The sequence below is a fragment of the Dipteris shenzhenensis genome, chromosome 19 (genome assembly GCF_047967505.1).
Source record: "Dipteris shenzhenensis isolate YYH24624 ecotype China chromosome 19, Dip_SZ_1.0, whole genome shotgun sequence".
In the NCBI taxonomy this organism is placed as follows: domain Eukaryota; kingdom Viridiplantae; phylum Streptophyta; class Polypodiopsida; order Gleicheniales; family Dipteridaceae; genus Dipteris; species Dipteris shenzhenensis.
Window position 1 is genome coordinate 50,111,695 of NC_141614.1, and position 72,089 is coordinate 50,183,783.

Below are 72,089 nucleotides of genomic sequence, written 5' to 3' on the forward strand. Positions count from 1 at the left end.
TAATAAACTCTCCCCTTATTATCTAGCTATCCACATGCAATAAGTCAATTTTTGGTGTTGCACTTTTTGTCTCATAGATCGGCAAGGTCTTCTAGAGACATTAATAGATCTTTATTTCTCTCTCCACCAGCACCACTACTTGTCTCCACAATTGAGGAGATGATCACCAAGTCAGCTCAATCAAGTAGGGGATGATTGCTCATGCCAGCAATAAAGCAAATACAGGTGACCTTTATATGGAAGTAAAAGAGCATGAAACTATAGCAAACAATAGAATGATGCTACGCATTGGGGGTTTGCAAGTGGCTGCTTGGATGACGAGAAATATATGGAAGACAAAATCACATGCCTCGAGAAAGAAATACCACAGGTTGAAAGGGGACGAGATTGACATATGCAATATCACTAAAAAGTGAACACAAGCATAGGTCCACTTCAGAGAGAGGGCAGTGAGCGTTAAGATCCTCAAACAAACATACAAATTGAACTACAAACAACAATTTCAAGAATTGATTATAACTTGACTTGAGCTTGAACATAAGTCTAGGTTGAAGTCGGACAGAATGCTTTCATCCAAGTGCCATGCTAATACACATACATATCCTCAAATTACTGCTGCATTTCGTACTCTACAAGCACAGTTACAGTTCAGATATTGCTTATGCTGACCAAGGATCACAAGAACTTAATAAACTAAGCCTTGTCACTCATTTCCCCTCGCTCCACCAAACACATTAATGGGCACATACACAATATTAATCAATCTGATATATATATATATATATATAGAGAGAGAGAGAGAGAGAGAGAGAGAGAGAGAGATAGATACATGTATCTATATATATATATATATAATATACATATCTATCTATGTATATATATATCTATGTATCTATGTATATATGTATATATATATATATATAGAGAGAGAGAGAGAGAGACATATATGTATGTATGTATCTATATATATATATATATATATATATATATATATACATACATATATATATATATATATATATATATATATATATATAGAGAGAGAGAGAGAGAGAGAGGGAGAGAGAGAGAGAGAGAGGGTTAGCAGCTTTATAAACAGAAAACGTTGTTTAGAGATAAACAACTACCCAAAATAGACATGATTCGAGGAGAGATTCAAAACAACACAAATCGTAAGATGTACTCAGCTGTTTCAAAGCATTCCTTCAGACAGATTGTATAAATGTGTGAGTTCATCAAAACTGTTCAACAATTTATGCTGCAATACAAGAACCAATTATCGTTTGACAACCAGCAAGTTACACCTTCCTGCTACACAAAACTGCACTATGTGCTTGTATGTTGACGTCTGATCTGACTCCTTCATTTCTTCTTCTTTTTAGGAGGCGCCTCTTCCTCTTCATCCTCGTCTTCATCCTCATCTTCCTCTTCATCATCTTCATCATCATCCTCTTCATCATCCAGTTCATCCTCATCATCATCTTCGTTGCCACCATCTTCACCTTCACCTTCTCCACCCTTCGGATCTTCTCCACCCTGTGCATCATCCCCACCATCCCCATCTTCATCATCATCATCCAGATCATCTTCCTCATCTTCTTCATCATCATCATCATCTTCATCGTCATCATCATCATCCTTGTTTTTGGCCACAGATATCCATGCACCAATATTTTTCCTTTGAATCCTTTCCAAATTTTTGGTGTGTTCATTTAAACAGCAGGCTCTGCATTTCCTTGATGAATCATCCTCCTGAACCAAACGGAAGCAGAAATTGGAAATCTCTCTCTCTCTCTCTCTCTCTCTCTCTCTCTCTCAAGCAAAGGGACATGAAAGAGATCTACCATCAGAAAGCCACATTGAGAGCACAGATAGAGCATAAGGAACACATTTACTAGAACCACGCACTTTTCAAAGATACGTTGACATTAATCAGACATAGATAAAGAAGATAGAAAATGAAAGGAAGCTCCTTTACCAAAGTCAATATGTTCAAGTCAGAAACAGGATCAGGCAGATACAAAGAAGGGCACATCTGCACAGTTCTTGTGCAACATCAAAGCTCAGGAGGAGAAAGGCCCACCAGATCTTAAGAAACAGCTTATTGTTACAATGTAAGCCCTAAACGAAACCTGTAGAATCGGCACCGCTCTAGTTGTACTAGACTGTATAAAGTGTTACTGCCCGGGGATTTTGCTTAAAGAAACAGAAAGTTTTGTCAAGTTCAGTTTGAATGCATCGTAGTTTACACAGTGGTAATACACTAAAGCAATCTTAGCGATTATTTCTATATCAGCTTATGTTAGATACAAGGAGCTGGATTCCCTTGCAGACCCCACTTGCAGCCAATCAACATGCCCTCTAGACTAAAGCACAGACATGGATATCAAGGACACATTAATATACGTAAGACAGACCTGATGGGACACCCATAGATATTTACCTAAGTAAATCACCCCAAAGCACACACACGCCCCCTTATGCCCTAGGTTCGATGTCTTGCTATAGTCTCTCAGAAAAACTAAGGGTCTTAGGGTGTGAAGCCCAGGTACAATGTCCCTCCCCCCTGCCAAGAAAAGAACTTTTATTAAAGCTTGAAAATCAAGCATACAAATCAGCAAAACCGAAAGTGCTGATCATGGAAAAGAAAAATAAAACTGGTTGTCGAAAAGAAACCAGCTTGTTTCCAGAGAACCCAGCTCACTGCCTAGGGAATCTCTATAACAAGGGCTAACAACCAAGGTGGTGCTTTGTACATCCATTGAATAATCTTGTGGTAATGAAATAAAAAGTGCTTGCAGGCCAAGCCTTGAAGAAACGCTCTCGCCTTTCGGAAGCCACTCTAGAACCTGCAGTCCCACGCTCCAAGATGGCGCGTAGGGTGAATATGAAATCCTGCCAGAGGTGACCAGGGTAGCCGTTGGTGGACACACCATCTCCCATACACTATTCTCTGGCAAGATCAAGGGGCGCAAGCGAGGCGGCGATGCATATATGCCTCAATCGTGGAGACATGCTGGCCTTGGATCATGTAGGTTGGAGAGACTGCATCAATGGAAAAAGCATGCCCCTCCTCTATGAGCCATGCGACCATCCCCGATGTGAAGTCCTGTTGCATCTGAGAGGTAAGGGAACAGGAAGAAGAGCAAAGGGGGAGAGAGTGAGTGAGAGAGAGAAGACTCAAGTGTGCGGGTGTGAAGTAATGAGCCACACCACAAACTCATTTGTTTTATTAGGATTAGGTTTTACCCTATGACTGTCTTAAGACAGTCATAGATGTCTTATCTTTAATAAAGGGGTGGCAATGTGCCTTTACCCCAACAACCTCCCACCTAAAGGCCAATGTGCCTATAGGGGAGAAAAGAATAAAAATTACAGCAATATACAGTTACTGTATACAAGACCATAAAATAAGAATGGTCTCATCCTAATCCCATGATGTGGCGGCAATGTGCAAACCGCTCTGTAGGCAAGCTCTTAGTGAGCAAATCTGCAGGATTATCATCAGTATGCACCTTCACAAGCTCAAGTCGCTTGTCTTCCAGTACCTCCCTGATGAAATGATATTTCACATCTATGTGCTTGGTCTTCTGATGAAAGACCGGATTCTTTGCCAACATGATAGCACTCTGACTATCACAATGCAAAACTGGCATATCTCCTATAATGCCCAAGTCTCCCACCAGCCGAGTAAGCCATATTGCTTCCTTGCAAGCCTCAGTGGCTGCAACGTATTCAGCTTCAGTAGTTGACAGTGCAATGCATTTCTGCAACCGAGACACCCATAATATAGCACCTCCTGCAAATGTGAAAATATAACCGGTAGTAGACTTCCGGTTATCTGCATTTCCTGCATAGTCTGAGTCTGTAAAACCATGCACCAATGCATCCTGCCTACCATAGCATATGCACAAGTCTTTGGTACCCTTGAGATACCTCAAGACACCTTTCACTGCTTCCCAGTGCCGCTTGCCTGGATTTGCCATATACCTGCTGATGACTCCCACCGCAAAAGCAATATCCGGACGAGTGGCAACCATGGCATACATCAAAGATCCAACTGCAGATGCATACGGAACCTTGGCCATCTCAGCCTTATCATCATCTGATCTGGGGCTGTCCTTACTGCTGAGTTTTAAATGTGGAGGCAACGGGGTACTAATAGACTTCCCCCCCTCCATTTTAAACCGCTGCAGTACTTTGTCAATGTACTCCTTCTGTGACAGAAACAAAAGTCCCTTGGACCTGTCACGAGTAATCCGCATGCCAAGAATATGATTTGCATCACCCAAGTCTTTCATGTCAAAAGACTTATGCAGTTGTTTCTTCAAAGCACTAATCTCATGCTGAGATTTACTGGCAATAAGCATGTCATCCACATATAGAATGAGTAGCATCAAACTGCCATCCTTTGCCCGTTTGGTGTACAAGCAATGATCGGTCTCACACCTATGATACCCTTGGGACTGCATGAAGGCATCAAACTTCTTGTACCATTCTCTTGGCGCCTGCTTGAGTCCATACAAGCTCCTCTTGAGCTTACACACAAGCTGTTCTTTCCCTTTAACAGCATATCCCTCTGGCTGACTCATATAGATCTTATCATGGAGATCTCCGTGAAGAAAGGCTGTCTTTACATCCATCTGACATAAATCCATGTCGTCATGAGCAACAAGAGCTAACACTGCTCTCAAAGTAGTCATCTTGACTACAGGGGAAAAGATCTCATCAAAGTCAATGCCCTTCTCCTGCTTAAATCCCTTGGCAACCAATCTGGCCTTATACCTCGGTAAAGCATTTGAATCCACTTTGACTTTGTAAACCCACTTGCATGGCAAAACCTTTCTGCCTGCAGGTAGCTGCACCAAGTCCCATGTATCATTTTGAAGTAGGGAGTCCATTTCTGACTGCATGGCTTTCTCCCACTTCTTTTTCTCTGTTCTTCCCATAGCTTCCTTGAAGCTGGAAGGCTCACCACAATCTGTCAGCATGATAAAATCAGCCACATTATTGGCTCCTGGAACAAACCTGGCAGGAGGCCGTTGTACACAGGTGCTCCTCCTAACAAAATGTTCCGGATTAGGCTGCTGTCCAGCCTGTTCGTCATGCATGACGGGTGGCTGTACCACCATATCTGGCTGTTCTACAGCCCTATCTGCTGGCATATCCAGTGGTGCATCATTGGCAAAATTACCTGGCTGATTTTCAGCCTGTATACCCTCTTGAACAGGGTTATCTGCAGCAGCCTGCTGCTGCATATAAATGGGCATTCTTTGCTGTCCAACATCATCATAAATAACCCTCCTGTATTCCACAGGTTGCACGGGTTCCTTGTGTACACTATCCTCTTTAAAGATGACATCATTGCTGCGTATAATCTTCCGTTTAACGGGATCCCATAACCTGTACCCCATTTCACCTTCGTCACCATAACCCATAAAGATGCATCTGATAGACTTTGGATCCAGTTTGGTGCGCAGTTCTTTGCGTACATGAGCAAAGCACTCGCAGCCAAATACACGTAAGTGCTTATATGAAGGTGGCTTGCCAGACCACACCTCCTCTGGCACTTTCAACTCCAAAGCCTTGTTTGGCGACCTGTTAATAATGTGAACTGCTGTTTGCACGGCTTCTGCCCAAAAGCCATGGGGTAATGCAGCATAAGACAACATACATCGAACCTTCTCCTGAATAGTTCGATTCATCCGCTCACTTGCACCATTTTGAGATGCATTATGAGGGGCTGTGAGTTCCTGTTTGATGCCCTTAGCTTCGCAAAACTGCACAAAAGCATGTGACACATACTCACCCCCATTATCGGATCTGAGGCATTTCAGCCTACGACCTGTCCGATTCTCAACCTGAGCGACAAACTTCTTGAAAGCATCTAAGGCATCGCCCTTATGCTTCAAGAATTACCCACACTTTGCGTGTGGCATCATCAATGAAAGTAATAAAATATTTTGCACCCCCTAGTGATAACTGTGGCATCTCACACAAATCAGTGTGCACTAGATCAAGAGGTGCTCTATTCTGGGGAGTTCTCCTCTTATGAGGAGTCACAGAATGCTTGCCAAATATGCAATGATCACAAGTAGGCAAATCTGAAAAAGAAAGAGACGGCAGATAACCCAAACGTGACAGTTCTTGCATTCCTTTAACAGACATGTGTCCCAACCGGCTATGCCACAATGAAACCTTTGGCAGCTCGGTTATGGCAACAACATGATTACCCACACTGGAAACATAAAGAGGGTACAAGGTATCACTCTTAAAACCCTCAGCCACTACAGCCTGGCCATCAGTAATCACCCATTTGGAATCCCCAAATGTGGTGTGGTAACCACTGTCATCCAATAAGCCAGTGCTAATCAGATTCTTCTTGATTTGCGGCACATGGCGAACACCATCAAGCATAAATATGCGTCCATCAGGGAATACTATCTGTATACTACCAATCCCTGCAATCTGACATGCATAGTTGTTCCCAAGATGAACAACTCCATAAGTACCTGTGTAGGAAGTAAACCACTCCCTATGAGGAGTAACATGAAAAGAAGCACCTGAGTCCAAGAGCCAGGTGTGCATGTCATGGCCATCAATAACCAAAGCATGTGCTATTACAGCAGAAGAGCATAAAACATCATCTATGTCACTGTCACTGTCCTCTGCTGCAACATTCACTGCATCCAAGTCATCTGCCTTGGCCTTGCCTTTGCCTTTGCTTCCATTGCCTGCATCCTTTGTTTCAGCCTTCTTGGCTTTCTGATCCCGTATGAACTTGAAGCACTTAGACTTCACATGTCCCTTCTTGCCACAATAAAAGCATTCAATATCCTTTTTGCCACGGGACTGACTGCGGGATTTGGACTTACTAGCAGATCTCCCCTTCTGCTGAGTCCTGCCTCTATCCTGTACCTGCAAGGCATTTGAAGACTTGCTGCTCGCATTATTCTTCCTGCTCATCTCCTCCATAAGGAGAGAGCTCTCTACATCAGCATAAATAGGAGTGACATTCGAATTTGACAGGGTGGTCTTGAAAGTGTCCCAACTCTCAGGGAGGGTACAAAGCAAGAAAGTAGCCTTGAACTCCTCATCAAGGTTCAATCCCTGTGCAATCAGCTGTGTAAAGATGGCATTGAACTCACTTAAGTGTGAGGTCATAGCTGTACCTTCCTTCATGCGAAGATCAACCAGCTTCTTCAACCAATAAACCTTACTGGCTGAGCTCTTTTGGGCATACAATTCTTCTAGCCTCTGCCATAGGCCATAAGAGGTCTTTTCAGCCTGAACATTGAACACAAGAGTATCAGAAATAGTGAGCATGATAGCTGCCCTTGCGGACAAATCAAGCTCTTCCCAGTCATCAGCTGCCATGTCAGATGGCTTGACACCCTTCACCCTTATGGGCTTAAAAAACTTCTTTAACAGAAGTACATTCAAGCACTGTTCTGCCCATAATGCATAATTGTGTGCTCCTTCCAGTTTCTTTATGTTCAGAATTGAAGATTCACTTCCCCCTGATGCCATATCAGATAAGGAAAGTACCTGTAGTCCAGAAAGACTGAATAAAATTCTGATTTCTCAGAAAAAACCTGCTCTATAAAGAGCCAGGAGCACTCACAATAGTGCTGTTTTTTACTGTCAGAAAATCTGCAGCAAAACAGAAAATTCCCCCAGTTACTGTACCTTCTGAAACACTGTACCGTGCTCAAATAGGCATAAAAAACAGTAATTTCAGAATGCTGCAGCTGCTCAACAAGTGCTTTAACAGTGCATAATCAGCTGACAAAGCACAAACACTGCTGTAAACACTGCTGTACTGGCTGTACTGATCACTTCTCCCACCTCAGATGAGGTATTGCACTGAGTTAATATGCATAAACCACTTGGCATACACCCCAAAAAAAAATGACACTTCAGCCTGTCACAAAACCTGTAACAGAAAATGGGATAAATCCCAAGCAATTACCCTTCTGCCAAGGGGATAAAATGCATCTGAAGATCTCTGTCGGTAACCCAAGTGCTATCAAACAAAATCTGGGCAAAAGCCCCTTGATCTGACACGTGAACCAAGTGAAGAACACCTCAACACGGAGGTAGCATGCAATGTGAAAAAAACTCTCTGACAGAATCAACTAACAGTGTAATGCAAATACTGCCCTGTGTAGAAAAGACATACACAGATCCCAACATACAAACACGCAATGAGGAACCTTTTGAGCACTGTCAACGATGGACAGTTAGGGACCGAGTAAACTCGATGCGCCCTGGCCAAGCGTGGCTCAATTGAGGTTCTCTGAGTGTTGCACAAGAAATGTGACCTGCAAGAAAATGTCACCTCCACACTGCGGAAATCGAGGCAAATGTGTGCTCTCTGGCACCACACTACCTCAAGGCATACAAAGCATCAACTGCCAGGCAAAAGCCCTATGATCTGCTCACCCGGAAACTTAGATTCAAGCCCAGTAAAAGCATAAAAGTCCTCTGCAAAATCAAGGCATTTCCTTCACGAAAACAGATAACTGTGCAATCAACCACACACTGTGGTTCTCTTCACCTCAAGCACGAGGTAAATGAAGGTACTTGCTGTACTTGCAAGAAAACACAGTTTTTAGAAGTGAAAGATTATCCTGAATGAAGAGCAGAGAGCTCTTTCTCCTTCTCTTCTTCCAAAAAAAATATGCGCCTGCTGTACTTCCTGTACCTGTGCAGTCCTGCTGTACTTCCTGTACCTGTGCAGGGCACGGAATCCCAGAAGAGGTAAATGAAGGTACTTGCTGTACTTGCAAGAAAACACAGTTTTTAGAAGTGAAAGATTATCCTGAATGAAGAGCAGAGAGCTCTTTCTCCTTCTCTTCTTCCAAAAAAAATATGCGCCTGTTGTACTTCCTGTACCTGTGCAGTCCTGCTGTACTTCCTGTACCTGTGCAGTCCTGCTGTACTTCCTGTACCTGTGCAGGGCACGGAATCCCAGAAGAGGGAAAAAATTTTTTTCGAAAGTTCCCCTGATGCAGCTCCCTGTAGGTACGGCGACGTCCGTACTGTACGGACGCCCGTACGGAGTCCGTACGACGTACGGACGGCCGTACGGCCGTATACCTGCTGAACCTGTGCGACGCCCGGACGAAGCCCGAGGGCTCAACAGCTAGCAGCTGCTATGCAGCTGCTGGTGTGACGCGGCGCCGCCGCCCTGCTGCAGCTAGCAGCTGCGCTACTGCCCGCGCCCTGCTCTATACCCGCGCCCTGCTCTATACCCGCGCCCGCGCCCTGCTCTATGCCCGCGCCCGCGCCCTGCTCACGCTGCCGCCTGATGGCTTGCGCTGTCGCCTGCTGGCCTGCGCTGCCGCCTGCTGGCCCGTTGGCCCTTGCAGAGGCTAGGTAGAGGTCGAGGGGGGTGGGTAGGCAAGGGTAGAGGGAGAAGAGGCTTTGATACCAGTTGAGAGGTAAGGGAACAGGAAGAAGAGCAAAGGGGGAGAGAGTGAGTGAGAGAGAGAAGACTCAAGTGTGCGGGTGTGAAGTAATGAGCCACACCACAAACTCATTTGTTTTATTAGGATTAGGTTTTACCCTATGACTGTCTTAAGACAGTCATAAATGTCTTATCTTTAATAAAGGGGTGGCAATGTGCCTTTACCCCAACAGCATCCGTTGTGTGGTTTGCCACGATCCTGAAAGCTGATGTCCATATCCTTTGTGCTGTTGTGCAACCCCAAAGACAGTGGTCTCTAGCACTCTGTCTATACAACAAAGACACCTGCCATCCATCCACATCTGCTCCAGCCAAGGGCCAAATGGGTAAGTTTCCATGTGCCACCATCCAAAAGAAAGATGTGAAGAACCAGCCTTCTCAAGAATGCAAATGTGTGCAATGCATGCAGAATTTGAATGCCGATTGGCCCTCCAATGGGGAAGAGCGCCCTCATGAGAGTACTTGTTTCTATTTTCGACCTACATGCAAGGTGTGTGTGAGATGGCGGATAAATGCAATGTGAATGAAGAATGCTACGTGAGATTCACAATGAAAGGGTGATACCCTTTCATTAATGTCCCTTGAGATCACTCAAGTTCCATCTTCCCATTTACACCTACCCTTACCCTATGACCCATGCATCTACCATTCAATGCACCTTAATGCACCCTTCCCTTCCTATTGCCCCTAGGACCTAGACACGTGTATGCACATTTTTATTAATAGAATAAGTATCACATGCCCAAATTCAATGTTGTCTGAAGCAACAGCTCGACTAGTCCTATCTACTAAGATGATCCACCGCCATAACAAATCCGTCGATGTCCATCATAAATACATATAAATGTTACACCATTCGCGTATAATATATAATAATGTTTTAATGTTTACTAACCACAGATTAGTGATTTCTCTTGTCATGACAAAGGATATCTTCTGTGGCCTCAAGCTGGTCCATAGACAAGACCAAAATTGTGAAAACTCGTGAGGCACATCCTACTCAACCCAATGGTGCTCCCTCGAGGGGGTCTAGACTGACACCTCTAGCTCTATGAGTCGGCCGATGCAAGTCGTGTAAAAAGGCACCTCCTCCACCCTGCCAGAGTGCCCTACTTGAGCAGGCCAAAACCACTCACCTAGGTCCCACTAGATATCCCAAAGAGGCCATCCCTCCCAGATCTAAAGGTGCCAATGTGCTCCCTCCCGACCTGATAAGATCGTGTCCGGGTCAATGGTCCAGACCTTACCCAAAGGGCCTATCCCGATCCTCTACCACTCCACCCATCCAAGACCGCATCATCCCCATGATCCCTCTCTGTCTCAGCCTGCATGAGGCCTCCTAGCCAACTCTATAGTATCTTCTGCGACGGCAATACCCACAGGCCTGCTAAAGAAACCTAATCTTGAGGGACACCCCTATTCTCAAGAACTAACCAAACCAATGGTGGGGGGTCTAGGGACTGAATCGCCCCTCCCAAAACGAACCGAGGATCGCTGCATCAATCTCTACCACCCGTATACTTGCCCCCTCACATGTGAGAATACCTACACCTTGGCCTCTACTTCCAAAGGAAGTTGTCTCCAAACCCCAAAGGGCCTGGCTAGGCCTATGTCCCACTATGCCACCTTATATGTGTCAATTGCATCCCTCCGAATCCTAGACCTTTGGATGCCACGAGCAGCTGCCCCTCAAACTCCTCTCGGTATGTGGGCATGGCTCGAATGAGTCCCCCACACAAATCCATACCCTGAGCATGCTCCTCTATTTCTCAACACTCTCTTGATCAAGCATCGATACCATGCAGAACGTGCTTTGACCAAGGAGCCACTCAGGACTCACTGAGAACTCACTAAGACCAAAATGCACCGGCTTACTAAAATTTAGACACAACAAATGTGGCATGCTGCCACTCATCCAAGAATTTGCACCAAGTCAATGTAGATGCACCAAGTGGGGTTCACACCTAGAACCATGCAGAGCCATAGTTGCCAAACGTTTGGAAACCGCATTTGAAAACATTTGGAATTTTTTCCAAATGTGTTTCGAATCAAAACTTTTTGCAAGTGCTTGTGCATAAACAACACTCACAAACATCGATGAAAACAATTCAATAATCAATTATTGTGGTCTCATGTTTCAACACACAGGAGTGAGCCCCTTTTGCATCAAAAGCACCCTCCCCAAAAACACTCGTTTGAAATACAACAAGGTAAAAAATTGACCTTGGCCCCTTTTGCACCAAAAACATCTATAAGTGAGGACTTACAAGACTTCGGTTTCACACCCCAAGAATGAATTCAGACAAAGCATCTGAGGATATCCCTTTATAACTTTAGGGAGGTGCAAGGATGATGGTCACAGATCAGACCTCAGTTTGGAATTCTTCACTCAGAACACAACCTCAAACTCGGAGTATTCAAGTCAGAAATAGAGAGCTATGTGTTATCATGCTTAGAAAGCAATGTGGAGAGCAGTTGATAATAATTATGGCAAACTTTCTTGCGCTGGATCATCACACACAACAAGGACACAAAATGCTTCAGAATCAGTCTTTACATGATCCGACAATGCAATGATCCTTGGATGAAGACCATCTTGCAATTTTTTCACATAGTAAAAGAAACCATTACACACTTGTTTGGAGCGCACGAAAGACACGCAGAAAGAGATGGAGACAAGATATCACAAACTAACACACTTAGTTTCCATTGATCACCAAGAGAATACAACAATGCAGGACTCAAATGTCTCACTCACAATGAGATATGCGAGGCTTTTTAAATAGCCAAGGAGAGCCCTTCAGATTTTTGGTGATGTCCCTTTTGGAGCAGCCCACAACCGGCCTTTGGCTGGCTGTGTTTTCGTTTGTTTTCAGAGCTTCTTGGCAGTGGTTGGCACCTTCGTACCCCCTAGTCGAAGATCTCTTGGTTGATCCCCTTTTTTGGGTCCTTCCAGAGGGCCTGTCGTCTCCTAGCCCACCCCTTTTTCCTTTCCATCCTCTTGCAGCGCAGCTCCAATACATACTCCCTTGCTCTAAAGATAACGGTTATAGTTTTGCAGCCCCGCAAAAAGGACATGGAAGGTACCCGTAGCTAGGATGGATCTGCAGCAGCAAATGGCGATGCAGTAGCCAGCACGAGGGACCCAGAATAGGAGGCGATCACATGGCGTTGACATTTAAGGGTGTACGGCTCTGTATGGCACTGGAGAAGGGCCTGGCAGAGGCGCAATGATGGCGGGATGTGCAGGATGGATAAGCGCAGATGTGGAGCAGGTTTTGGGCCTGTTTGGAGGTCCTGGTTTAGGGCTGGAGAGTGGGCACCCAGGTGGGCAGGAGCAGCAGCAAGGAGGGCTGCAAGGGACCCTGGGGGGAATATTTATAGCCCACATAGGTCAGCCAGGCAGGCCTGCATAGGGGCTAGGTCCCTACAATGAAATAAGGGCCAAAGGCCCTAGATATGGGGCCCCAGGAGGGGCCCAACCAGTCGGCCCGGGGGGGGTAAACCAGCAGTCAGCCATTTAAGGCTGCTGGGTCGGTAGGTTTTCCAGCCCTTGGCCCATAAAAGGAGACCTTAATGCCCCACAAATCATCCATCCTTGCAGCTTTTGGAGGAGCAGAAAGGAGCAGCATATACACCATCCTTAGGCCACTACACAGGAAGTGAAGGAGAGAAGTGTTGCTGCAGACTTAGCTCTAGGGAGAGGCCGAGCCTAGACTGTCTTCCAGGGCAGAAGGTTGCTGAGATCATTCTGGACAGAAAGTCTACACACACTCGAGATGGAGCATGCCAGCTAGAAATAACCAGCAGATAGGAGAAGTACCTTGTGGTAAGATCAGAGGGCCACACCATTGGTGGGACTGTGGATCCATCTCTTTCGTATTGCGTCCATAGCTTTGGACAGAAATATATTATTTTGGTGGTTTCTATATCTGGCTGGTTCATTGTCTATTGATGAGTCTGCACATCTATGTGATGCACATTCAGTAAAGAAGTTTGTGATTCCACACCCCACACACTGTGTGAGCTCCTGGGCTATTCTATCAGTCTTCCGCTGTGCGTACCCTCTGTTGGTTGATTTCTAACACCAAGTACTCCTCGCCACAGCCTGGTACACAGAGCCTCTTGGTGGTGTTTTCATAGGGGCTGCATGGGGCAGCTAAGGCGTCTGGTACGCAATTTCCTTTGGGCAGGTTCAGATGGAACTCGGAACACCCAAGCCAAAGTGGCGTGTAGACAGTGATCTTGCCACTAGCCTAGGGGGGCCTCGGCATCATTGATCCTAAGATGCAGAGTAGAGCCCTCCTTGGCATACTACGAGGTCTCACTCAAGGCTCGAAGCACTAGAAACTCTTGATGCAGCGCAGGCTACTCAAGAACACCCTGCGTATAAGTGGTAAATGGCAATCGTCTTACAGATGGATGTTTTTGCCCGCGCCTCTCACAAGGAAGGGATCCCTCTTTATGAGAAGCATGTTTAGAGTCTGGAAGCGCTTGTCACTTGGTCTTATTAGAGCCACAACTCCACTTGCAGGGAGGAGTTTGACAAGCATCCATTGCTATGGCACCCAGAGGTTTGAGATCTAGAGGGGCGCATGCTTGGTCAATGGACGCATATTAGTTGGGAACAATGGGATAGTGGCCTCCGTGCTCCTTTGGGCTTGGAGACAGCTTCCTACGAGGGAGGAGGACAAAGATCAAGCACTGTTGGACATCAGAGGCCGCAGTCAAGTGGCAGAGATAGATGCAACGATACCGGACTCCTGGTGGGAGGAGTTGAGTACCACCTAGACTCCACACTGTTGGCCTAGGCAGTATTCGCCGGACAGGAGTGCCCCGAAGGGTACAGTTCCTCAAGAAGACTCTATGCCACTTCCAGCACAAATTCTACACAGTCGGGGAGGGAGGCCTTTTGTTAGCAAAGATAGAGAATGATCAATGGGACAAGGAGGCTCTGGATGGTTTAACGTGGTAGATGATCAGGATTGTGAAGCGGTTGGGCAAGAACTGGACCATTGACCCGGATACGGTTCTCTCGGAAATGGAGGAGGCTCTGGACGGGCTTATTTGGCAAAGGATCAAGATCTTTACATGGAAATGAAAGAATCAAAAGTTATTAATGAACAAGATATATCAGATAAGATTGTGGGCCGGTTGGGCAAAACTAGACCATTGACCCGGATACGGTTCTCTCGGACAAGGAGGGAGCACAGAGGCGCCTTTGGTTATGGGAGGGGCATCCTCTCAGGGACATTTAGTGGGATCTAGGGAAGTGGTTAGAACCTTAGACAACCCACTTTACGTAGGCACACATAGACCCATTAATATTGGATGCTATGATCATCCTTTTCTCAACAAATAGAAAATTCTTTTCTCAAACAATTGGGTCTTACCACGATTGCTACACTCATCCATAAAACTTCCGTGTATCCACACATGGTTTTTAATGCCTTCATTGCACTTTGGGGGTGAGCTTTGGTGTGTTGAAGAGATACAAAATCGAAATGAAGCAAATCCAAGCCACTATAAAAACCCCATGAGCTATAGAATGTGACCTCTTGAGACTAATTACCCTTGAAAATTTCACAATGTTCTTAGGCCATGCCGAGCATTCAATTCATCACCTCACTAGTGTGTCGACGTTTGGTTAAAGTTTGAAGTAATGCCAAGATCTCTAGCGTGCATGTGCAATTACACACGCATGTATACCCACACATGCATACGTGTGTATCTATACACACATCCACGCACGCACAGACAAGCTCCGTAAACTCAACCAATGCAAGACGAACCACTAACCTCTTCCTCGTCATTTGACGAAACACTTGTCCTTAAACTCATTGGTCGTATCAAAAATTGGGTATTAACATTTGACCTGCACAAAATTACATCATGCAAGAATGTACATGTTCATAAAACCCTCTCTAAACCTACAATTTGCATACTTGACCATCTCTCACCACAAGACATAAATGAAATGATTGAAAACATATATAAGAGACATTCTTTTGCAACAAAAGGAAACACAATTACATAAAAAACTAAATCTTTCAGCTTGAGAAATTCGCCTACAAGCTATAGAACAAGTATTTTGTCATTGCGCACCTAGGTTCTCCTTGCTACCCATTGCCCCACCCCCCCCCCCCTTCTCTCCCCCCTAAAAAAAGCAAACAAAGCTTGCTTCTAATCCCATTGAGGTTGCCTTCCCTTATTGCCCTCTCCCTTTATCATTTCCTCCTTCCCCACTTGGAGAAAATGTGTTACCCCATGAGAGCCCTGCCTTCCTCTCAGACAGCCTGAATACACATTCTTGAAGGGCCCGGGAAGCAAGGAATAATGACGGGGTGATGCAGTCCTGCAAGGCTTCTTCTCAATTAGTTTCTACAGTCACGGATCTTGTTTGCACTGAAGTGCAAGACAAATCAAGGAGAAAGTGATTGTAGAGGTGGATACAAAGGCAAATAAAACTGACATTCACAATGAGATCAAGGAGTACAAAGCCAAACGCAGCATTGCATTGAAGATCAGAACAGCAGGCCCTTTTGAAGGCTGGTTCAAAGCGGAGGATACATACAATGAGACTTGAGCACACATCAAAGCAGCCACCCCTAGCATTGAATGGCCAGAAGAAGACGACGAAGATGGGACAGATTCCACAACTACTATTCGTGACTCTGAAGGGCACGCCATAATTACATGCAGTACACAGGATATACGAATCAAGCTTCTTTGCCAATCTTACAAGCTAAAATGGACCAAGATATGGATAGCCGAGGAATTCACAAGAGCTCAACTAAACCAACAAGCAATCCAAGGTTAAGGCTGCTAGGAAGGATGGAAAATGGGCAGTATACCGTGACGGTTTGGCCCTCATGAAGGAGTTAAATCCAAATCAAATGACCCTCAGTCTTTAACTAATGTATGGAAGTTTATTGTCTTAACTTTCCACATTAGAGTGTAGGTAGCTTATAATAATTTGGAGTTGCTTTATGCACTTCTTGGGAGCTCCATGTGCCCTCCCTAAATGGATGTATTAGCTGGTTTTTTTCTGTCCCGTAGACCTGTTGGTCTCCCATGGACATTAGTAGACTGACTTTCTTTCTTCATTCTACTCCAATATGTCTCAGCCTACCACCCAATTTAGCGCCTTCAGTCCATTGAACACCTTTTTGCCCCTCCTTTTGCACTCACTCTTGCCCCTTCTGACACTTTCACTTCTCTCGCAACCTATGGCAGTGCATGGCTGTCTTTAAAAGCATTTAGCCTCGGCCCAGGCCCAACTTTCTCCACCGTTTTCTGCAGGCTTTTTTTTCTGTAATGAAGGGGAAAAAGAGGCCAAATTAGAGGCCCTTTAGGTGGAAAATGTGGAGGGACTATATAAGTCTCATCCACCCCCTACTATGTACTTTTTGAAGTGATATCTAATCCTATCTACTCTCCCTTCCTCCTTCCTGCCTACGCTCACTCACTCTCTCTCTCTCTCTCTTTCCTACTCCCTCTCAATCTCTCCCTCTCTCTTTCCTACCCCCTCTCAATCACTCCCTCTCTATCCCCTCATCCTTCTCTCTCTTCCTCTCTCCTTCCCCTTCTCCTCTTTTCTCCTCCCTTTCTTCTACTATTCTCTCTCCATCTCCAAATCTGCCCCTTCCAGTACAGCATGGATGCTCCTTTCTCTCCCCTCCTATCACACGAGGTCAACCAGGTTATCCGTGAGGATCTACTACAGCTACACACATTCTGGACTTAGTCGGGCCCGAGTGATCTTCTAGTGAAGCTGGGCTTCTACAGAGATCACCTCTTACATATCACAGCGGAGGGTTTCATCGATCCACCAGGATACACGCAGATTCACCTACCCCACTCGCAGAGGATCTCTCTTGGGCAGTTCCGGGTCTCCTCACATAGACTTCGTATCGAGAGCACCAGAGCAGAGCGGTTACCCGAGAAGAGGCGCATGTGCACACTATGTGACATGCAGGAGGTTGAGACAGAGGAGCATTTCATCTTCAGGTGTCCTGTTTACTATGAGATCCGAGGGCGTTTCTACTGCCTCTTCAGAGACAATGATGGGGTTCTGGCCCGTTTCCTCTCCTACCCACACTAGCGATGTTTGGCTAGTTTTATTCATGAGGTGCTCAGACACCGAGATAGGATACTCCGAGCACAAAGACAGGAGCAAACTTCTTCCTCGACTGATACCTCTCAAAGCTCTATCACGGAGTTCTTTCAACCAGATCACATAGACCCCCACGAGGCGAGACCTCGACATGACCGTGACCGGAGCCTGTGACCCAACAGCTCAGATAGAGGGTTGACTCACGGATCATACTTGGGGACATCCCCTCCTTGTTTAGGGTCGAAGCCCAACCGACAAGGGTCACAGTGGCCCTGGTTGGATGCAGAGCTACGACTAGGAGACGTACCAGGACTGCACCCTTGGGGGGGCGTCAGCGCTCTATTGCTGACCTCATGCCTCCACTTCCACAGCCTCATCCATCTTGAGGTATTGCTACTGGTGATGATGATGATGATGATGGTTATGATGATGTTGACGATGATGCTTAGATTGATATATATAGTCGAGATATGACTTTGCAGTACTTCGGATTTAGTACTGCTATTTTGCATCTGCATTTTTTTGCATTCTGCATTGGTGTGGATGCTCATTTAGTAGCTCCAATAGCACAGCTCATTGTATCGTGTTTTTCATAGTCTCATAGACCCATCGGTCTTCCAAAGACTTTAATACACTTTCTTTCGTTCTTTCTACATTGGTATCAGAGCATGACTTTGGCACCTTTGTGACATAAAGCAAACGAGCGGCTCCTCACAACGATAGCAAGCGCTTCATCAACAAGCAACCCAGCCTCAGCGATGCCTTCAAGCAAAGCCCAACATCGTGACTCCAACAAGCATCTGACGACCAGCGAGACAGCACACGCAGCCAACTCCAACGACGTCCATCCAAAATCCCGTACAAGAAATTGCATCGGCTATTCCTTGCTCCCCTACGTCCCTGCTGCCCGTTGTCCCACTTGCGCTCCCCCGTCAGACGATCTCCGCTCCCGCGTCCATCACTCTGTGTCCATCCCTCCCACGTCCCTGCTCCCCTGCCGCCAACCACACCATGCCCCGCGTCACCGTTGCCGCGCCGTCACCTTTACCCTTGCAAAAAAAAAAACCTTAGCCTTCTTTCCTTCCTAAGGTTCAATAGCCAGGGTTAGTTGGGTCGGGTTAGGTCTGGCTAGTTTGATTAGGTTTAGTTAGTGGAGTGGGTTAGGTTAGTATATTGGATTAGGTTAGGTTTAGTTAGTTAAGTTTAGTTAGTTTGGCTCTAAGTTAGATTAGTACTAACTAAGGTTAAAGATTGGGTTAGGTTTATCTAAGACAGTGCCCTAACAGTCCTGAAGGTCTTAGGTTAGAACTGTCCTAGCTGTCCTAGGTGACTTAGGTCCCCCCCCAAAAAAAAAAGTCCACTTTCAGCTTCTTTCTAGGGGCCTTTCACAGCCTGTTTGGAGCCATTTTGACTCCGTTTCGAAGCTTCTTCGACGACCCTTCTTCTGAGCCTCTCCATCGACATTTTCGTGTTTCCACGCACTATCTCAAGTGCTCATTACGCAAGGTTTTGTTATCCATTTCTCCTTGCCTACATTTGAGCTCCTCTCTCTAGGGCCAGTCACCATGGCAGCGAAGCATGTCCCTCGTGATATATCGCATGACACTGATGAGGCTGTTCAGTATGAGCAAGTGCTTGCCACAGTGGTTGCATCCACTTATGGTGCAGAGGTTCCTTCCACTCAGCCTCTCTCTCTTGCAGTTTCTGGATGCCCTTTCCTCTATGCTCCAGGGTGATTTCTGCCAAATAGGACACGAGTTCAGGCAGCAGCTTACCCCAGCCATGGCTATGCAAGATATGGCTCATGTCCAAATGGGACAGCAAATTGGTCAGCAGATCACATCTGCCATTGCTATGCAGGATAAGGCTCATGTCCAAATGGGACAGCAAATTGGTCAGCAGATCACATCTGCCATTGCTATGCAAATTGGTCAGCAGATCACATCTGCCATTGCTATGCAAGATTTGGCTCATGTCCAAATGGGACAGCAAATTGGTCAGCAGATCACATCTGCCATTGCTATGCAGGCCGCACCCCAGCACGGGGACCATTCAGACAGTCAAGATGTTTTGTCTGCTCCACGCAGGGGTTTTATGGCAGATGCCCGTCGTGCCTATGAGCATCAGTCTTCTGGACCATTGCATGTACCCTAGCATCTAGACTTCGATGATGCATTTTCTGTGCCACAGAGCACCTTCTTGCAGGATATCGAGCCATCTTTTGGCTCATAGCCTTCCGCATCTATGCAGGTTGAGCCATCTCTTTTGGGCCGACCCGTTGGTGTGCATCCAGCTAGTGCTCCTTTCACAGCAGCACCGAGTATGCATGTCATGGTATTGCAGCTCCTAAATTGCAGGTCAGTTCAGCAAGGCAATTGGCTAGAGAGCTCAAGAGGGGCAGCGCCATATATGCATTAAATGTGTCAGTAACTAAAGAGGGTGGCAATCCCCAGAGATTGCTCTCAGAGTTTGCGGATGTGGTTGCTGATTTGCCATCAGAGTTGCCTCCGAGAAGAGATGTAGATCATGCCATAGTCCTGGTCTAAGGTAGAACAGGAAGAAGTGGCAACTCAAGTGAGGGACTTACTTCAGAAGAGTTTCATCACTCATAGCACTTCTCCTTTTGCATCCCCTGTGCTCCTCGTGAAAACGAAAGATGGTTCTTATCATATGTGCATTGACTACAGAGACTGGAATAAGGTCACCATCAAAAACAGGTTTCCAATCCCCAGGATAGATGACCTGTTGGATGAACTCAAGGGTGCTCAATTTTTCACTAAGATTGATTTGAGGTCCGGCTATCATCAGATTAGAATGAAAGCTGGGGATGAGCACAAGACAACGTTTCGCATAGAGAGGGGACTATATGAGTTCAAGGTGATGCTTTTTGGATTGACCAATGCACCAGCTACCTACCTTCCAGGCACTCATGAACAAGATTTTGCAGCCTCTCCTTTTCAAATATGTGCTGGTATTTTTTGATGACATCCTCATTTACAACAAGGATAAGCAGGAGCACATCAGACATGTCAAGCAAGTGCTGGAATTTTTGAGGTTGCATCAGCTTTATGCTAAAGCCAGCAAATGCACTTTTATGGCACAAGAGGTTGAGTATCTTGGTCACATTGTGAGCAAGGATGGCATTCGAGTGGATCCTGCAAAGGTGAAATGCATTGAGGATTGGCCGCAGCCACACAACCCTACTTAGTTGAGGGGATTTCTAGGTCTTGCTTCCTTCTACAGGCGCTTTATTCGCAAGTTTTCCAAGAGGGCAGCCCCTCTGATAGACGTTTTGAAGAAGGATCCTTTATGTGGTCTACAGATGCACAGCGCAGCTTTGAAGACCTGAAATTTGCCCTCATTCATGCTCCTGTGTTGGTATGCCCTGATTTTTCACATACTTTCATTGTGGAGGCAAATGCCAGTGGCAAAGGATTAGGGGTTGTGCTAAGGCAGGAACACGGGGTAATTGCTTTTGAAAGCAAGAAATTGAATGCCAAGGAACTAGATTATCATGTGTATGATCAGGAAATGTTAGCTATCCTCCATGCTTTCGAAAAATGGCACCACTACCTGTACGGTAGCAAAATCAAGGTTAAGACAGATCATAGGACACTCAGGTATTTCCTTATGCAGCCCAACTTGTCAATGAAGCAGAAGAGGTGGCTGGCTAAGGTTCAGTCTTATGATTTCGACATGGAGTACAGGAAATGGAAAGAAAACGTGGTTGCAGATGCCTTATCCCGTATGTGGGCTTGCAGTTTGTCTGCTTTCTACCATCTACCAGGAGTGGATTCAGGTATTCAAGAAGAATACATGCAGGATTCTAAGGCAGCTTCCATACTTGTGGAGTTACAGAGGCCATCGAGCTAGGGGCATGCTGAATTTAAGCTGCATAATGGGCTGTTGTGGTGCAAGGACAGACTTTAATTGGTGCCAGATTCAAAGTACCGACTGCTGGTCTTACAGGAAATGCACTCATCTCCTATGGCAGGACATGCGGGTATTACCAAGACATATGAAAAGGTCAAACAGAGCTTTATCTGGGATGGCTTGTGGTGGGATGTAGTTAAAGTTGTCAGTGCATGTTTGCCCTGCCAGCAAAATAAAGTGGACAGCCGGTTATCCGCAGATCTGCAGCCATTACCTATTCCAGAAGGCAAATGGACTCACATTGCTATGGATTTCATCACAGGGTTGCCTTCCACGGAGCGGGGATGGGATAGCATTTCTGTGGTGGTTGACAGAATGACAAAGCAGGCCCATTTCATACCCACTAAGACCCGTTATTCAGCATCACAGGTTGCTTGGCAGTTCATCGAGCATGTTTTTAAGCATCATGGTTTCCCTCGAGAGATTGTCAGCGACAGAGATGCAAAATTCATGGGTCACTTTTGGCAAAAATTATTTACAGCAGTGGGTACTTCTCTTACACCTAGCACTGCTTACCACCCTGAGACGGATGGACAGTCAGAAAGGGTGAACAAATCGTTGGAGGAGTATTTGAGGCATTTATGTCATGACACACAAAAGTCTTGGGATAAGTGGTTGGCACTTGCTGAATTTTGTTACAACAGTACCAAGCACATCTCTATTGGCATGAGCCCGTTCGAGGCTATGTATGGATGCACAATGGGTATGCCATCTTTAGTTGCAGACATGGCTGTGAAAAATCAGCAAGCAAGAAATGACTTGGAGAGTATGGATGCCCTTCTGCAATTGGCTAAAAAGAATATGCAGGATGCCCAAGCCAAGCAGAAGAAGTATGTGGATGAACGTAGTGTCTTTTGAAGAAGGGGATTATGTGCACTTACGCCTCCATAAGAACCGTTATGCCTCGCTGAAGGGTAACACCAACACGAAGCTTGCTCACAGGTATTACGGTCCCTACAGGATCATCTATAAAGTTGGCGAGGTGGCGTATGAGTTGGAGCTACCCAGGACCTCCAGATTCATAATGTTTTCCATGTATCCTTGCTGCAGCCACATGTCGGACAGCATGTCCAAGTCCTTCCTGAGCTACCACCTATGGATGAGGAGGGCCACATACTCGATGTTCTGGAGCGCATCATGGGTTTCAGGGATCACATATAAAGAAAGTACTTGGAGATGAAGATGAAGATGCCTACAAAGTAGGTTTTCATCTGCACTAAATGCCCAGATGATGGTACAAAAAAGAAGTACTTGAAGGAGTGCCCTCGCACGGGATTTGTTCACTTAAGTATACAAAAAACTGCTAAGAAGAAGGAGGCGGTATACCAATCCCCAACCGTGGGCTGAGATGCTCAAGAGTAGGGCAATTAACCGGCTTGGTAAGAATATCAGCATGATTATCGGCAGCTGGAACATAGATCAATCGAATAGTACCTAATTCCAAATGAAAGTGGACACCGACATGTTTGGTGCGGTTGGAAAAAATGGGATTGCCGGCAAGAGCGATGGCACTTTTGTTGTCGACGTAGAGGATCGTTGGTTCAGGACAAGTGTAGTTCTGCCAGAAACTGTCGGAGATATATGGCCTTTGTGGTACAATCATACAAGGCCCGGTATTCAGCCTCAGTAGAAGAGCCAGCAACAATTTCTTGTTTACGGCTAGACCAAGAAACAGGTGCCGAGCCAAACGAGAAAATATAGCCGCCATGAGAACGACGATTGTCCGGGTCACCAGCCCAGTCAGAATCAGTGTATCCCTGTAGTGTTAGTCCTGGTTTGAAATGTAAACCATAAGAGTAAGTACCACGTATGAACCGCAAGATACAAATACATGCATGCCAATGAGTGAGCTTGGGTTCATTAAAGTACTGACTGAGAATGGAAACTGAGTAAGCAAGATCCGGACGAGTGTGAAGGAGCCAGAGGAGTTTGCCAACAACCTGACGATAGAGATGTTCATCAAAGGGAGGAGACTCCAAGTCTTTTGAGAGCTTGACTGTGGGATCTAAGGGAGTGGCAGCGAGCTTAGGCTCGTGGGGAATGATCTAATCAAGGAGTTGAAGAGCATATTTCTGTTGAGAAACAAAAATGCCACCAGAATGCTGAACAACTTCCATGCCCAAGAAATAGGAGAGAAGACCGAGATCGGTCATTTCAAAGTGGTGCTGAGTTGAGTTTTAATGAATTGAAGTGTAGTGGGAGTAGAGCCTAAAAGCAAAAGATCATCTACGTAGAGTAAGATAAAACAGACCCCCCTGACGATTGATGGATATATAAATTTGGATCAAAAGGAGTGGAATGAAAGCCATTAGTTTTGAGGAAGGTGTCTATCATGTGGAACCACGATTGTGGAACCACGATCGAGGTGCTTGTTTAAGCCCATAAAGAGCTTTGCGGAGACGGAATACCTTATTTTCATGGCCAAGAGGAGAAAAACCAGGTGGGGAGTCACATAGACTTCCTCATCAAGGTAGCCATTGAGAAAGGCACTCTTGACATCCATCTGATAGATAGACCAGCGGTGATGAGCAGCTAGAGCGAGAAGAAGGCGACAGGAAGTTAATCGAGCAATAGGGGCAAAGGTTTCCTCATAATCGATACCATGTTTTTGGCGAAATCCTTGCAAGCGAGCTTTGTACTTGTCCAGTGTTCCATCGGCTTTGAGTTTTGTTCGGAAGATCCACTTGGTTCCGATGACCTTTTTGTGAGTGGGTCGATTGACCAAAATCCAGGTCTAATTGCGATCAATGCTCTCAAGCTCCTGTTCCATGGCACGATGTCACGCAAGATTTTGAACTCCTTCCTGCCAAGTGGCAAATTCAGAATGTATGATATAGGCCATGGTAAAAATGGAGGCGGTGGTAGTGGAAGAAGTTATTCGAGTAGAGCGTCGAGGACCGGAAGGAGGAAGTTCTAAGGGAATAATCCCGAAATCCTTCATAGTTTGGCGATACCAGTGTGGCAGCAGGTCGTGAGGAGAAGCAATGGGTGGTGACAGAGAAGTTTCGAAAGGAGAAGAAGAAATTTCGGGTGGAGAATTGTCGGAGGGAACAGGAGTAGATACGTCATCAGCAGAGAGAATAGAGGAATTTTTTAGAACATCTCTTTCATCGAAGACCACCTGTTGTGGCAAATTCAGCAACTAACCGCCGGTAATCTGCTAGTTTAACCTTGAGATCATCATCAGCAAGGATCTGGAATTGTTAGAGATCATGGTCAAGATTGATGCGACGAGTACGATCTCGAGCTGCATAGCGGTCAGTGAGATGTGCCCATCGCTCAGAGGCAAGATCAAAATGCTGTAATTGAGAGTGAAATTCAGGTAAAAGACCTTGCATGATTTCGACAATGGCAGTGGCATTACGATGTCGCCACGAGCGAACTACCTGAGGAGGATAAACATGGGGATCAGGTGGCGATTCAGTACCTTGAACAAGTTCCCATAGGTCTTGAGAATCAAGCACATGGCGCATGAGATTTGACCATGTGGTATAATTAGACCCGTTAAAACGAGTCATATCAGTGAAAGCATGTTTGGCTGTTGCAGAGACAGGGTGAGAGGAAGAAGAGAATGATAGGGAGAAGCAACCGGTGGAGGCATAAGAGAATTTAGAACAGGAGCGGAGTGAGAAGAAGGGAGAGGCGGCACCACCGGAGCAATAAAAGAATTTGGAAAAGGTCCCGAGGGGGAGGGATGAATATGAGAGGCGGGATATGACATGAGAGGGGAAAAAGAGGCAGCGGGAGAGATAGAGGGAAATAAAATATAGGAATCCACTGGCATGGGAGGAGGAGGAGGATGTGAAGCCACTCGAGGAAAGATGGCAGCGGAAGATATGAGAGGGATGGGAGGGAAGGAAGAATATGAACCGAAAGCAAACTCATTGTCAGACGCATTTCTCCTTTCTCGTCTGCGCGTGTTCACATGCATGTATGGATCTGTGTCCTCGTGATTACTCGTTCCTATGCCTTGCATAACAAATGGAGTTGCACTAAGGGAATAGGGCAACATACCTTGCACTGATTCTTGTGGGATAGGCACTGTCGAATAACCCAATGTTCTCATGCCGGCCTGTCCTCTTTTGTCAGGGTATACTTGTTCTTCGTCGGCACCGAACTTGAGATGTTGCTCAGCTTCTTCTGAGTTGAATAGAGGTCCTTGTTGACGTATCGGAGAGAACCATGGAGAGGTAGAGGCACGAGGTGTGCGGGTACCCGCTTCAAGTTCCTTCCATTTCTAAAATTCAGCAAATTCTTTAAAGAGTTTGGAGAGGTATTCATCACCTTCAATCCTTGCAGACTCTCTCTCGACATATGACGAAGGTGGTGGTTGAATAGAGGTCGATTCAGGCTGAGATCGCTTCAGGGAAGAGGGAGGAGACATCTTCAGGTGATGATTTATCTTCCAAGCTTTCCAGATCAAGGCTCAGGTGTCGATTGGCACACCTGGCTCTGATACCATATAAAGAAAGTACTTGGAGACAAATAAAACAATACTGAAGACTAATGATAGCTGAAGAAGAAATATATATCACAAACGGAACTCAGTACAGGAGAAGATATGAGAGAGAAGCTCTGGAGGAAGCAAACATCAATCCTCCAGGGAAGACAACTGTAGTGGACTTCTGCACTAGCTCCACAAGTTGGAACTGAGCCAAATCTGAGACAAACTGATGCAAGAGTTGCTGCAGATTTGGAATAGAAAGAACATTATCTTGAGCAGAAGTTGGAGGCAAATCTGGAGCAGAAGTTGGGGGCAGATCTGGAGCAGAAGTTGGGGCAGATCTGGAGCAGAAATTGGGGCAGATCTGGAGCAGAAAGGAGGCAGATCTGGAGCAGAAATTGGAACAGATCTGGAGCAGAAAGGAGGCAGATTTGGAGTCAGCGGAGAAGGCAGCCAGGAGGCAGAAGTGGAGGCAGCAGAGGAGGCAGCCAGGAGGCAGAAGTGGAGGCAGCAGAGGAGGCAGCCAGGGGGTAGAAGAGGCTCAGGGTGTGCAAGGACCTCTGGAGCTTGAAGTGGTGAGAAGTACCTAGGCCCCCCCCCCCCTTTAAATAGGGAGGGGCCAGTCGGTCAACCAGCTGGTCGGCCAGCTGGTCGGCCCAGATCGGACCGACCTGGTCAGTCTGGTCGGCCAGATATTGACCGACCAGGTCAATCTGGTCGGCCAGATTTGGTCGGCCAGAAAGGGGCCTTTTGTGGCCTCCGATCCGGGGCTCTTTAGGAGCCTGTTTTTGACAGGGCTTTGGTTGTGGAATTTTGTCCAGGTTTTGGTTGTTGATTTGTGTCCTGACGGAGAGTCACCTGTGGTGTTTTTACCTGTAAGTGATCGGACCTTTGCGCCAGTTTGGCCTTTGATTATCCTGTCCTCTAGAATTGGAGATTGCCTGGCTTAACATCACGTACTCCGAAACAAAGTCCACGCCGAGTATCTTATCAAGTGGTAGGGACTCCCTGAGGATGAGAACTCATGGCAGCCAGAGAGCATTGTCCAGGACAACCCCTATCTCCTACCGGGCTAATTATTATTTGCTGTTTGCTGCACCTATTTAACAGCACGAATATGAAATTTTGAGGGCAAAATTCTATGGAAAGGGATGGCTGTAATGAAGGGGGAAAAGAGGCCAAGTTAGAGGCCCTTTAGGTGGAAAATGTGGAGGGACTATATAAGTCTCCATCCACCTCCTACTATGTACTTTTTGATGTGATGTCTAATCCTATCTACTCTCCCTTCCTCCTTCCTACCTACGCTCACTCTCTCTCTCTCTCTCTCTCTCTCTCTGTGCCCGCCCCACCGGGGTTACCGTTGCCCTCATCCACGAGGCCACCCGCCGCCCCCGACGACTGAGCTCGACTAGGCCGCGTGACGTCAGAGGCCAATCATCTATCGCAGGGTTTTTTCCGGCCTCCCATTTGACGGCCCCTCTATGATTGGTCTCTGACGATCACCACCCTCACCCCCCTCTGCCCCATTTTTGGTGCCCCCTTCTTTTTTGTATCATCTAGAGGTAGACACATATTTTTTTGTATCACGACTAGACACACCGTCCTTCATAACCTCTTTTTTTGTAGAGGTTAATCCCCCTCTCCCTTCCTCTTAATCTATCCTCCTCAACTTTCACTCTAATAGCAAGTCCTTCAGAATTGTTTCGCTCCCGGCTGAACACTAACACTAAGATTTGCACCCGCACCCCAAGAGAAATGGGGGACAAAGCCAAGAAAAACAACAATAACAACAACAACAACAAAAAAGCAAACGACACAACTGAATTTGGAGGATGTGAACACACGTTACAACCGAAGTGGACTCAGGATAGACAGCAAGGCAAAGGTAGAACCAGCCTCAGCTTCTTCAGCCTCTATCTCTACCTCAACCTCAACCTCAACTCCCGCTACAGTGTCAGTTTCGTTTTCAGCTCCAACCTCAGCTCCCTCTATCTCTATCTCTACTTCGACTTCAGTCCCCGCTTCATGCATCTACATCTACGATCAGTGAGATACTCATGCCCATGGTGCCGGTTGTTGTTCTCTTTCCCTCTTCTCCTGTTACAGCTCTCGCACAACTTATGACCCCTACTTCGGAGGTGTCATACACTGTGCCGCATTACGCACTTCTTACTCTGGCCATCTGTACATACTTCTCGCTTATATTGACTTCATTACCCTTTTAAAGAATCGTGCTGCCCTTGTCACCCGCTCACTACACGAGGCTGCCATTCACGCTTTTCCCCACACCACCAGCTCCACCAGCCCACCACCCCCTGGAACCATATCCTGTAATAGTTGGTACGATGATGAGTGTAAGGCCTTACGCCGTCAACTCATATTCAAAACCAAAAACAGTCTTCGAGCGCACCAGATATGCTATGTGAATACCATAGACTGGTACCTTCTGGCGGAGATTTCTAGAAGGACGATCCCCTTCGCCACTCACTAACACCCAGATCTGGTTTGATTATGCACGCACACTTTATGACATCCCAAATCAGCCAATCCCTAGCCTCTCACACATGCCTCGTCCCACATCCTGCACCCTCTTTACTAGAGGAGGGGTAAAGGATGCCGTAATGAAACTTCATAATGGCCGAGCGAAGGATCATGAGGGACTATGCACTGAGTTCATTGCATATGGGATTAACCTCCTAGCCCCGATCTTAGCAAAGCTTTTTAATAAAGCGGTTTGTTTGGGATTTCCACACACTTGGACCATTAACATTATCTCACCCATCCACAAGGCAGGGGATCCCATGAGCCCGGAGAACTACAGGATTATTATGATTGGACATGTCATGTCCAAGATTTATGCATCGGTACTGGACTCCGAGGTTAGCAGACTTGCACAGTGTCGAGGACTTAGAGCAACAGGACAGGCCGAATTCCGGCGTGATCATGGAACCATAAACTATGGCGCCTACAAGACTTGGGTTATGACCAGGAGATCATTTGGGCTGTCATGGCACTTTGCGAGAGAGGTTCTGGCACAGTTCGGGCAAGATCCGGGTGGACAGACGAGATCATGCGTACCATCGGGGTCAAACAAGGGTGTCCTTTGTCGCCTACCTTGTTTGGCCTCTACATTGACGAGCTTGAGACAATGATGCACACACAGGGGGGTGTAGGTTGCTCTCTTGCGGGCACGCTAATCCAGATTTTGCTCTATGCAGATGACATGGCTCTCTTGTCTTCCTCAGCAGAGGGGTTTCAGAGACACCTAGATGCACTACAATCCTTTTGTGAGTCTCATGATTTGAAGGTCAACCAGGGTAAAACCAAGGTCATGATCTTCAATACATCTCGAGCCATCGTGCGTCGGGAGCTGTTCACATTTGCGGAGTCATCTGTTGAGATAGTTTCATCATACACTTATCTTGGGGTTATCTTCTCTGGACCGAGCTTCACTATGAGACCCGCAATTCAGGCACGCTTGAGTAGAGGGTATGCCTCATTGGCCAGGCTAGAGAGGCAGTGCTTCCGCTCACACTTTCAGGATCCACGCACCAAGGGGTTGCTTTTTGACTCCTTGGCTCGCCCAGCGGGGATGTACGACAGCCCTTGTTGGGGGCCAGACTTGTCGGATACAGAGTGGGCCCGTGTGGAGCGGCTACAAGTTCTCATGCTATCACGGATGATTCGTGGTAAGTCATCCGTTCCTCACTAGATCATTCAAGCTGAGTTTGGGTCACCCCCTTTACAGCTAGATGCTGCATTTCAGGTCATCACATATTTGTACCGAGTTAGGGAATATGGGGATTATACCTCGGGGCGTAGCAAGCTACCATGGATAGCTCTATCCTCTTCTATGGCACTTGCAGCAGGAGGAAATCAGAGGTGCTGGTATGCACGTACAGAGAGATGGTTTGAGCGGCTGGGGCTCCACATGGATAGACTACCTCCCTTCCAGTATAGCATGGATGCTCCGTTCTCTCCCCTCTTATCACACGAGGTCAACTAGGTTATCCGTGAGGATCTACTACAACTACACACTTTTCGGACCTGGTTGGAACCGAGTGAACTCCCAGTGAAGCTTAGCTTCTACAGAGATCACTTCTTACATATCACAGCGGAGGGTTTCATTGACCCACCAAGATTAGTAGAATTGAAGGGGCAGATGGATTCCATTGGCTAAATAGCCTTGGGCCAAGCTTGATCATTTGGTCCCAGGGCCTTGCACAATCATTGCCTAACTGAGTCCCTGCCCATATGGCCAATTTATTGCAAAATGGCCCACTCTGTGTAAGAAGTGGATTGGCCAAGCTTAATCCCATCAAGGTCTATGACCTTGCACACTTGTTGCCCAATTGGATCCCCTTTGCCAAACCATACGCGGCCAAACTATTAAAAATGGGTGTGAAAAGTGCTAAGAGATGCTACAAGGATGGTCTGATGTGTCAAGTAATTCACCCTTCTACCAATGTTAAACTCTTAAAAGTAATCATTCTTGGAAAATGTGTGTGGGATATAAGACATTGACAGGATAACAATTAAAAACAAGTACCTTTCCATGCATATATGAAATTTTAGACAGCTTCAAAGAAGCAAAATTTTCAGCCATATGGACTCAAGCGTGGGAACCAGCAAGTCAAAATAACACCATAGGACATTCATTACACAACTCTCCCAAATTCTCAAGGTCTTTACAAATTTGTAGTGATTCATTTCAGGTCGGTTTATGCCCCACCCATGTTTAATCACAAGGAGCAAGATCTTTTAGAATAGGATAGGAAACACTCAAAGATTGTACGTGACTTGCTAAAAGAAAATCAGCTCTTTATTAATGCCAAGAAGACTGATTCCTTCCTTTGATAGCTCAAATCAGGAGAGTTGCATTACCTGGTGTCTTCACAGCATTCATGTTCAGCATTATTGCACTTGTTGGGTTCATCAATACAGCCTTTAAAGCTGGCCTGAAAAACTAGAGTTCATGAGTACGTTCCCCATGCATATCACACCAACAAATCTCATTATCAATCTATTTATTTTACCAGATACAATGATCATGTACACAATTCATGGCAACAAAACAGTCTGCATATTCTAACTCCTGGAGACCAATCTCCCAGCCAGTCTATTTTTTGTACAAATTACAAAAAACAATACAGACAATTCATGTTAGCCTGAGCCAACAACCTCACAATATATATCACCACGCATTTGATCAGTTCATCCTCCTAAAATTACTTACTAAACCCCTCAGACAGAGCCTTCACTGCTGTGAGCAGGTCAATAGAAGTATGGTCATTTATCAAGGGCTTGTAAGGATTCCTAATTTGTACTCTCCCCCAATACTGTTGTGATTGTGCATTGGTTTTTTACTATTCCCTGAACCAAATATATCTAGACTGTCATCCAAATGACCAAGCTTAAAAAGGACATTTGAGTGCACTAAAAGGACAGGTGTCCCACCTGCGATCCCCCATATTAGGAGGAAAAGGTCAATGATCGGGGTAGATCAAGGTAGGATATGGGTTGGGCATTGGAGTAGATCGTTCAGTGTCTCCCCTATAAGACCCCAGATGAAGAAAGCATAGGGACATGAGGATGGGGAATCAAAGAAAATAGCATAAGACACAGGTAGAGAGAGAGAGAGAGAGAGAGAGAGAGAGAGAGAGGGGGAGGGAGGGAGGGAGGGAGAGAGGGAGGAAGAAAAAAAGAAAGAAAGAAAGTTTATTAAAGTCTACGAAAGACTGATAGGTGTACAAGACTAATAAAAACCTTACAAACAAGCAGAAGGGTGGAGCTACTAAGTGATCATCATCACCCATGCCGAATGCTAAGTCCTAAAAATACGTAGTCATAGAGCATCAGTGATGTCATCAACATCATCCTCATAAGTACAATGTGACTTCATGATGGTGTAGGTGTCAAGGGGGACTCGGGGGAAGGGCGAGATCATGATGATGTGTAGCTCGTGATGGAGCACTAGCGGCTGTCTATGGGTGTAGTCCGTTTCAGTCTCCTAGCGATGACCCTGCTCCTAACCAAAGCTACTGTAACTCTTGTGGGCCGTGCTCCAGGTCTGAACAAGGAGGGGAGGTCACCAAGTGTAATCTATGTGTCCGTTTGCTGTCGAGTGTGGCGTGTCTCGGACTCAAGGTCTCTGCTGCGTCTTCCGGCAGGGGCTGTATGGTCCATACAACCTGAATGGAAAAAGTCAATAATCCTACTCTGAGAGTGATCGGACTGTGTGTCGAAAGCCTATCTCTGCACCTGGAGTAGTAGCTCTCTATGCCAAAGTGCCTCATGAAGGAAGGCAGCAAGACACCTCTGGTCTAGGTATGTAAGGAGCCTGGTGAGGGGCCCAAAACCGTTTCTCAAGAGGCAGTGATATCGGCCACGGATCTCATAGTGCACGAGGCAACTGACGAAGTGCTCCTCTGACTCGATCTCCTGTCGATCACATGGCATGCATATGCGTCCCTCCCTGGGAATCCCCTCACCTCGTCCACTCTCGATACGGAGTCAATGTGATGACACTCGCAACTGCCCGATGGTGATCCTCAATGACTGCCGTAGATGGATCTGCGAGTACTCTAGGGGGATTATGAAACCCTCCTCCGAGAAGTGGAGGCAATGATCCTTGTAGAAGTTGAGCTTCACTGGAAGCTCCCTCGGCTCCAACCAGATCCTAAAGTGTGTAGTTGTAGGAGGTCCTCTCGAATGAACTGGTTCACCTTGTGGTATGAGAGAGAGAGAGAGAGAGAGAGAGAGCTGGAAATTGGCTGCAGCAGAGGCAGTGAGATCCACAGAAGGGAAGCCAACAGTTCTACAGATACGGGGGGATTCAAGGCACAGAGAGAGAATCTAATGCAGGTCTTATGAATGATTATGAGCCTTCAACTTGTTAACAAAAGTGGACGGCAGTGCTAACAAAAGTGGTAAATGGAATCAAATGGAAAATAAATCTTCGCGAGTTGTCTTCCGTTAGAGACAATTTTCGTTGTTTATTTACAAATGTGAAGCTGTAGCACAAGCACTTACTGAATTTCATCTTCAAATCCCTTTTTTCCCAAAAGAATTCTCTTACACCTTCAAAAAAAAATCACCTTGAAGTTGCATTTCATCTTCAAATCCCTTTTCCCAAAAAAAATCCTCTTGCACCTTCCCAAAAAAAAATCACCTTGAAGTGATCCGTGCGGGGCCTTGTAAGCGCGTTTGTTCTCGTAAATTCACAATCCACGGCAAGCTTGGAGAAAACGTGCACTGATGCTAGTAACGTCCTGCGACAAATCTCTGATAGCAAGGATTCCACAAAGGTGCGAAGAAGCGCAGCGCTTGCGTTTTCAAAGCCCGTCTGGTTGCGACGCATAGAATAATCACGTTCCAGCATTTGCATGTCAGGAATGGCCATGAATTACCGTCCACGCAAGAGCTAAAGCTGCCACAAGAAGTAGTCAATTCAAAACCCCAGTTTACTATAACACAAATACTCGTCACGCCCTCGAAGGCCACGGACAAAATAAGCCAGCACTTAGAGCAGGAACCAAAATGATTCGTCACGGTCGACACGCCCTCAAAGGCCACGGACAAAAGTAAGCCAGCAGAAATCATTTTGGTTCCATAGAACACGTATCACTCACTCCATCCTGAAAATGCCAGGGCAATTACTCTTGCAAATGAAGAACAGGGCGAAATTCAGCGTCTGAAGTTCGATGCAACTACGCAAAAGAAGTTAATAAGCTATTTAGGCGGCGTAGTACCCGCTCTTTATGCAAATGCCAGGATTCTTGCAGGACGAAGAGCAACAGGACGAAATGAAGCACTGAAAGCGTCAAATCCAAACTTTTTGGAGCAAAAAAAGCCCAAAAAAGCTACCTAGGCGACTTATAACACACTGAACCATCTGAACCACGAAGGCTATTCTTACAAAACAGGAAGACGGAAATTATCAGCTGTAATTCGAGGCAAAGAAGCCAAGCCGGTAAAATTGCAGGGAAAATCCGGCTGGAACGAGAGAAAAAACACAAAGCAGATGGGATAAAGCAAAATTCTTTGAAGCAATGAGGAAGAAGAAGACGATTTCTGGTGCGTTTGGCATTACCTAGAGAGCAGAAGAACCCTAATTCGAAGCAGCAAGAGAGGCCTCCCTTCCGCCCCGCTCAAACTGGCACACTTGCAAGGGCGGGATTTTGCAAGAAGCCTCGCACTCGCACATTCCGGGCCATAAACTGTGAGTCCTCCTTTCCCACTCGTAAACTGCCCTAGCCCAAGTTGGTTTTCAAATTCCCCATATTTAGCGCTTTTCTCCTTTTCCATGTCATCGCCAGCTTTATGCTTTTTAGGAGGGGGGGGGCCTTGCCATGAGCGTGTGAGAGGGGCAGCCGTCGACGTGATGGCATGATCTCCACGTGGATCGTTTCTATTGGCTGGGTGCATTGTCCCCAAGGCCGGCATGTGTGGCATCGTAGGCGCACTTGGAGTGCCCAAACAAATCCACCAAAATTTCGTGGATTCAAACAGCCTACGTGATGCCAATCTACAACTCACACCCCTCTAAACATCCCCACGTGTGAATAGACAAGGTTGCACAATCCACTACAACAAGATTTCTAAGAGGTTATTCTTTCTAGAGTTTTTGGATTGGGAATATGGTGCAACTTGCCTTCATATTCATGTGGGGTGTCATTTTCTTTGGAGAGATTGTATTGTATGCATGTTTATGCGTTTAAACTTTTGGTGCCACTTTTATAGATTTGGTATGCATAATGATGCATGATACTACTACACAACATTTACAAATTGTAGGAAAGTAGACTCAAGAGGCTTACAAATGAGGCTCAAAATCTGATTTCATTATACCATCGTAACAAATGTATGTACAAGAAATAGTCTTCTAGATTCATCTCTTTAAAAAGGACGCATAGCCAAATCCCCATCATAACCAAACACTCGGAGTTCTTGCATGGCATGGTCATGTGTAAGCCTCTCCAATGGGCCATCTGCCATCATTTTGTCGCCAATGTGTCTCCCAATTAATTCCACAAGTGATTGTGACGCATGCGAAGGTTCAAAGTCCAATGCATATAGGCATCCAATAGTAACTTCACCATTTCCTTAATAATCCAACAAAGGGCATAAGTGTCAAATTTTGGACTATATCTCTCTTTTCTTGCAAAAACATACAACTTTGGTATGAGCCAATGTTTTCGAGCATGTTCTTGCTCGCAACCAAACTCTCATCCTGCAATCGCTTCATTTTTTTAAAAGCTCTTCTAGCTCCTCTGTGATATCTTGTGTCATGACTCAATCAATGATTCTAACACGACATGCACTCTTTGCTGGCCATAAAATTAAGCAAGATGTTGCTAGTTTGTATGAAACCATTGGGTATGATGCAATTGGGCTAGTCTTTGCAGGAGAGCAAGACTCTTTGCTCCTCCCTTCAAGCGTGTATCAATGTAATGAAAGACCCTTCATTATATGGCAGCTAGAGGGAAAATTCACCATTGAAATATGGTGTGATGGTACACAAAGGCTCTTCTTTGGTTGTCGAATAACTCTCACAAGAACTGGGCACAGTACTTCCATTGCCCCCTCTCTTTATGATTCTCATCTATGCATTCCATCACTATCCTTGTATTGCTTGCCAGCGTACCACCTTTGTTCATTGAATCCCAGGCAACCTATTGGATAGACTCGAAACACGCTTCCATAGGTTCCAACCCAATTTGCTCTCCCTAAAAGTTCTCTTGTTCTGTAATATATGTTGCGAAAGTCACATTTCCTATGTGACTAGCTCGTTGTTGCTAGAGCCCTTGTGTAGTACCTCAAAGCACTTTGGCTATTAAAATTGAATGTCTCTCTCCTCTAACTACTTATGGAGGTAATAGTGATTTTTCAATATCGTGGGGACATCTTACTTAGCTTGCTCCTTTGCAATTCCATATCTCAATGATGATCTCTTCTCCCATCTCTCAATCATGTGGTTCTTCTTATCCAATAGTAGGACTTGACCTTTGTGATCAGCATCCTATCAAAGATGCATGGCAACTGATGAACTTTTAGCACACACGTCCTTAAACCATACCTGCACATTGCCGATTTGTGAGCTAAACCAAATAAATGCCTCTGACTCCTAATCCACCACGATGGCAAACTCATTGTTTAGGGCATCCTATTCAAGCTTTTGCCCTTGTGTCTTGTATAATCTTTATATGGAAACTTATTTTATGCTCAGCTATTATTTGCTCTAACAATTGCTCTTGAAGCACCTAATTAACGAGCTTGGGTTAGCTTCAATGTTCACGAATGCTTGCACTCAATGCTAGTGGACCTTCCATCATATGCAATCAAAGGTAGAAGAGTAAAGAAAAAACTGTGTGGAAGTGAAATTTTGATACAATATCTGCACATAAAGTGCAACATGTGTTCTAGAAAATACAATGCATGAAAAAGAACCCCCAAAAAAACTCGACAGAGTCTAAGGACCTAACCCTAGTAGTGGTCCCTCGTTGTTCTTGTGCCTTGTGAGTGCAAGGGCCAAGGATACTTTGTGGGCCAAGCCCTAGCATGGGGCAAACTAAAGGAGAGGAGAACTAACTCTCAAATCAAAAGTAATTAAAACTAAATCGATGGGGTACATATATTGAAGTGGCAATAATTATCCATCAATATTTATCCAAATGCCCATGGTGAGTAGAACATTACCAGCAGTTAATGCATAAATACCAGTGGAAGGATTGCTAGTATCGCTAGTAATATTCATCTTACTGGCAAGCTAATTTGCGCCAAATCTGACCTCTTGTATTTTTATTATTACCGCGAGTAATATGAGCTTTCCCTTCGGTTTGTTGCCTATTATTGTCTATATTGTGGCTGATGACTGATAGTAATTGTCCTTTTGTCGTCATATTTAGCTGATTTCTTGTGTTTTTAGATTGGCAAGTTTTGTCATCATTACATGCATGATTTTGTGAAAGTGATATTCATGAACGTAAATCATGCAAAAATTTTTGTGATTAAGGAAATATAAAATAATAGGGTGAATGCAGATGGTCGCTAGCAAAAGATGGTTGTGTTGAAAGGCAGTTGGGTGCTAATGCAGCCAACAAGGAGGAAAAAACCAAGGTCAAATAATATATTTTTGGCCTCTTAGAAAGGCAGGGTTAGAACAATAAATGGTAAGAAAGGTATTAAGGAAATACTAATTGAGCATGTATATATGCAAAATGAACTTGTGATGCATGATTATCCAGATTATCTTCCACGGCACAGGCCCAATTGTGAGTTTTTAAACCTTTCAGTTCTGCTAGTTGTTGGAGTTGGCTATGGCGATTTAGCTGAGCTTGTAATCGCACATGCCTCTCATTCAGGTCCTCATTTTTCATAGCAACATGCCTTAGTCGTGCATTCTCTTTTTCCAAGACCTCGATCTGAGTTTGAGTTCCCTACTGCTGTCGAGCTTTGGTGGCCTTCTGTTGCATGCTACAGGGCATGTTGTAGCTACATGTTCTTTCCTACAAGGGCCACCACCTCAATTCTGGACTTGGTAGCAAGTGATTTGAATGTATCCACCTTGCATTGTAGATCACCAAAGTTCATCTTCAGCTCGGTGTGGGCTTGCTACGGATGGGAGTAGTTTTGGAGCATTTCTTTGTATACCGCGTTCCTTCCATCCAGCTTCTCTTGAAGAGACTTGCACTCTGCAAACAAGTCTGCCTCGGCCCATTGTTATCTGTTCTTTAAAGAATCTAGACATGGATATTGAATAACTATAACATGTGAAGTAACTCATCTTCTTGATTGCAAGAACCTTCTTTTCTTTGTTTCTACGTCAGGAATCTCCTTGTCTTGGCTAGTCTTCTTTTGGCATTTTCCCTTCAACTCCACATGAATGTCTTAAATTACTTGTACTGGAATGACCTTCTTCTACCATTTCACATGAACACCGTTGCACTCTAGTTGGTCCACAATTACGGCACTGTCCCAAGATGCATTTTAAATTATTGTATGTGGATCTCCCATGCTTCTCACATACCACATATTTGCATGATGTTGAAACACAGAGTTTTTGCTTCTATGAGGTAGAGCAACCAGGCTGTTCATCATTACTTTTGCATGTATCGCACGTGCAATAATAGGTTTTCCCATGAAACCCAGCATTGGCCTATCGCCTTTGGCTAACAGTCTCCTTTAGATATAGCATTTGAATATGTTGAATACAAAAACATGTGTATCTATCCTTCATATTTTGTACAAAAAAATGTTTCAAGCACTCAAAAGAACATTGTTGTGTTTGCACATTTGGAAACTCTTTTCTATACTTGAGAAAGAGCTGAACTTGTATAAACACCAATCACACAATTAGTCAATAGGAATGTACAAACACCTAGTTATGCTACTACAAAACACTAATGCACATGTAAATAGTATATTGACAACAAACTAGTCCCTGTAGATATCTACTTTGCAACCAGCTTGTTCATAGGTGGCTAGTTTGTAGCTATCCAACTAGTATGCAGCTAGCTAGTTTCCAGATATCTTGTTTGAAGCTTGCTAGCCCATTGAATAGTCAAGTAGTCCCACATGTCACTAGTTCATAGACAAGTTTTTTTTTTTGTTTGTAGTTAACTAGTTTGCGGATAATTAGTTTGCAACGAGCTTATTTTGCATCTATCCAACTACTATCCAGCTAGCTTAGTTTTCAACTGGCTTAGTTTGTAGCTATCCAACTACTATGCAGTAAGGTAGTATGCAGTTAGCTAGTTTGCACCATTTTCCCTTGAGGGAACCCTCGATTCATGTTGATATGGCACTTGAGGGGTCCAGGCCTTTAGGGGCAAGGGCCATATCGACATGCCATATGTGTCCAGTGCATGTTCATATGGCCCTTGCCCCTAAAGGGGACCCCTCAAAGGCCATATCAACAATTGCACCATTCTATACGGACCCAAATTCATATATTTTGTACAAGCTTTTTGACAAGTCCAACTAACCAACTAGTATTCCTCACAGTAGTATGCAATTCACTAGTTTCCAACGAGTTTGTTTGAAGCTAGCTAGTTTGTAGTTTGAAGATAGTTTGCAAGTATCTACTTTGCAGTAAGGTAGTATGCACCGATCTAAGCATGGAACCCTTATGTAAGGTAGTATGCACTGATCTACGCATGGAACCCTAAACCATATCTAAGCATGATCGGATATATATAAACGAGTACATAAAGGCTTTTGTGGCACAAACAAAGCACCAAAAAGCACAGAAGAAAGTACATAAAAGCACAATAGGAAGCATAGAAAGGAATATCTAAAGTAGGCCAATCTAATTCAAAACAAAATTTGGGGAAAATGTTCAAGAAGCCAATCTAATTCAAATGAACTTGTAAATGAACCTAATCTGTATTTTGATGTAAAAGAAGTAACGTTCAAAGAGCACGACCTTGGTAGTGCAATGATCCTATCTTAAACAATTCATATGGAGTTCTTATCATTTCACATAGCTCTAGAAAGAGAGTGACAAGGTTTGGATCCTCCTCTAGAGGGGTGATCGTTGTCGTAGCCATCTTTAGCTACATGACTACATCTCTCAAACAAGACTACTACAATGATCATCGGCTTGAAAGAGGATCCACACCTACTCAGTCACTTTTCAAAGCTATGTCACATGATAACAACAAGAGATGCTTTGTTTAAGATGGACTAATTACAATGGCAAGGCAATGCTCTTTGAACAAACTATTCATAGTTGAGCAAACCACACCATATCACATGCCATCCACTACATGATGATGGACATTGTACTCCATCAATTCTTGGCAAATGCGTAGTGCTTCCAATTGCTCCTCATCTTTCGATGTAAATTTGGGCAAATTTTTGTGCAATTTGGGTAGAAACGATGTGGTCCAATTTGGGCAAAGAGAATTTTGGAGACTTGAACATCGTTTGCAATCCACTTTCCATGTTGAGAGTCATTCAATTTCTCATGTGAAATAGATTCTATGGAACAAGATCAACATGAAAAGTGGATTACAAGGATGTTACGTGTCCATTGTAATGAGTGCATCCTTTGGGAGAATGCCGACATCTCTGGCCTCTTGACAAAACTATCTTGATTCTTTCATCATCTGTAACAAAAGGACTAGAAAAAGGATTTAAAAATGAGCAGATTATATAAAAACTTGCAATTGATTCAATTCAACCATTCAAATGTTGCATATGAAAAGTCAATTTTCTAGACATCATAGATAAATAGTTCTACTAAAAATATATGGGCCCCGTTCATATATTTTGTACTAGCTTATTGACAGATCCAGCTACCCAACTAGTATTCAACATAATAGTATGCAATTCAATAGTTTCTAGCTAGCTTGTTTGAAGCTATCTAGTTTGTAAGTAGCTAGCTACTTTGGACCTAGTTTGCAGTTAGGTAGTGCCCAGATAGGTAGTTTGGAGCACTACTGCCATTAACTCCTTTTATGACACTTTTTGTCAACACATATTACTTAATTTTTTGGCCAAGAATCGTTCTGTCAATATTATGGCCAAAGGGTTGTAAGGTACACATTGGCATTGATATTAGAGCTATCTACTTGGATTAGTGTCGATATTTCAGTTTCTAGAAAACACGTAGCGTCCATAGTCATACTTGGTAAACCTTCCAAAATTCAAATCAAATTGAAATGTTTTCACATTGCAACATATGTAAGATCAATGTTGTTCTCCATTTCTTAATCAATTGAAGCGTCATTGGAATCTTCATTGTGAGATTGATGCTCATCCTCTTGATCATCCGTGGCTAAGTCTCATACATCTTCAGTATGTAGGTCGAGGTCTCCCAAATCAATATCTAAGAAACAACCCTCTAAGGAGCTCAAACTATCTTCACTTTCCAAAACTCTAGTAGAAGGGGTATTGGAAGTGCTAGCTTCCAACCCATCTATTTCTTGCTCTTCCATTTCATTCTCTACTTCCACATCTTGAAATACATGTCGGTTTTTAGGTGCAACTTGAACCACAAACCACCACTAATTGTCCACTCGATCGGGTTGAAAGTCCACCTAAAACAAAAATCCATGAGTTGTTCATACAATCTTTGATGAATTTGAGTAGCAAATGTTGTAATGGGTGGAATATGGCAGTGACTCTTAACGCAATGGCTTTAACCTTAAAGCAATGGGTTGACTTTTGATTTGACACTTGTGAGTTCATTTAATGCCACGTGTAGTTAGGTGAGGTGGGTGGGGGTGGTTGGCCAATTGGTGTGTCAGTCACTGTGTTATAATGCAATGACTTGGTTAGTCATCATTGCATTAACCATAAAGCAATGACACATTGTCAAATCATAGGAATAGCTAGCTTGGGTGATTGCTAAAGTGTATGTGGTGTCAAATCTCACTCAAAAACATTGAAATTATGAAGTTGATTCAGTTTTGGGTGAGTGACCCCTTTGAAAATCCCCCATTTGTTGCTTTTAAGTTGTTGTTTTTTGTGATTTTTTGATTTGAGCAAGTAGAATAGGTAGCATAGCACCCTTAGTACTCACAAGTCTTACACAGAAACTCAAAAATTCACATAGCTAGACATTGCTTGTCCATTAGGCCAATGGTGAGTGCTATTTGAATTCGACCTTGACAAAGCATACAATAGGATAAGATAGGATTTCAAAAATCTTTGATGTGCTATTTAACTGCAACGGTTAATAGTTCATGTAAGCAGAGATGTAGGAGAGGGTGTGAGGATTATAATATGCTATCTGCCTTGGAGCCATATAGGACCGAGTGGTTGTAATAAGACAATGTACAAGAAAGTACAAAGGTTAGCCTTCCTTTCAAAAGGTGGAATGTATAAAAGGCTAGACATTTGACTTTGGCCTTCATTGTGTACTTGCAATTTTTGGAATGGAAGCTCTCTCATTCTCTTCATTCTCTTGTTCTTTGAGACTTCTTGCTTCCATTGTTGTTGCCTTATGAGTGCCACGCTCCTACCTTCATAGTTCCCTTGCCCTTCTCATTCCCATTCCCTTCTCTACTCCCCCCTTCCCTTCTTTCCTCTTCCCCTTCTCGCTCTCATTGAATCACATGAACACAATCCAGTAGACGCTTGGGTGACACAAGTGCGAGGCTCATGCATACAAAGGTCTCACAAGAAGTTTCTCTAGAGTGGAGACTCTGATGGTATTCTTCCAAGATCCCCATGACATGTGAGTCACCACAAGATACTACACATTTTTGGCACCATTGCCGAGGAGTTCAAGGTATGCTTTTGTATTGCATTCTACCATCAACCACCCATTGTACAATGATTTCTAGAGTAACTAGGAATATTATTAGTGGAGTATAGGATTGGATTGAAGAGAGAAAGTGTGTGTTTGAAGTAGAAAAAGTGAAAACTATAATTTTTGCCCTATGGTGTTTTTGATGTTGGTGCTCCTTAGAACCACTGTATTTGAACTTGCTTAGGGTAACTACAGCTTGGAAGTATTTAAGGATCATATTCCACAAGTCTTCATGCACTCCCCCCCACCCCTTGTCCCTCCCCCCCCTCCGCACGGGCCTATGTTGACACGTAGTAGATGTTCTTCCGTGCGAGGAATTAAACGCAACCGGCTAGCCGCTCTCGCATGGGTGAGTGTCCAAACCGCGCGAGGTGCCCCACCTCCAAGAAAGGTTGATGCACTTGAAATATCTCCATATGAGATGTGCACGAAGAGTTTGGATGCGAGAGGAACACTTCCACATCATCATCATCTTTATCAACCACCATCACCGCCACCTTTTGACACACCCAAGGTCTAGCTATGGCGATCTTCTCGCGTTCCTCAGCACCTGCCCTGCTCAAAGTCCTCCGTGCCTTCAACCCTTGCCCTTCTCTCCCCTTCTCCACCTCCTCCGACGTACGTACCTTTGCTCTCCCCCCTTTGTCCTCCCCTTCCTTTACTAGAGGTAGGTTGCACTCGTAGAGAGAATTGAGCGATCCCGATTGGGATAGAGCTTAATCTCCTGCTATATACCAAATTGGCTGCGCACTTGCGATCGATAAAAGGATAAGTAATCGTATATAATTCACCCAACATAGCTAGACTTGGTTAGTAGATCGTGGCGAGTAAGCTGATTCCATGATAGGGGATAGAAAAAATAATTGTTAAGCGCTGCTGATTATACTCCTGCGACACTGGTCAAGATGGAACAAAGAGACCCAGAGCGAAGACCTGCTGGGAAGAATTTCCCGCACCTTCGCAAAGACAAGGTTTAGTAAGCGAACGTCTGATCAAAGTTGCATGAACGGATTCTCCATGAGCAACTCAAATTACACAATTCAACGCACTGTAGTAAAGTTGGAAGGGACTAAAATTGTTCTTGATTTTCAAGCTTGAAATCGTAAGCAGCTTTAACGTTTTTTTGTGTTTTCGTTGTTTCAACGACCAGAGCGGTGCGGGGGTCAAAAAGATAGTTGCTGTGTTATACAAGGGTAATGAATATGCGGCACTGAATTCCAATTTTTTGGGTTGTACTGAAAATGCACTTGGCATCCGAGACTGGCTCCAGTCAAAGGGCCACGAGTATGTGGTCACCGCAGATAAGGAAGGACCAGAGTGTGGTATGACACTTCAAGCCCCAGTAACTCACGGTTAACACGTATTGGAAATACTTTCTGACTTTGTAAATATTTGAGGACTTTAGACAAGATCAAAGTAGCAAGATGTTCCCTTTCAATAATCTGTACAAGCATCTGAAAAATTGCGTTACTTAATGAAGTTCTCTTTGATGTGATTTCTACCAGAGTTGGAAAGGCATATACCAGATATGCATGTTCTTATAAGCACGCCCTTCCATCCGGCATACATGACAGCAGAAAGAATTAAGAAGGCAAAAAATTTAGAGTTGCTCCTGACTGCAGGAGTGGGATCTGACCATGTCGATCTTAATGCAGCAGCTGCTGCAGGTGTTACTGTGGCTGAAATTACAGGTACGGCTCTCTATGATCCTTGGAATTTCAAGTTGAATTGACTGTTTTGAATATTGGTCAGTCCGTCATCATGCAGAGGAACAAAAGTGGTTTTACTCCAGCTGTAAGGCATCTCGAGCCTGCCATGTGGAAAGAAAGGGAGGGCGGAGCTCTGCATAGCTTAGAACATAGTCTCAATTACACAGAGAGAACACTCTGATCATACCTAGAACGGTCCACTTGCTGTTCATTGATAGAATTTCTACAGATATATTTTAGATCGCTTAATGCATTGGCAAAGGATTATGGCTGCAAAAACATGCATCTGTTGTCTTAAAACTTTCGACAATGGTACAAACTGTTTATAGTTGTTTGCAAGGCAAATTTTAATATAGGGCTGGCATTCTCATGCAAAGGAAATAGGCCAACTTATTGTGAAAATTTCTTATCTGGTTTAGACAGAATAAGAAAGTCGATGTGACGTTTATAGAGACTCAACGCAGTGGAGAAGGATGTTATCATGTTAACACAATGTGCACCGGCAGTTATACGTGCACTGGACAATAATTTTGAAAGATTTTGGACGGCTTATTGGTGTCACGTGGCTCTTTGAATGCAAAAAAGGCACAAATAATAAACTATTCTACATTTACAGGCGTAAGTCACTTAGAGAGCTGTTCACTTGCTTTACTGAAATATACTCTACTGGCTGGGGGGTTTTCCAGGAAGTAATATTGTTTCTGTAGCAGAAGATGAACTGATGCGGATTTTGATACTCCTCCGGAACTTTTTACCTGGTTGGAAGCAAATATGTGAAGGAGACTGGAATGTGGCAGCTCAAGCATACAGAGCTTATGATTTAGAAGGGAAAACTGTTGGAACTGTTGGATGTGGTCGTATTGGGAAAGAACTACTGAAGCGATTGAAGGTATCCAGAAGATAACGTACTGTTGATTTTTTGTTTAAAATTTGAAAGCTTCACGACTTTTCCATATAAGCCTATTTAGCTGAAGGGGAAGGGTGCGTTTGTGTGTTGACTGAACTGATCTCAGAGACATTTTTGTTTTGAAATTAGGCATTCAAGTGCAATCTCCTGTATTATGATAAATTTTCTGCGGGAGCAGAGTTTGAGCAGGAGACAGGTGCAACATGGGAGAAAGATCTAGATACAATGCTGCCCAAATGTGATGTGGTTGTGATCAATGTCCCACTTACTGAGAAAACAAAGTGAGGGTCATTGGTTTATGCTTGTATTTTGTCACCGATTCCCTTTTTGTCATTTGCATCATGACTCACATGTGATGTGTGATCAGGTCCCTCATGAACAAAGAGCGAATAGGAAAGATGAAGAAAGGAGCCATCATAGTGAATAATGCTCGTGGAGCTATCATGGACAGGGATGCTCTCGTAGAGGCATTGGAAAGTGGCCATTTGGCAGGTATGACAATTGCATGTCTGAATTTTAAAAGTTGGAAAGCCACAATATCATCAGTTATGAGACATCACAATATTCAAATATTCACAGCAGGAGAGAAAATGGGAATTCCTTTAGATAAATTCAAGCGATATTTCTAACATGTTGGAAAAGTATGCTATTGAACTTTTCATCTATGCTCACCACTCTCGTACAATTTCGGAATAGGTTATGGTGGGGATGTGTGGTATCCCCAACCAGCTCCAAAAGATCATCCATGGCGTTCTATGCCTTACCACGCCATGACCCCTCATGTCTCTGGTACCTCCATTGATGCCCAGGTATGCATATTTTAAAAGAGAGAAACCAGTTTTTAGCTGATTTCCCTTTCGTACCAGGTGGAATTCCTCTTGAGATTTCCTGACTACCTTATGTTAGAAGTTGTCACTATAGCAGATAGGTTGGGTTTGAATCAGATGAATTTTACAAGCTTGCTGCTTTGGTTCAGAAATGTGTCTGCTTCTAGTGTTGTTACTCAGTCAATATATGTAATCTTTGTGGTGATGACAGAAAAGGTATGCTGCCGGAGTCAAGGACACATTGGACCGCTATTTCAAAGGGGATAGTTTCCCTGATGCGAACTATATAGTGAAGAATGGACAAATAGCAAGTCAGTATCTGTAAGTTTCTACTGACTGGGTTTTTTCTGTATCATCCTTCTTGCTACAGAATAAAGCCTCTGAAACTGGGTCCTTCAAAAATCCATGACCGAAAATGTACATATCTTGTCAATGATTCCCTTGGAAGTGTTTTGTTACTCAGTTCTTCTACAGCCCTGTCATCTACATTCAGTTTGTTCTCAGCCCAAGAAAGAGTTGGACAGAGGGTGCTTAATCCTTATACAGGAAACCGTTTTTCAGCCAATTAATGAGCTATTACAGTTTGAGAAATCTAGAAAGGGCTGTGGATTTATAACGCTTGTGAAGTGTTTCTTTGGTGCTTGCAAAGTTTTTGTTGCAAGTAATTTGATTCTATGAACGCAGTAGTGAGTGTGAGTACCTAATGCAAGAATTAATTGTGGTAGTGAGCGGCATCATGTTTTTAAATAGGATAAAGATTTTCAGCTTTGGCTGTGGTAATGAATTATGAATTATAATCACCTCTTTTCCACATCATACACAAAGCTCCTGAACCAAATATTATAGTAACTTGCTCTCACACCCTGAAATGAATACTGCATACGATATGAAATAAAGAAATAGATTTTTGTTGGCACTGCAATAGGCTCAAAGGACTTCATTGTGTTAGTCTGGACTGTTAACAAAAACCCACAATTGACAGCAGCACACTGCTACGAAGTTTGTTGCTTCATACAATAACATATGACTCAAGACTCGACCCTAATAGGCCAAACCTGCGGCCAAAAGGAATATAACCGCTTTCCCTCCATGTTTGTAGAAGCCACAGCTCACCTGTTGGTCGACCCACTTATAGGCTCACACCACCAATCACATGTGATTAAAATAAAATCCCCACATAATCCAAAAGGCTTTTTGCCAACATTCCCCCCTTAAAAGCTTAATGGGTGGGTCGAACAAGCTTGACTGCTCAATTGAGAACTTACAAGACTGGAGTTCATGCTCTAACAAAGTCAATTGCTAGACAAAATAACTGAGCCAAACGCAGCCTAAACAAGTGGAACGAAACCAGCTTACTCACCAAGAGCCAAAGCAAAGCCAGACAAGGTAACTACCCACGAAGAGCCGAATCACCTCAAAATAATTGTATATCCACGAAGAGCTAGTACAATTCAAATCGCATTGCACAAGTTTTAAAATGCGTAGTCATATTCATCCACATCAGCTTTAGGAAGAACAGCCACCTCATTCATTGATGTAGAATCTTCAAGAACAACATGCATTTTCCTTCGAAGTCCTTAGTTACTCATCATGTTGTTGCTCGTAGTAGTACTTTTCGATATGGCTCTCCTTTCCACAATAGTGATAGACCCATTTGTCTTTGCTATCTTTTACACCTTTCCTTTTCTCCTTTAGTATGTATGCTAGTTTTCCTCCAGGGCTGTTAGCCTTGGGTTAGGCTAACTTGTACGTGGTCATCGAGCCTCGGCCTCGGTTGGGCACAAGAAGCGGTGGAGGTGGTCGAACCCATTCGGCGAGTAGAGGTGGGTGCACTGAGTGCACACTCAATTAGATGGCGATTCTTTAGGTAGAAAAGTTGTAACAAGCGAGGAAGAGAAAGAGAGAGCAGTGTGTCGAGTTTTCTTTCTCTGACCTAAGTTGTTAGGTTAAAGTGTGTTCATTGCAAGCTGAGAAGGCTTAGTTGTATCAAGTGACTTTGATTTAATGAATAAGCGATTGACTCTCTCCTTGGTTCTACTTGCTGCGATACTTCACTAAGTGTCAAGTGTGGTATTTTTTCGTCATCACACGATTCTATCCCATTTGCTAGCCCTTACCTCGGAGTGTTAGTTGTTGGCCCTTGTTCTGCACCCGAGCACCCCTATCTTAGGATTGCAAGAGCGAGCATCTTCATGAAGCGCATCACCGGGTTGGAAATTAAACCAAGCGTTTTCGAGTTAGTAGGGTGAGTGATCAGAACCATCAACATTTTGGCGATATTGCTGAGGAAGGTCAAGTGAATTGCGAGTTGACAAGCTATCAGGGTAAGAAATTTAGAGAACTGAGTTGGTAAGCTTAGTGTTAGTGGGGAAAAGGAGAGAGTTCATCATAACCTGTGATGAAACAAAATAGTTGTTGGGAATCGTTGGTTATTATAGGAAATTTATATAAGTAACTCCAGGCGAGTAGCATCAACTGGTAGAGAGTGCTTGAAGACTGGGGTGTGGAACGCAAAAAGTACTCGGATTGCTCTTCGATTGCTCTTTGATTTAAACAATGGTTGACACACGTTCGGAGAGACCAAGAAGATATGCGGCCAGACATGAACAATATCTAAACCAGAGGTAGTGGCTACATCCAACTATGCGAAAGGAGGCTAGGAGGGGTAACTATCCAACATGAGCGACAAGCACGAGAAGAGAGACTCGGCTACACTACCCCAAGGGTGGAAGTTGACTACTATGCAGAGCCAGAAGGTCAGAACAATGGTGTCGGGCTGAGGCATCCCAGAAGATTGGCGGGTGAAGGCCCGTCGTGGCAAAAAGAATTTGAGCATTCATCTACGAAGAGTTTGGATTTTGAACGGATAGCCATCTCCTTGATGGAACAACAAAATAAACGTGAAGACCAACTCAGAGAGCGACGAGAACGTCTTCAGTGTTACTTGGCTATTGCATGTGAAAGAGTACGTCTAGAAAGGTATGAAGCTAGAAGATCGGCTATGGCATATGGACAAAGAATCCATTGTCATGAAGACATGCATGCTTTTGCTGAAGAGAGACGCTACCGTAAATTCGAGGTAAATGAAGAGCAACTAAGGTAGTTTGCTCGAGTGATACAAAGAAGCTACTCGACCGATAGGCATACGTCCAGTTGTACCCTTGAGGCCTGAAGACAATACCAACCGAGTTAGGAGCAATCAGGAAGGTGACAGGTGGGTAGTGAGCGATTTAGTTCTTCTGAGCGGTAGACCTACCTACTTGGGTTTTAGGGCGGAGAAGATCAAGTCCAGCTCCAATATCAAGTTAAAGTTCCAAAATTTTAAATGCACAGATGATGAAGATCCTTACAATCACTTGTAGAGTTTCTTACGTGTCTACCATATCAATGGTGCAACCACAGATGGAGAGTATATGGAATATTTTCCATGTGCCTTCATTAAGAATACGCAAAGGTGGTTCAATAAGTTCCCAATTGGGTATTTCCCTTATTTGTATGCTATGTTGGAAGCTTTCTTGTGGAGGTTCTGATAGGATATTAATGAAGAAGACTTGAGAACAAAGTTCAGTGAACTAAAGCAGAATAAAGGTGAGTCCATCCAAGACTTTGTGCTTAGGATGAGAGCTCTTATTAATTAGTTGAGTACAATCCCAGATGACAAGTCTATGCGGGCTAGGTTGATCATAGGATGTACCGAGGTTGATTTGCGCAAGCCAAACATAGTCAGTCTGACCAGAACCTATGAGGAGCTGCTAAACTGAGCTGTTGCTTTGGAAAAAAGTGAGAGTTTGAAAAACAAAGTGAAGAAGAAGGATGCTTAGAGTGGCATTGAGGAGATTCTAGCCAAGAAGGATAAGCTAAAAATCGAGCTGAAGAAGGCTATGCACCTGTGAATCACTCACATGGGTATGTTGTTCCTCCTTACCCAAAATTTTAGCTATCTCAACTCCTTGCTTCGTACACCAAGTTCTAAAGATCATGAACCTACTACTCATTCCTTTTGGCCATGCTCCAATATGATATGTCTAGGAAGATGTTTAGATTCAAAACCCAAAGTTCTAAATATGATGAACCTCCTAATCATTCCTTTTGTCCATGCCACAATATGATATGTCTAAAAATATGTTTAGATGCAAAACACAAGTCAACAATGTCCCATAATGCACATTTGCAAGAGTGTTATGGATTTCTATGAAGATTTAGAATCAACACCTAGCCCATCACCTGTAGATTTCGACTCCACAAGACTTTCCAACATTCTAGACATTACATTAAGAAATTCATCAAATTGTATTATTTATCAAGTTGGATGCAACACATTGCATCATTTACACGTGGTGGGTGCTATATACTAGCAACCCTCCTTTTGGTCACGTGTTGACACTTTGGTTCCATCACTGAAGGCTAACTCAGAAAAGGTGCCCGATGTCAACCCAACCCAGTGCTATGCTCGATGAAGATGCATTCTCTTGCAATCCTAAGGATAGCATGCTTGGGTGCAGAATAGATGACAACATTCACACTTGGAGGCCAGGGTTAGCTGTTGTTGCAAGAGAACCATATGATGACGGGAGAATACCTAGTCTTACACACGCTTAATAACACTTACAAGAATATAGAGTGCATTATGACAATAGAGATGAGTACATGAATAAACATCAACTTTTATTGGAAATCAAACTATCTTGAGTACAACCAAGCCGCCTCGGCTTGCAATGAACACTCCTTATCCTATCAAGCTTAGGTCAAATGAAGAGAACTTGGCACACTACTCTCTTGTTCTCTTCTTTGCCTGCTACAAAACATATCAATCTACCTCACAAAATCACCTTCTAAATGGATGTGTGCTCAGTGTGCCAATGTGCATCCACTAATTGGGGGTGATGCTGCAATCTCTTGCACCTCCGCTACAAAAATGGTGCTCAGCTAAGGTTCCACCACTTTTGGGATTGGCACTTGATGACCACACTTAGTTGTGGCTCCATGTTAGCCTAACCCAAGGGCTAACATTTTGCCTCGACTACCCTTGGCTGTGTCCTTATGGACTAGCAGGGATCAGCCACCACTAATGTTCGAACATGGAGGCTCTAAGGTTGGTTGTCTAGAAAAAATTGGCTAACGAGAAGGGTCAGCATCATCTATGGTGGAATCTCAGGGAGAAGAGCGGGGTTGCTGGGCCTAAGAATGGTGTCCTTTTGGTGGCCAGGGGTATATCTCGCTGATGTCCAGTGGAGGACACTCAGGGTTGGTAAGCCACTTCATGGTCCACACTTCGGCTATACTAGATCTTTGGAAGGCTCGGTGATGTTTAGTACCATTACAAAGTTGGTTGTGTAGCGCTCGACTTGGCTCACCCACTCCTACCACTTCATGCTTGGATCCTTACATAGGTTGTGTATATTATCTCGCATCATGTTACCCCCACATGATTACTTATAAGATCCTCAAGCTCTAGGAAAAGGCTAGCGTAGTACAAAGGAAGCTCAGGAATCGAAGGCTTAGGTAGTTGGTAGATTCAAGCAATGATCAACCTGCACTCCATCTTGAAAAAATTATGTTGTTGTTGGGTACGCTCCTAAACAAAATGGTTGCATACCTTTATTTCTTGGTCATACAACAACACCACCGACTATACTGGCTCAAGGACACCTTGATGCATTGAGGGTGGGGGAGAAAACATCTCCATTTCTTCATTTTTTGATAAACCTGGTAACAAATAAGCATCTCCTCTTGACCGAAAACTTGGTACAAAACTTTCGTAATTGGGATTGCAATAGGGAGACTTTGAGTAGGCAAAATGGGCTTAGCTTCCATCATTTGTTTGGTCTGTACACCCACCTCACTTGTGTCCACCATTATTTGTACTTGCAGTGCAACATCCTGATTGTAATACATTTGTGTGGCCATCTCTTTGCACTCTGCTTGGCTTGCTGAATGGAGCATGAGAAGTGCCTGGGTCGAGATACCTTCTACCACCTTCATTTGGGAAGCACCTCCTCCTTTAATTGACTTCTGCTCTGAGGTGCCCTCCTGCCCATTGGGTGTGACAATTGATGCACAACAGCTTGACCCTTTGAGCCATCATGGTTTGGTGGTGGTTGTCGATGAGGCAGTTTGTTAGGGTGTTCCTTAGGAGCCTAGAAGAGACGAACTAATTGCTGAAGTTGACTATATTGATTTAGTTGAGCTTGTAATCATGCATTCTCCTCCTTCAGGTGTTGGTTCTCCGTAGTAGCCTACCTTAGTCATGCATTTTCTTTTTCTAGGACCTCAATTTGGGTCCAAGTTCCCTGCTTATGCCGAGCTTTGGAGCACTCTTCATAGTCCAATATACATCTTAGCTTTCTAATTAATAAAACAGACACCACAACGAGGATTTATTGGATGCACTATAGGGCATGCTGCAACTGCATGTTCTTCCCTTTGAGGTTCATCACCTCACTCTTGGCCTTGGTAGAGAGTGCCTTTAACCTATCCACCTCGCACTGCAGGCTACCATAATCTATCTTTAGCTTGGTGTGGGCTTGTTGCAATTGGGAGTAGTTTTGGAGCATCTCTTTGTATACCCTTCCTTTGTATCAACCGCTCTTGGAGGGACTTGCACTCTGTAGAGAAATTTGCCTTAGCCTATTGTAGGCTTGTGGTTTTCTCTTTGAAACATCTAGATATCTTCTCTTGGTACCGCTTCTGAAGAAAGAGATTATGCTCGAGTTCCTGTAGAGGGAGCCAATGGTTGGCCAAGAATATAATGCCGATGCTGCATGAATAATATTCTCCCTAAGAACTTACCATTGGCTCTCGATGGTAGCTTATCCCAATGATTGTTCTCTGTTAATAGGATGTCTAAGGGGAATGGTTTTGCATGGGGTAGGCTCTATAGAGGCAAGGGGGGTAGAGTCAGAGTGATGGTGGCCAAGGTGGTACCACCTCTTTGTTGCTCTGCTTTTTGGTGGGCTTGCTATTGCCCTAATCTATTCTAGCCTCTCTCTGCTCCTTTGATGTGACTTCCTCTTCTCCCTACTCAGCTATCCCACTACATTCTACCTCCTTAGCAGTTTCCTTCTCCACATCCTTGGAGGTGCCATTCTGGCTGTTGCCTCTAGATTTTCCTCTTTTGGCTCCTCAAATTGCCCTTGACACTGTTCTAGGTTGTTCTATTTTTGTTACTTCGAGGTGCCTCCGTTTTGTTGTTCCCCTCCGTTGGCTCTTTCCCACGGCTTCCGTAAGAAGAGCAAGATATTCTCAGTATGTAGGGTTCTGAGGCTTTTTGTCACCTACAGATATATCGGGGTTGTCGTTCGTAGTATACATGTGGCTTAGGACCTCGAGTCATATTCCGATGAGAGACGTAGGCTTAAGTGTGGTAAGCAAACATAGTGCATGCATGTGTGAAAGGAACGTGCATCATCATGGTTGAGGTAATGAAGGCTTTCGCCTTCATTAGGGGTTGCAGGGTTTAGGAGGAGTTTAAGGGTTAGAAGGAGGTTCAAGGGTTTGAAGGAGATTCCAAGGTTTGGAGAGAGGTTCCAGAGTTTAGAAGGAGGTTCCAAGGTTTAGAAGGAGGTCAAGGTTTTGAAGGAGATTCCAACGTTTAGAGAGAGGTTCCAAAGTTTAGAAGGAGGTTCCAAGGTTTAGAAGGAGTTCAAGGGTTAGAAGGAGGATCTAAGGTTCAAGGTAGAGTACATGGTGGAGAACTTGTCTCCCTCATAAATCATGGAGGTTAAGGGCTGAGGAACTAAGGGTTTAGGGGGAGCATAGGAGTGGGAGAGGAAGAAGGTGTAAGAGCATGGGGGGGAAGAAGAGAGAGGAGGAGGAGGAGGGAGGAGGAGAAGGGAGGAGGAGGGAGGAGGAGGAGGAGAAGGGAGGAGGAGGAGGGAGGAGGAGAGGGAGAGGATGGGTTGCAAAGTTAGAGGAGAGGGGAGGAGGAGTTGCAAGGTTAGGACATGCTTTTGGACATGGAGTGCAAGGAAGCATGGACACTCGAGACAATTGCTTGGAATACCAAAGTAGAACTCAACACAATGCTTCAAAGAGTGTGGGCTTCATTTGGTATTTATACAAGTTGGAGAGCTTCTCTCTCTGCATGTAGGAATTGTAAGACATTCTCTCTCTACATGTAGAACTTGCATATAGAAGTTGCATGTAGGAGTCGCAAGTTACATGTTGCATGTACGAGTTGCATCTAGAACTTGCATGTAGAATATGCATGTACAACTCGCATGTAGGAGTTGCATGTAGAACTCGCATGTAGGAGTTGCATGTAGGACTTGCATGTAGGAGTTGCATATAGAACTCGCATATAGGAGTTGCATGTAGAACTCGCATGTTGCATGTAGGAATCATATGTAAAACTTGCATGTAGAACATGCAAGTTGGATTTCTAAGAGGGATTATTCCTAGCCTTATGCAAGTACAAGCAGAGCTTTGCCTACACACACATTTTGTACTACCTAAGTCCATGTTGGCACAGAGACAACACCCTCTAGCATTTTATCTTGGGCCCTTATTGCACTCTTCTCCTGCTTGGCACCCTTATCTTGTGCCTGCTATTCCTTTTCCTCCTCTGCCTTCGGCACCATGGTCAACTTCCTCTTGCCCTTCTGCCTTCTTGGCACCTTTGTCCTGCTCTTTGTCTTCCTAGTTGCTTCTTGATCTTGACCTTGCTCTTCCATCCCTTTTCTGCTTGGTTCATCTGCCTTTGGGTGTTTGTCATTTTTGGACCATGATGGCCCTACTCCACATGGTAGAGGCAACACATTTGGCTGCACTCGTCTTGACACCACTAGCAGACAATGTTGAAGCATGAAAACGTGTGGGTCGATCTTGCAGTGTGATTGGCCTTGGATCAATGCCATTAGCTAGGTTTCAACGAATGCCTTTTCAAAATGGTGAACCAGTCCATCGGTAAACCGATGCTCCATTGCCCAACCCGAGGTATGTATTGCTTGGCTCATCGAGGTATTGTCAACTGAGTAGTCCATATCCAATTTTTGTCTGTCCAAAGAACTCGATGCTTGGTACAGCTTCATTTTTCTTCCATTGTACAACTCAAAGAACAAATTACCTTGTAAATCTTTGAGCTTGAACCATCCCAGTGTCAAAAACTTTAACTAATCGGTAGGGTCCATTCCAACCCAACTTGCAATTTGTTTTAATAGGGCCCAAATTAGCATTGTAGAGTAATATGAGCATACCCTTCTTCAAATTCTTAGGTACAATGTGCATATCATGCTAGGCCTTTCTCTTGCACTGTATCACACACTATGACCAAGCTTCTCGAAGGTTTAACTCATCCAAGTGGCTTAGCTTATGGAATCACCCCTTGATTGCTTCTGTGTCATGTAAGTGATGCTCGATGGCAATCCAGAGACTCGGAACAATAAATTTTAAGGGAACAACTTTTTCCAAGCCGAAGGCCATACAAAATGGTGTAAGAATGGTAGTCACCTTGTAAGCATTCCTATAACCCCACAAAGCAGAATGCAATTTTGTGGCTGATTGTATTGTCTTTGTGAGGATGAGCTTAAGTGCCTTGTTTGTTGACTCAGCTTTAGCATTTCCATGAGGAAAGTAGGTAGTGGAGACCGGATGCATGCATCACATAATTAAGAAAATGTGTACCCTGGTCACTGACAAGTTGCAAAGGGCATCCATATTTGCATATGATATTCTCAAAAATGAACTTAGCATTGCTCTGATTCGAGTTGTCTTGGAGTACCTTAGCTACTGCCCACTTAGTAGCATAGTCAATGGCTACAATGATGTATTTATTTTGAGTGGACGTGGTTGGCTTGGAAGGAACAACAAAGTCCAAAACCCATCTCTGAAAATCTTTGCATGGACGAGTGGGTTGCAAGGGCATGGATTGAGTAGGCAATAGTCATCCAGTGTGGTGACAAATATCACATTGTGTGCATTTAGTATGAGCATCTTTGAATAAAGTTTCCCACCACAAACCAATGTACGAGAATTTCCTAGCGGTTAACTCCCCTTGAAAATGTCCTACGGATGGACTCGAGTGAGCTTCCTACAACACAACGGCTGGCTCATGTGGCAAAACCCATCTGTAAATAACTCCATCTACACACTGTCGAGACAATTGTCCACAAATCAAGGTGTACTTCCAAGCCTTCAAGGCTAGTTGCTTGAGGGTTTCTTGTGCTGATCTCTAGGCATTGTATCAGGAAATGTTCCCTTAGACAAATATTCCATCAAATCGGAATACTCATTTTCATAAGAATCCACTCCATAGAGTTTAGCATTTGGCAGTTCCATAGTAACTCATTGTGTATCCTTGGGTGCTGGTAACTTGGACAAATAGTTAGCTCCTACATGGCTCTTTCCTGGTTTATAAATGATTTTAAAGTTTAACGCAACTTGAAGTAGAAGCATCCCAACAAACAAGGCATCCTGAATGACAGTCTTATTGATAAGATAGAGTAAGGCTTGATGATCCACATAGAACACAAAAGGATTACCGAGTAGATAATGCCTTAGTTTTTGCACATTGAGTACCATTCCCAAATCTTCTCACTTGATAGTGGTATAATTAGACCCAATATGTGTCAATGACCGATTGGTATAATACACCGGATAGTCCAATTAACCATTTGACTAAGCTAGAATAATGCTTAAGGCATATCCAGAAGCATCTACATGCACAAAAAATATGACATCCCACCTTGGTTGCCTAGAATAGGAGTAGCCATTGCACGGCTCTTCAATTCATGGAAAACCATAGTCAACTCGACATTCCACTCAAACTTGGCATCTTTCTTTGTCAACTCATAAAAAGGCACTACAATTTGGGCAAAGTCTTTGATGAACCTTCAATAGAAGCTGATAAAACCCACAAAGGAACACATTTGAGTCAAATTTTGAGGCTCGGGCATCTGCTATATAGCTTTGATGTTACTTGGCTCAGTTCTTATGCTATCTTTGGAAATGACGTGAGTGACTAGTATCCTAACTCAAACATAGAAGACACTCTTAGTGAGATTCAACGAGATAACCACTTGTCTGCATCTCAAAAAGACCTTTCTAGGTACCCAAGATTATCTATGTCTAAAGAATTAACCTAGAAGTCATCTAAATAAATGGCAATAAACTCAATGAGATAGTCTCAGAAAGTTTCAACCATAAACTTCTGAAAGGTTGATGGGGCATTTCTCAATCCAAAAGGCATAACTTGGGTTGCATGAGCACCCCCATTAATATGTAACAAAGACCGTCTTGGATTTATCTTCTGGAGCCACTATGCTTTGGTTATAGCCATTGTAACCATCCATAAATGAGTGCATCTCATGTGCTGCAACTTGATCCAAGATTCCTCCAATGAAGGGTATAGGAAATGGATTAGCTATCTAGCCATTTAACTTCTTGTAGTCCACACATGCTTAGAGCTTGCCATTTTTCTTAGGCACAACCACAATAGGAAAGAGCTAGGAACTATGATTAGTGGCATAGATAAACCTAGCACACCGAAGTTGATCCAACTTGTCTCTTACTTGTTTGGCATAGTTGGGATTCATTCTGTACCTATGTTGTCTAGTCGGCTTAGCATCAGGCTTCAAAAGTATCTTGTGTTGACACAAATCCCCGTAAGTCTGTGCAACTGCATTGCTTGGACACTACCATGGCAAGGTGGTCTTCTATTCCAAGGTTCAATTCTTATGTTGGCTTTGGGACCAACTATTCAGTACCGAGTCTAGTGATAGTCACTGGCATCTCAACAATCTCTCATTTTCCTTCAATATCTTGAATGAAGTTACTCAAAAAGAGATCTTTTTGCTTGGCAATATACTCATCCTTCAACTTCTATTTGAATACTGTAGACAACCACTTGGAAAATGTCAATCTCACCCATAGGTAGGATTTGTAACTCCATCAATCATGACTCAACATCTTGAGGAAATGGATCTGTGACCTCCAAATTCTTTGGATGATGACAACACGGAACCTTCTAAGGGTTACTTGGTATACATACATCTTGACTATCTATCTTGATGATCATCTCTTATGATCCCCAATCATGGAGTACTTTTGCACTCTTCAGCCAAGGTCATCCCAATAGTGTTGGATAATCATGCTATTCCATGGTGATCACAATGAAACTAATTGTATAATAGATGCCACATATAGATGTCTTGCAACCTTTGGGTTCATCCGCTTGTTGATATGCTATGCGCACTTGGAAGGGTGATGGATTACATGACTTGAACTTCAATCTCTAAGCACTCTTTCCAGAGATGATGTTCACTCTTGAACCAACATCCACTATTACTCTTGGTGTGGTTTGTTTCTTAACCATGATGGTGATAACTGGGACTTCCTCATCTACTACCATAGTATCAATTACAATTATAGTGGCTGAGGATTGCACCTCTTTTGGTGGGTTAGATGATTCCTTGATCTACTAATGAGCAAAGAAATCACGACAGTATGGAGCTACTCACATGAACTCTGTGAATGTCAAATTAACTTAGATATTCTTAAATATTTCCCATGCTTGGGCTAGCTCTACATGAGATTCTTGTGAAGCACTTGGTTTTGTTTCATGTGCCTTAGATTTTGTGAGGATTCCCCTTTTTTGGTAGCAGATTGCTAAGTTTTCTTGGGCATCTCCACTACTAGAGCTCACTTTGGCTACAACTACTCAACATTCTAGATCCACTTCTTTCCTTTCCATGTTAGTCTTGAGAAACTTCAAATGTTCAGCCCATATATCAGATAGAATGCAGATGATTCTCTTCACAAAAAAAGCACTTGATTTTGTATGGATATTCTTCTCCTTACCATTCTTACCCTTGTCCTTTTGCTTGGGATGTGGTGGTTTACCACTTGGTGGGGACAAACATCAGTCTCGCCACTTGGTTTGCTAATACTTGGCAATTTTCACCATTGAACCAACAATCTAATTCATCATGCCCAAACTTCATGCAGGTGTTACAATACTTAGTCTTATATTCCTCTTCCACATCTCCACATCTGGAACACTTGCCACACCATTTCTCGTTGTTACCCAGCTTACCTCGAATGCCCACTTTTTTTAAGGCCGCCTTCAGCTTGGTTTTGAGTTTGTATTTCTTTACTCTGGTGTCTCCTTGATATCACTATCAACATCTTCCTTCTTTGCCTTGTTCTTCAATCGTGCACTCTTTCCAAGGCAACAAATCGGTCTAGCAGTCCTTCTAGTCTGATTGACTATATTTGGCTTGCATAAATCTACTTGGTTACAACCCATGAGCAACTAGGCTCATACAGACTTGTCATCCAGAACCACGCTCACATTCTAAGCATAAAACTTTGAACAAACTCTCCTTTGTTCTACTTTATCTCACTTAGCTTCATTTGAACATCTTCTTCATTAATATCCTACTTGAACCTTCATAGAAATGCTTCAGACATTGCATACCAATCGGGGAAATACCCAATTGGGAACTGATTGAACAACTTTGGGTGGAAATAGTCCATGTACTCTCAGTCCATTGTTGCACCATTGATGTGACAAACATGCAAGATGCTCTACAAGTGATTGTAGGGGTCTTCATCATTTGTGCCTTTGAAAATTTGAAATTTCACCTTGATGTTGGAGGTTAAATTAGACTTCTCTACTCCAAAAGCTGAGTACGTGGATCTTCCACTCAAAAGGATTGACTCATTAGCCTTCCACCTATTAGGTGTTAGGGGTACAATTTGATGTGCGCTCGTCATTGGCCAAGTAGAATCTCTATGTACTATGAGAGGAACTTGGGAAAATTGCCTTAGTTGCTTCACATTGCCTTCATGTCTTCAGTGGCATCTCTCTCTAGTTGATATGTCTAGGAAAGTACAATTTCTACTTCAATATCAGGTTAAAAAAGTCTATCAAATGAAATTTCTCTTTCAATCTTATGCAACTAGATGGATAGATTACCCCAGTTTCAATATACACTCAGAGGCCCTTTCTATTCCACTCACTTACCATGAGGGTAAATAGGTTATCCTAGAGGATCTCTTATGGCTATACACATTCAAGTCCTGGTTAGCCCCTAGTGAGCTTCTTGAGAAGCTTAGCTTTTAAGGGGACCATTGCTTATGGATATTAGAGGAGGATTCATTGACCTAATATTGAGAGAATGGTGCATATAAGACCACATGAACAAGGTCTATGGAGAGGTGAGAAAGACCTAGAAAATAAGGATGAGTTATGATGTGATAAGGAAGAGGTGAAATAAGGTAGACAAATGGCATGATGATGTGTAAAGTGCATTTTAAGGCTATCTATAAATGAAGCCTCTCATTGTATGGTTGATCAGGACATTGGAATAGATTGGATTGAGCTTCTCTCTCTCTCTCTCATGGAGTTTATTGTTTACTTTGAGCCCCCTTATATTGTACATTCTTATTATATCTGCACTAGGCTTAAGATGGTCATCTATAGTCTTTAATCATGGTAGCAGAGGAGTTGGTTATCCACTAAGTCTAATAGATTAGTCTGTGTGTGTCCAAATTTCCATTTTTTGATCGAAGGATATGTTTTTAGAGGTGGATGGGTTGTGTATTAATTGAGGGCCCTATGCTAAATGGGATCATAGTGAGACTATCCTAGAGAAATTCCAAGATTTAGATGGGTCGAGCAATAGTAAACACTCAAGCAATGCCAACATGAAATTTTCACTCATTATAGTTATTATTTTTTAAATATATATGAAGCATAGGAGTACAATGTCATGGTATTGTAGATTGATAGTTTGAGTGTGGCAAACACATGTCCTTTGCCATGTAGACATGTTCCACCCTTGCAAGGCACCTTTTCTTCCCAAACTTGAACTTCAATATGTGGCTCTTTGACTCATGCTAAACATCCCCTTTCTTGCTCTAGGGTCGCAAAGATGGTGACATTGACCTAGAGGCTGATGGAGATAATTTATTTAATGCTCACAACAATTATGACCACCCCAATAACAATCAAGGAAGGAAACCCCTGGGAAAACTCAAACTTCCCAAGTACAATGGTCGAGGTGATCTAGCAAGATTCCTCTAGCATTTTGATGTCGCATGCGGTGTTGGAGCAGATCAATCCCATGAAACCAAGGTTGCATGGTTCCCCAAGGCCTTAACTAATGAATCCTTAACTGATGAAGCCTCATAATGGTACCTAGAACTCCCAGTGGAAGAACGAGCCACATGGGATTTGCTGCAAACCGAATTCAAGAGCCAGTTTCAGACGCTGAGAGTGATCCCACTCTCCAACTTAGCAAGCTCGAACAAGGTCAGTGGAAAGATGTATTCATGTTCCTGGGCAAGATGAAATGCTTAATTGCAATATATGGCCCATGCCCAACGATAAGTACCTCATAGCCTAGTTCATTGCAAGCCTCAGGAAGAAAATCCACAAAGACATGAAAAAAACTAGCAGATGAAATATTCAGTGTTGCTCATGGCTGCAACCATTGACATCGAAGATGGCATGATAGACTCTGGCGCTAGCAATGATGATGGAAGAGCCAGTGCATGTAATAAGTGCTCTAAAAAGGGTAAAGCAAAGTCAAATGCAAAAACATCTAATGAAGATCACCTAGAGGCAATGACCATGAAGCTAAGAGAAGAAATGATGCACACCATGGAACAAAAGCTTCACATGTCTCAGCCGACCCCTCAAACTTATCCAAGGTGAGAAAATGTATGGTGTCCACATTGCATGCCAATCACACGGCAAATGAATGCCTCGTACTAAGAGCCAGGATCAATTCACAAGCCGATCCACCACCAAGGTTGTGGTACCACATCTGCGTAGTCGGTGGGCATGACAAAATAGTTGCATCTTCAACATGTAGAACAACCTGCCCTGACCTCAACAATACCAACCAGCACCCATCCTAGTGTATAGGAAACTAGTACTTGCACAAGCTTTCCTAGCTCTGAGCATGAATCCTATTCCCATATGGACCCAAGTCTTGCAATTAATCAGATTTCCAGATCCATGACCATATCCAAGAGCATCAAATCCAGCTCCTCCGGCAGTTCCAATACAACTTCAATCCAAGGAAGTGGATTTGCAAGTTGAGTATGAAGTTGTTGAGTATCTAGTGCACTATGTGGAAGGAGAAGAAGGTAATCCCTATCTATGTGAATCAAGTTTGGACCAACACATATTGATTGCCAATCAAGTGCTACGGTTGTGGAGAGAATCACCAAATCACAGAATGCCCTCATCGTGGTATCCCTGCTACTTTCCAACCACTCTATAGAGATTGTGGCAATGGCCATTCTTGTATGGATTGTCCCATGAAAAATAAGGTCCCACAACAAAATGAGGCTAAGCTTTATGTCCCAATCGGCATTATTGCGGTGGACCATCAAAGTCTAGGGCCCGTAAGCATATTATCACAACCTGTGAATGTAATTAGAAGCTAGCAAAAAGAGGCAACCAAGGGCCCTTCTATTCCAATTCAATCAAGAAGGCCTCTCCAAAAGAAAGCACAAGTTCCTATCCCCTTGCCAAGCCATGAGAAGCCAAGCTCATCAACATCAACTCCCGATCCTAAAATAAAAGGCATTCCATACCCTAATGTAGAAGTGGAGAAGACTCAATTTCAAGCACTTCAACAATGGGTGCAAAAGAACAAGCTCCATTCGAAGCTGAGAAGCAAGCAAAAGATCTAATATTTGACTTGGCCCTGCCAACCATTGACACTATACTTGAGCCTCTATTCGAGCAACAAGAACCATAACATAATGTACTGCCATGCCAACTTGAAGGTGCCACACTCTCTGGCATTCTAAGTTGACCTGTGCCCATTCCCATCGGAATCCTCTTACAAAATTGTCCCAATCTCTTGGAGAGTTTCTAAGAATGGATTGAATTAGCAAATCCCCCTCCACCTATGGAAGACATAGAAGATATTCCTGTGTGGATGGGTGAAAGAGATGACATATGCAACATCACCATGCCTTTAATCCATAAAGCATATGATGAAGTCCAAGCCATTGTGGATGGTGATTCAGGTGTTGCCTATCCAAGGATCTCTATGATAAATGGGGTCTCTTACTAATGCAAAAGTCTCATTTCAACATATGCCTTGTAGATGATTCACGTGCAAAGCCCTTGGGAATAGTGAATGGAGTATCCACAAACATAGCAGGAGCCTGCTTTACTCTTCAGTTCACAATGTTGGATCTCCCCAAGAAATCTTATCAAATCTTGCTTGGACATCCTTGTTTGCGTGAAGCACCAGCCTTCCATGATTGGGGAACTAATAGATTGACCATTCAAAATCACGACACCATAATAAGAGTTAATGTGGGGACAGGAGCAATAAAACCCATTGTGCCAAGAGCACTGGATGAAACCTCTTCAACCATAATCTCAAGCGAATCAGCCCTCTCGCAGCAACATGCATTAGCAAGAGATACGCAAAGCAATGTCAACAATTGGATCCACGCATTGTCGACCATTGACAACTACCATACACTAGATCCAATCTTCTCACAAATTGATGCTAAGGTCATGCATGTAAAACCTCGACTCACACATGTAGAATCAATAGATCTAGAAGTGCCATTCTTTATGGTTGACCTTGAATGGAATAGTGATCCTGAAGAAGCTATCAATGACAATAAAAACTCAGATTTTCCTTGGGACCTTGAAACGTAGGCTGAAAATGCTCAATTATAAGACCATGTCTTTGATAATGATTTAGCCATTCTCCATGCCATTATGGCTATCGAGCTTCCCAAAGTTAAAACTCTAAAGCTAAATAATAGAAGAAGACCCCATAAGAAAACTGAAGGAGGACATTCTCGCAAAGCCAAGGCCGACCACTTCAACGAGTTCAAATGCATCCAAACTAGGATCGTAGAGCTGTATCTTACCAAGCTAGCTCTCCCAAAATCTAAGCCACCTCCTCTTGAATGGTCCCTCGATGGACTTGAAGGAGTATGCATAGCAAATGAGCCATTACTTGGGAATACTTTGCCAATGGAAAAATTACCCCACAATTCCCAATGTAAAAAGTTTCAAAAGTTTAAGCCACATGTGTGGATGAAGCTTGACCATGAGACTCCAAAAAAAGAAAGTCCACAAGATCCTCCCAAATTGGTTAATGATACTATGCCATCGAGTGTCCATGGATCTTTGTGAAGTACTAGAGTACTTCAAGAACTACACCAGTGGTAGTGTCCCCATAGTAATTCCAAGGCTAGTAAGAGAATCTAAAGTGCAAGAAATCATTAACATTGGAGAGACTCCAATCTATGACGGACCAGCCAAAACTGACACAATAAACCTCACCCTTGAAGGGGAGGAAGAGAAGTTGCTATTCATTGGGAAACATCTCACCCCAAAAGATGAAACAAAGCTTAAAGCACTCCTAATGGAATACCGAGAATTCCTAGCATGGTCATACAATAAAATGAAGGGAATTTCACTAGAAGTGGCAGTACACACGACACCTATTAGGGAGGGTGCCCACCTTAAGGTATGTGGACCATATAGAACAAATCCAAAATATGGCACATGGTCTATGACAAATTGGAAAAACTCTTAGATGTAGGATTCATCTATGAGATAGAGCACACTGGTTTCACTCATCATCATCGTGCCTAAACGCAATAAGAAGCTAAGGATATGTGTTAACTTAAAGAATGTGAATGCCGCCACAATAAGGGATCAATATCCCCTACCCCTAACAGAAACGGTGTTGGCAAAGGTGGCTGGATAAGAGATATATAGCTTCTTGGATGGTTTTAGTGTCTATAAACAAGTGTAAATTGCTCCTGTTGACCAATCCAAAATAGCATTTATGACAGAAATGGGGCATATTAGCCTATAGGGTCATGCCTTTTGGCCTATGTAATGCCCCGGCCACATTCTGAAGAGTCGTGTTCACCACTTTCAAGTCATTTTTGAATAAGTTCTTATAGGTATTCTTGGATGATTTGTGCATCCACTCCAATAAAAAAGACCACTTAATAAGAATAGAGCCACTAGGCATAACAAATAGGGGATTGATTTTGTGGGTCCCATCCATCAAGCAGCAAAGGGAACAAAGGCATGTTTCATCATTGTGGCCACTGATTACTTTACCAAATGGGCTAAAGCTAAAGCAATAAAAAAGGAAGATGCCAACAGCACAACAAGGTTCTTATATAAGAATGTAATCATGCAATTTGTATGTCCCATTGAAATTGTGTCGGATAGAGCCGGCATGCATTTTGTCAATGAGGTTATCCAAGAACTCTTGTTTGGCTTTATGGTAATCCATAGAAAAAACACACCCTATTACCCCCAAGGAAATGGACAAGCCAAATCCACCAAGAAAATATTATGCATTTTCCTCACCAAGATAGTAGAACCAGAGCACTCTGGTTGGGCAAAGAAACTAAATGGAGCTTTAAGGGAATACTAAACCACACTCAAGGTCAATACAGGGAATGTTGAGATATCGAGCTCCACTCCTGATATGCCAGGGTGACCATGGTGCATTTATGTCATCGACTTGTTAGCTGCAGATGCGGTTGGTACACTACCCATGAATAATAGCTGGATGATAGCTATCTTTATGTACTCTAGCTAGTGGCTCAGTTAGTATGCCACCTAGGTTAGTTGAGTTTGGTTTGAGACCCACATATAGGGTTCATCTATTCCTTTCTTTCTAGAGAGAGAGAGAGTCCTTTTGGCTTTCACAACTAAGAAGAGGAAAACTATTTTCAGCCTCCACATTTGTGTGTATTCCCCCATTGTGTATGTGAGAAAGCTACAAGTGAGACTCCTTACTTCTCTCCCACTCTCTTCACATGGTATCAGAGCTCGGTTCATGGTAAGGAGCTCAAGAAAGCAAACCAAGTTCGCGGTGTCTTGGTAAGAGGATCAATGTTGCTTTCCTTTTTTGAGTTTGGGAGCAAATCTCTGTAGGTAGCACAGCCAAAAAGTGCAAGAGTGCACTGTCTCAGATTGGGATGCCCTTTGTGGTGTGGCGAGAGGGTAGTATATGCCATTTCGAGGCCCATTTTGGTGGCAGAAGTTTTCCACAGGCACTCAGCAAGGTGCCCTATTTTTGCTGTGCGACCACTGTTCTGTAGGTCAGTGAAAAGTTGCCATAGAAATTGTATCGTATGCCTATGCGCAAAGATATTGGGAGTGACAGAATCGTTCTTATTGCCTATTGATGCAAACCAAGTTCGTGGTGTCTTGGTAAGAGGATCAATGTTGCTTTCCTTTTTCGAGTTTGGGAGCAAATCTCTGTAGGTAGCACAGCCAGAAAGTGCAAGAGTGCACTGTCTCCATTGGGACGCCCTTCGTGGTATGGCGAGAGGGTACTATATGCCATTTCAAGGCCCGTTTTGGTGGCAAAAGTTTTCCATAGGCACTCAGCAAGGTGCCCTGTTTTTGCTGTGCGAGCACTGTTCTGCAAGTCGGTGAAAAGTTGCCACAGAAATTGCATCGTATGCCTATGCGCAGAGATATTGGGAATGATAGAATCATTCTTATTGCCTATTGATGCGAAATTGTCACTAGGAAGTGACTGTGGTAAATAATCATCTAAGGAAAAAGGCATTAATATGTGTGTGTGTTTGTATGTGTGGCAATAGTATAATAAAATATGGTGCGCATAGGGCCCAGGGTTGAGGTGGTAGGGCATGACCATGTGCCACCCTTCCACATAAGAGGACCCATAGGGTGTGTTGTACATAATCCATGGTAGTAATATTATAAAATGTAAGGTGGCATGGCTCCTCCATGTGCCACCCCTCCACCTAGGCTACATTTAGTGAGATATGGCTCAAAGTCCATGGAAGAAGTAATATAAAATAGGTGGAGATGGATATTATATTGGGTTATTCCCTCCATATAGGATAGGCCCATGTGGGGGAGGTATAGAAGGTCCAAGAGAGCAAGTTAAATAATGGGGAAAGTAGGATGAGGTGGCAAGATTCCTTGTGCCAACCTTCCACTTGTCCTCCTAGAGGTTTGAACATATTATAAAATTGGGAAGAGACCAAGGGAGTATCATAGACTTGAGATATGGGGCTTGATTTATGTGGAAAATTGAGGCAAGGGGTTGTCGCACACAATTGAGAGTGCATAACCGCCTAGCCCACATGGGAGAATTTTCCACACACACCATGCATGTGGGAGGATGCATTAATTGGGAGAGACCCCCTCTTTTGGCTATAAAAGGAGGGGGCTATTCCTTGATGAGACACGCTCATTCTTGTAAAGCCACCTAGCTGGTACTTTGATATTTCCCTCTCATCCTTTCTTTCAAATAAAGTATGGTCCTCTTCCCTTGATGTCTCCACCTTTACATTCCTCCTCCTATCATGTACATGCTTCTCTTCCCCCTCTCCCTTTCCCCTTATGTCATAGTCTCCCTCTTCATTCCCTCCCCTTCTAATTCCTTTTCCCCTCCCATGATAATGTTTTGCCCTCACGATCTCCTCTCCTCTATGGCCCTCGAGCGTCGCCATGCTTAGCCTCTAGCCTCTTGTCTTGATTTCTTTTCCGACTAATAGTGGCAACTCAGTCTGGAAATAGCACCAAGCTTCGACGAAGGGAAGCAATGAACGCAAAAGAGCTAGGTCTTGCTGTGCATCTATGTGTGTAGAGCTCTGCCATAAACTGAGCTCACACGCCAATGAGCTTGGCCCATCTACAAGTCGAGCCATGCTCTAAGCAAAGCTTCTCGAAGACAAGCCAACACCTGCTCCAACATCACCAGCAAACGGCACTCTAGCAATGAAATCTATAGATCTCCAACCTCAACGCAAATAGCTCCAACACTTGGTACTATCGATCAGCCAAGTCTCAGGCTTGAATGCTGCCCATAGCCTCCTTCAAAGGCTTAGACTCCATCGTCGAGCCTCGGTTTACTGTTAGCTAGCACTCACAACAAAAGCCTACGTAGCCATCCAAGGCCTTCCTTAGATGCCAGTAGACCTTCACAGCTTTGGTGTAGAAGTCCAGCACTAGTTCTTTGCAATCCTCACCTCCTCCATCGCTCCACATCACCCCGACCTGCATTCAACGCTAGCGACACAGAGTAGCTTCACCGGTACTCATAATTTGATAGACCGCATCCTATGGCTTCATAAATATGGTGCTAAAATCAACAAACGGTGTCAAAGAACTCCATCAAAATGAGAGGCGATGCCACATGCAACACCAGCACAACCAAGAAGGTCTCACAAAGGTATAGATCTTGGCAACCTCGTTGACAGCCATGTGGCAAGATAAGGGTGTGGTAAACTTAAGTGTGGTTAGTTAAGAATTTGCCACGTGAAACATAAACCCAAGTCTGGTCAACTCAACCCATAGTAAACCATGGTTACGTTTAGGTTCAGGATTGGTTAACTACCACATCATCATGCAGCCACCTAAGCACTCAGTACCCTTGCTAAGCACAATTTATAAGCTGCATGTGAACAGCCTCTGCCACATCATCAAAGGCCTCTTCTTCACAGAATCTTCGACAAGCCATAACTTCCAATCTAGGAAGAATTTGCACACGCTCCAAAAGGGAAAAGTGATCATCTTTTCAAACTCTACGTGCTTGTCAAGTAGGAATCATTGTTAGCAATTAGACACTGCCATTGAAGCAAAATAAAGCTCATGGTAAGACCTTTGCATCAAATGGAAAAGCAAAGCATGAATGCACACATCATTGTCATAAGCATGCCAAAAGCACAAGTGCATGAGATGACCATAGCACGAAGCATGGCATCCACACATAAAGCATCAAGGCACATGGAAGAACAAAGCATCATGCATGAAGCTACATAAGGAAGAAGATTGCAGATTGAAGAACTAGCAGGTCAACTACAAAGCATCATCATCAAGCCATGAGCCAAAGGTGATGTCAATGGAATGTATTGAGAAACAAAAACCTTGCCAACCTTGCCTATATTTTGTAAATCAAACCTGACCACTTGAGAGTAGCTATGAAAGCACCCAAGGGAGGTATGAACATGTAAAAACCACACTTGACCACCTTAAGTAGCAATCCATGCACTAAGGGGAGGTGATGGATTTGTAACTCACATGTGACCACCTTGCAGTAGCCAAAGGATCATGGCACTAAGGGGAGGTGTTGAGATATGGTGCCATGAGCACATAGATTAAAGGGCAAAGGTATGTGATAAGGAATGTATTAAAGTAGCCACCCTAAGATGTGGACTACATGATGTGGAGATGTGGATTGAGGATATCCACAAGGAGAGATATGGATGAGAGGATCACACAAGTGTTGACTATTCAAAGGGCACTCTCTATATAAGAGGCCTATCATGTACTGTTGAAAACACATTGCAAGAGATATAGATTTGCTATCTCCCTCTCATGTCTTATTTAGTGTGCTTTGAGCCTCCTTAGTTCTTCCATTGATCTTGTGTGCACTAGGCTTAGTGGCGAACATATATTGGATCTTTCACACCAGTTATTCCTAATGTTCCCAATCAATAGGAGTTGCAAACATTTAAATGCTGGCATTAGAGAGCCAGGAAAGTTATGTACTGGTTTTCTATTAGTATTTCAGATTCTATGATTGTACATGTTCAAGATGCAAGCACGCCGAAGGAGGTGTGGGATACTTTAAGATGCAAGCACACATATGTCTGTGCATACCCCTTGACAACTAATCTTGCCTTGTATCTGCTCAGAGAACCATCTGCATTGTACTTTACCTTATAGACCCACTTGCACCCAATTGCATTCTTGTCTTTAGGCAAAGGCACCAATTCCCATGTAGCATTTGCTTCCAAGGCATCCATTTCTTCATTTATGGCTTTCTCCCATTTTTCTTTTCCCATGGCTTGCTCAAAAGAAGTGGGCTCTGGTTCTTGTATCACTTTGACCATATAGGCATAGTGAATGGCTGTAAATCCATCATATTTCATCCTATCCACAAGATAAGTAACTTTGGTAGACCTGCGCAAAATAGACTCACTACCAGGTGCTCTCAAAACATCCCTTGTCTTCCTTACTCTAGGTGTAACAATAGAAGGAATACCCAACTCATCATCAAGGCTCTCTGTTTTGAGCCACTAGATTCACCATCCACATAAGAGTGACCTGCATTCACATCAACCATGGGCTGAGGTACTTTCTCTTTTCCCTTTCGTGATACTTGCATACCACTATCTGCATTGCTTTGAGGAGATTCTCCTGATCTCAATCTACCTATCCATGGTGAAGTATGTGAGCCACTGCTAGAGGACACTACAGGTCCACTAATATTTCGTGATTGCTGCTTTGAATTCTATGCAGCATTACCATTTTGTGCGTCTACATCATCAATCACATTTACTGGTTTATACCAGTTACTCATCTCATAAAAGACATCTCTGCTCATTGTAAACTTATGAGTAGAAGGATTATAGCATCTATACCCTTTCTGTTGAAGAGAATAACCAATAAAGATGCACTTCTCAGCTTTTGGATCCAACTTGGATCTCAACTCATTTGGCACGTGAACATAGGCAATGCAACCAAAAACTTTCAAATGAGAAATATCTGGTTTCCTACTAGTATACCTCTCCTCTGGGGTCATGCCATGTATTGCTACAGTGGGAGTCCTATTCATTATGTAGACTACTGTAGCAACTGCTTTAGCTCAATAATAATCTGGCAGGTCTTTTTCATTGACCATGGCACGAGATACCTCTCCAATATGCCTGTTTTTCCTTTCTACAAGTCCATTTTGCTGTGGGGTATGACTGCATGAATATTGCTGCTTTATGCCATGCTCTTGTAGGAACCTTGCAAACTCATTTGAAAACATTGCTACACTCAATTTAGGCATGTCCGCATCCAACGTAAACATCCTACCCTTCTTCTTCCCTTTTGCTATCAAGCGACCTTTATTTTTCATATCCTCAACAAAGCATCCATGAGGATTAAATTTGACCTGCAAGCCCTGCTCAACCATTTGACCAATAGAAACTAGGTTTTTGATGATATTTGGGACATGAAATACATCATACAGGTATTTCTTTTTCCCATCCTGCATAGCCAAAGGAATTTTACCAATCTACACAATAGGATGTGCAGTATCATCACCAGTCTCCACAAATCCTAGTCTTTCCATTTTCCTTGCATCCTGCATCCATTCTGCATGACCTGTCATGTGGTTTGATGCACCTGAGTCAACACACCACACATCATTGCTTTCTTCTGCACTTGTCACAGAATTGGTCATGTGCTGCACCATAAACAAATGCTCATTTTTGTCATCACCCTGTCTACTAGAGGATGCATAATTGCATTGCTGTAATTTTCCATTCATGATGCCATTCTGCTTTTTGTAGCAATCTTTAGCCATATGACCCATTTTACCACAGTAGTAGCATTTGACATTGCTGTTTGCATTTTGGGCTCTTTGCCATCCACCATGACCTCTTTGGCTCCCCCTGCCTCTAAGATTACCACGCCCTCCTCCATAGGACTGGTTTTCTTAAATTTGCTGATAACCCAGTCTATCATGCTAGAACAAAGCACATTAAGGTGCATTATCACTATGTGCAGGAGAAGGTTCTAGTAGGTTTTATTGATCTAGTTTATGTCAGCACAGAGGATCAGGTAGCTGACATATTCACGAAGGCATTGGGTGCAGAGAAGCTGCGCAAGTTCAGAGACCTGCTTGGTGTGTAGGAATTGGGATTGAGCTCGAGGGGGAGTGTTGAGATATCGAGCTCCATATGCCAGGGTGACTGTTGTGCATTTATGTCACCGACTTGTTAGCTGCAGATGCAGTTGGTACACCACCCATGAATAATAGCTGATGATAGCTATCTTTATGTACTCTAGTTAGTGGCTCAGTTAGTATGCCACCTAGGTTAGCTGAGTTAGGTTTGAGACCCACATATAGGATTCATCTATTCCTTTTGTACCTAGAGAGAGAGAGAGTTCTTTTGACTTTCACAACTAAGAAGAGGAAAACTGTTTTTAGCCTCCACCTTTGTGTGTATTCCCCCATTGTGTATGTGAGAAAGCTACAAGTGAGACTCCTTACTTCTCTCCCACTCTCTTCATAGGGAATACAGCTTTTCAATTGGTGTACAGCCTTGAAGCTATGGTCCCACTGGAATTTGTAATTCAAAGCCTACATATAGTAGTACAAGAATGCATGGGAGATCATGCATCCCTGAAAAAGAGACTCTATCAATTAGAGAAGCATCCAAAGACTAGATTAGTGACCTAACTTGCCATGACAATAGAAAAATGCAGAAGGAAGATGTGGTTTGAAAGAAACCTTAAAGCCAAAGACATTAAGGAAGGTGACCTAGATTTGTTGTACAATACCAAAGTCCACAAGGGCAAACTCAAATTTCTAGGTCAAGGACCTTATAGAGTCAAAAGAATGAACCCCATTGGAGTTGTGCTGCTAGAAACACTAGATGGAGTCCATTCACAACAATCATAAGTGGGAGCCAATTGAAGC

General features: G+C 43.7%; 2 protein-coding genes across 5 annotated transcripts; one reads left to right on the forward strand and one right to left on the reverse strand.

Moving 5' to 3' along the window:
- Window positions 1-1,188: 1,188 nt before the first annotated feature.
- Window positions 1,189-34,212, reverse strand: LOC147890597 (uncharacterized). Of its 2 annotated transcripts, none has more exons than XM_087390479.1 (5): window positions 34,058-34,212; window positions 33,137-33,394; window positions 30,850-30,923; window positions 15,272-15,347; window positions 1,189-1,752 (listed from the first exon to the last, which is right to left on the reverse strand). In XM_087390479.1, the coding sequence occupies exons 2-5, from the start codon at window positions 33,365-33,367 to the stop codon at window positions 1,363-1,365; spliced, it is 771 nt and encodes a 256-aa protein (XP_087246605.1). In that variant the 5' UTR covers window positions 33,368-33,394; window positions 34,058-34,212; the 3' UTR covers window positions 1,189-1,362. The 2 variants fall into 2 exon arrangements, with proteins under 2 accessions (XP_087246605.1, XP_087246607.1); XM_087390481.1 differs by lacking the exon at window positions 34,058-34,212 and adding an exon at window positions 33,717-33,786.
- An 8,473-nt stretch (window positions 34,213-42,685) lies between these two features.
- On the forward strand, window positions 42,686-46,275 carry LOC147890598 (formate dehydrogenase 1, mitochondrial-like). 3 transcript variants are annotated; one of them, XM_087390484.1, is made up of 8 exons: window positions 42,686-42,844; window positions 43,377-43,548; window positions 43,732-43,917; window positions 44,622-44,824; window positions 44,972-45,123; window positions 45,210-45,334; window positions 45,539-45,651; window positions 45,881-46,275. In XM_087390484.1, exons 1-8 carry the CDS (start codon window positions 42,749-42,751, stop codon window positions 45,992-45,994), a joined length of 1,161 nt encoding a protein of 386 aa, XP_087246610.1. In that variant the 5' UTR covers window positions 42,686-42,748; the 3' UTR covers window positions 45,995-46,275. The 3 variants fall into 3 exon arrangements, with proteins under 3 accessions (XP_087246610.1, XP_087246612.1, XP_087246611.1); XM_087390486.1 differs by having other exon boundaries at window positions 42,769-42,893; XM_087390485.1 differs by lacking the exon at window positions 42,686-42,844 and adding an exon at window positions 42,911-43,197.
- Window positions 46,276-72,089: the final 25,814 nt, after the last annotated feature.

Coding starts and splice junctions, on each gene's coding strand:
- LOC147890597 (XM_087390479.1), bottom strand. CDS start 33,367: ATGGCCATTCCTGACATGCAAATGCTGGAACGTGATTATTCTATGCGT. Junction 30,924..33,136: donor CCCGCACGGATCACTTCAAG/GTGATTTTTTTT, acceptor CTAGTTTTTCAG/GCCAGCTTTAAAGGCTGTAT. Junction 15,348..30,849: donor GAATGCTGTGAAGACACCAG/GTAATGCAACTC, acceptor AATTTTGTGCAG/GTCAAATGTTAATACCCAAT.
- LOC147890598 (XM_087390484.1), top strand. CDS start 42,749: ATGGCGATCTTCTCGCGTTCCTCAGCACCTGCCCTGCTCAAAGTCCTC. Junction 43,549..43,731: donor TAAGGAAGGACCAGAGTGTG/GTATGACACTTC, acceptor GATTTCTACCAG/AGTTGGAAAGGCATATACCA. Junction 45,652..45,880: donor GTACCTCCATTGATGCCCAG/GTATGCATATTT, acceptor TGGTGATGACAG/AAAAGGTATGCTGCCGGAGT.